The sequence below is a fragment of the Gymnodraco acuticeps genome, unplaced genomic scaffold (genome assembly GCF_902827175.1).
Source record: "Gymnodraco acuticeps unplaced genomic scaffold, fGymAcu1.1, whole genome shotgun sequence".
NCBI lineage: Eukaryota > Metazoa > Chordata > Actinopteri > Perciformes > Bathydraconidae > Gymnodraco > Gymnodraco acuticeps.
Genome location: NW_022992177.1, coordinates 2,690,327 through 2,761,950, shown reverse-complemented (window position 1 = coordinate 2,761,950; position 71,624 = coordinate 2,690,327). Strand labels below are relative to the sequence as shown.

The following is a 71,624-nucleotide window of genomic DNA, read 5'->3' as shown; positions in this document are numbered from 1 at the left end:
CTTTCCTCCCCATGTCTGAGTCGTAACCAATGCTAAAAGGATCAAACTGAGCTTGATATTTCACAACATTTAATCCTAAACAGTATTTATTCTTGTGGAGATTGTTCTCACAGACCTTATTCACCGAAAACTCAACTGAGTAATAATGGTTAAGACTAGCTTCGTTTTTTGAGTTTGTCCATGACTTGCACTTTTTCCTGTCATTTGTAAAATAACACGGTAGCTGTGTACTGAAATGGTTACGACTGAAAATTAATTATTAATTAGCTGGATAAAATTAAGAGATGATAATAAACCAAATGAGGTCTTAATGGGCTCTAATTAAAAGAATCCTTCTTTATGAAACCAAACGTTGTGACCCAGAGACCCCAATTAATGAAGTTATTATTATCCGCTTCCCTGTGTTTGGCTGATGTGTGTCTGGTTGAGTTGAAGTTAAAATATGTTACAAAACCCTTTGGAAATGTGCCTCTGTTTGTTTTGCCACAAGATCCCTCAACCATCCTCTGAGCCAATTAACCTGTGACGAGCCTGTTGGTGCGACGCTGATTAATTAGAGCGGGGAAGGGGATCTGCACATGAGGCTGTGGGGAAGCCCTTAGGTGAGCACAACATAGTATTTAGCCGTTATCTGTTGCCTTTGTTCCCTCATGTGTGCACTGCAACACGAGGACCTACACAGTGACTTGTCATCCACAGTGTGATGCAGGTCATGCTCCGAAACATCAGTCAGAAGGGCAGCTTTAAACATATACTTTCCTTCACTGTGAATATTAAAGTCATTGAGTTGATGATAGATAGATAGATAGATAGATAGATAGATAGATAGATAGGTAGGTAGGTAGATGGATGGATACTTTATTCATCCAAAGTTGGTCCATTGTTTTGTCACAGCAGCATTTTGACAGTCAATATACAATAATTACAAAATATCTTGAAAATAGAATAAAATACCAATAAAATAAACATATTAACACAAAATATACATATTCGCAGTAGAAAATACATATATTCAGAAGAGTATCTAGACACTATAAAATATATAGAATAGATTAAAATACTCTGTAATATACCAATCTACTTAAGGGACAGAAACATACAAGCATAGTGTAACCCTTTTGAAACAAAACCATTGTTGTTCATACACCATAGTCGAAAGAAAACGCGAAAATAAAGTGGTAAAAAGACGAAAAAACATTAAACACACCGGGAGCTGCTGCACCAAGCTGCCACCTAGCACAGCGCCATCTCTCAATACAATATAATATGAATAAAGGTGTGTGTGTGTGTGTGTGTGTGTATTGTGGGTCAGTGGCATGTGTCTGTTCTGATTACTGGATGGTTAATTCTGTACTTCTGTGCGTAACACCTTCAGCTCTATTCTATAATTAACTTTTGCCTGCGCCGATCAGGCTCCATTCCACACTTGATGTGTCCACAGTGACTGTTATATGCAAGCAGCTTGCCATTCAGTATGTATTAAGCTGTCAGAGTGGGCTGCTCTCCCAAGCCGCCTGTCTTCACTGAACAACCCAGCCTATTAATTCCTATTGACTGTGACACACATGTCCCTCCAAAATGAGCGGTTCCGTATTGATTTTTCCTGAGAGCTGCTTACTTCCCCCTTTCATGCCGCCAAGGGTGAGATCTTTATCCTGACTGATTGTATATGTTCATCGTATCAGAGGAGTGTTGCGCATTTTAGACCCATGAACCCTCTTCTGCTCTCCCCCTCCTTCTGTGTATCAGGGCTACTTGTACGCAGCCAAGTCTCAATGAGACAATTAAAAGGCCCAGAGTCCCCTGTGTCCCCTGAAACACTGCGGTCAAATGGAGCTGCAGACCTTCCTACAGTTCACGACATAAGACATGACAGCCAGCTCCTCTCCCCCCACTAACACACTGCCTCCCAATCAATAACCCTGAATAGAAGGGTGCCATATCCTCTCAGTGACGCCCGCTCTAACTGCTCCAGCCCAAATGAACTCTGACAGGTCGTATCGACGTCATATCAAGCTCCTCCATGGAGAGAAAAATGATTATCTGCTGGTGAAATCAGTTATTGACATGCTGTGGAATAGCTTCCCTTCCCGAGGGATTTATTGATACAGTTTATGGTGTATAAATATTTATCTAATATGTGTCTGAAATAGATTTGTCTAGTTGAGGTGTACAGTGCGTGTGTCTGCTCTGGTCTATGTTGGCCCTCTGAGGGCCATCAATGCCTCGCTCTCTCTCCTCCGCCACTCAACCATGACTCTGCCTTTCCCTCTTGTTGGATTCTGTTTTTACAGGCAGCATGAAATTGCTTCGGCTGTTGCGACTCTGTCTTGAAGTCAATAGTAAAACATGTTGTAATTACATTTTATTGCCTCTCACTCTAGACAATCAAAATGGCTTTACTGCGGCCATCATATTGTAAATGCATGTAGACGCGCTACGTGTCTCACCATCAGTGGAGAAGGTACTCAAACCTTTTACATAAGTAAAACTAGATGCTCCTTGAGGAAATGTGAGAGTAAATACATGTAATAGTCCTGCATTGCATCCACTAAAAGCTCCTTGACGTGTTACCATACCTTACAAAAGGAATTTAAGATTTTTTTTAAGGCAAAGCAGAACTTGAGCAAATGCACTTTGGTTACTATTGACAAGTTTCTTCCTTCAAATAGTTTTGTTGTTGTATAATATGTGCAAATGTGGGCATACAATTGTGGAAATGGCCATGTTTTATTGGTGATTGTATTATCTTCCTTCATAAGTGCAAAAGACAAAGTACACTCACACACCTGCCATTGCTTTGTCAAAGGCCAAGAGAGTGATTACTATTTTATTATAAAATAGTTTTCACCGAGAGGTATTTCATCACCAAGGACACTTTCTTTAACGATACTAGTCAAATAAATAATCTCAAAACAATTTTAAAGTATTTTTTTGTCCGATAAGGCTAGTATAGGGGCTTTTGCTGGCAGTTTGTATCAAAATTAGACGCAACATCTCTAACCAAACTCATTTGTCACAAGATTGTCCATCAGCTGCTTCTCTCTGGTTATGGTTTTATTGTACGGCAAATGTTATATTGACCTTCCTGCTCTCGCAGCAGCTGAACTTGAAGTGACCTGCTTTGCTGCTCGGATGTTTTGAGAGACATGTCCCTGGCATACAGCTTGACCGTTGCAAATTTCCTTTCCTTGTGTTTCATCTCATTTCTGTAAGAGTGCATTTAGAGAAGAAGGCTTGTAAGCTCAATACTTTACAAAGGAAAACTAAAAAGCAGATCATTCAGAGACGTACTTTCTGATCGCGATGTTGCAGGAAACACATAGCATGCAGTCTTATTGTATGATATTGATTTTTTCAGACAGGCACAGTGACTTTTTTTTTCTTCTCCTGTATGATGCACGACTGCGGCCTCGTGAACATGACAGGCAGTCTCAGGTCAAATACCTCTGTCTCCCATCCTCCGCTGTGTCTCCATTACAGTCTGTTGGCTCTTTGGCTGACTTATTGACCAGCTCTCATGCTCGTTACTCAACAGAGTAGTAGTTTGCTGTGATTGATACCATGACTCCTCTAAGACCGCTTTTAGCCCCCCCCTCCTCTCCTCTCCAAATCCTATCTGCTGTTTTAAAGCCATGAGTGGGTTTCATTAATGGTCTCTCCTGTTTATGACGCCATAATTAGAGTTGAGGAAAGGCACCTAACTACCACGGTTCCACCATACTGAGAAAGTCAATAATGCAAGCCCAACAACTCCTCACACAATTGAGCCCCGTGGAAAATCTATATGCTCTGCTGCTCTATGTCTTTATGGTGCTGTTTTCAAAAGAAGCCCTGTGATTTGTTAGTGTTTTGACTTCCACTTTTAACTAATCCCACAGAATTGATTATTAACACCAGCAATATCATTTAGCTTCCTGCGGCCTCCACAGAGTTGTGTGGGATGTATCCGCGTGCAGCCGGTGTGCGACATTGTGTTCGGTACGGCCAGGCCTTGTGGCCATTTACCTGCTTTGTAATTTGTTTTGTGCTTCACCTCATGTACATGCAGCGACTCCTGTAAAAACCCAACCAGGCTGACCGCTACGCCTGGGTTATTTGTGTGGAGCAGGTCATGGGGGATATTACATTAGATTGCTTTCCAAGGAAAATAATTCTGCCAGGTGGTCTACTGGGCTTTTCTCCGTGTATCTGTCAGGCAGGATTGCATGCAGTTACATAGAGAAAGAGAACAGTTTGAATACACACAAATACAGCCTGTTTTTTTTTTTACTCACCCATCTGTCTTTTTAATTAAAACAACAACAGAAAACAGCTAAGGGAGCACTTGTGCTGGCTAAAGAATATGTAGTGTTGCGTCTGCACCTTAGATGATGAAAGAAATATGTGGCTTTCTATTTTACAAGCCCGTTTCAGCAGAACATTTTATCAGTGTTAACGTACATTCAATCATTCAGGTACCACACTGATACTTAAAAATAATTTCCCAGTCTGGCACTTGTGTCAAGTTCTTGATGTATGTTCTTTGTTTCCTCTATCACAGGTTAGAGGGAGACAGCTTTTAGGGAAGTGGAGTTGAACAGAATAGTGTGTGGTCTTTAAATGCTCAGCAGATGGTGTTCATTACCACTAAAGGCAAGTCAGGGTTTATTTATTTATAGCCCAATATTGCGAAGCATTACTCAAAGGGCTGCACATACAAACGAGAAAAATGGTGGCTATGTAAAGATAACTTTTCAATTAAAAAGTATGAAGAGGTCAATTAAATGAATATGTTGTTCTTGAGGCCATTAAGCTGAGACGTCAGTATTTGTAACATAGCTCCTTGTTTTCACCGGGGTCACGCCTGTTATCTGATGGCCGCTTTAGAAAGCAGCATGAATAGTTGATGTCAGAGCGCTCGCTGCAGCCCAGACTTCAATGTAAATAAGACGCAGGTGACTGGGACACCATTTCAAGGGTCAGGCTCACTACAGCTCCAGTTCACTTTGCCTTGCTATTTGCACAATTCCTGAGGAGCAAAACAGTAACCCTGCATGACAAAACTCAGATTAGCTACTGTGCAGTGTTTTGTTTTCTTCGTTTAAACATCCAGATCCGTAACTTAAACTGGACCTTTTGGATTTAATGTAATGTCTGAGAGGAAGGTCATTTGTTTTGAATGTATTTGGTCATAAGCTCAAAGTATTATAGAATACAGTTATACGTTGACCTAATAATGGGCTGGAGGGAAGATGCAGGATTATTAAACGCATAAGGATGCATCCTGTGGAGACTATAAATATCTACACAAAATGTATTTCAACCCCATCCTGGGCAGGGCTTACAAGATCAAAAATAACTTCTCATTAAAAATGCTAATAGAAAAAGTAACCACACAAGTTTTAGATTATAGGTAGCAGTCTTCACGTTGCAATATGAAAGCAGTGTTAATGAGGCCAGGAAAACATGTTGAGATGACAGCAGTCTAATGACTTCCATGACAGTATACAGGCACTGCTGTAATCACAACTAAATGTCAGACAACATAAGGCACGGTGCATAATGGCTCCAGATTGATAACTCCTTCTTACTTTAATTAAGAAATGCAATTTTTGCTTAAAAGGTAAGCCTATTGATCGTAGTTTAAAGGAAGCCATCAAACCAAAAAGTGAAGAGAGGGCCCTGCAGTCATAAAAGACTGAACAGTTGTCTGGGGGGGGGGGGGGGATTGGCTCGGGGAAACAAAAGATAAATTGCTGTATCTTTCATAAAAAGAAGGGTTATTAAAGCATTGTAGGCGTACGGCTTGAGTTACATTTAAATGATAGTTACCATTCAGGTTCAGACGCTGACCATTAGTCAAAGCACTCATTCAGGAAACTCTGAAGCATTTTTCAGAGTAACTGAAGCATTTTTCAGAGTAACTGAATCCCCCAGAGTGAGGTGCGTCACTCACAGGAGATGAGGCTGTGCAGGTAGCAGGACAGTGGATAGTTATATATCATGAATAAACTAGACCTCTGAGAGCAGAGAGGCTCCGAGTCCGATGGGACATTTGCCCCCGCGGACCAGGCACCCTCTGGCTGGCCTTCCAGGGAGATTAAATGTTATCTGCTTGAGGTCCAACATGTGCTTCTGTAAACATAAACCAAACTTAGCTCATATCAGTTCACCCTTGACTGGAAACCTAACCTCGGTGACTGAATGAACCAGTTTCATAATTAAATCATCAGTGCTTCGCTTTTACTGTGCCTGCAACCCTAACCACAGCAGGGGGGGGGGGTAAGAGGAGCGGGGCTCTGCCGGCCGGTGATGACAGTCCAACCAGGAGCCCAGGACCTCTGTGAATGGCTCGGCATGGCATGAGCTGGTGGGGCAACATCCACCCACCTAACACCCGCTTAGATCTTATCTGGATATCTGTGCTATCGCTCTCTTAGTTACTCCTATAATACCCTTACTTACCGCGCTCCTTTAAAACATTCTTCATTACCTTTGAGAGGGAGGGCGCACATCTAGTTATTAACCTGCAGCTTACGTTTACATTATTAATATATATATTTATGTTGCCATCAGATAAATCCCCACCCTTCCAAACACACCACTGTTCCTGCAGCCGTGTCTCCTCCATGCTGCTCTAATGCCCAGTGGCTTGTTGCACTGCATGTGTAATGACTGTGGAGCTATCAGAGCTTATCCTGTAGAACAGAGGATATTAAGGGGGGGTAGTCACAAAGGCCAGTCTTTAATTTGACCTCTGCCTGCCCTCTCGTCGAGTGAGGTGGCTTGCAGGAGCGCTCCGGTGGTTTGGGCAGTTGGTGATGAATGACTGTATTTGGTGGGCAGATTGTTACAGTTCCACACTAATTGAGGGGTCAACACAAAGAGCAAATGTGGTAATTGAGTCACTTGACTGTGGATATAGAGCTTACCACCGCTCTTTTGACCCTGTAGCCTTGCCTGGACTCGACAGCAGAGTACTCGCCTTCCTCCTGTGTTTATTATTGTGCTATCCAAAAGGTATAAATATAGCTTTTTATTAGATTTTCACAGGTCTTTAGCCTTAGATCTACAAGTGCTACACGATTTTTCATGAGAATAACTCTTTAAAATCAGTCAGTTATCGTTATCCATTAACATAGGTCCTATTACCTAATATTGAATATAATGTATCCATTGGATAGTCTACTGCAAGTGGTCCAGTTTACTTGTGGAAGTTATTCACACTTTCTGCAATATTTCTGGAAAGTTCTCTGTTTATACATCTTAACTTATTGATGTTCTCTTTGGCGCTGGGGACTAATCACCCTGTTTAGTGTCTTGCTAAATAATGTATCAATCCAGTTTCCTTTCTCCTCTCTTACCTTATATCAGTGGCGAGCCGTGACTTTTATACCTAGGCCCTCTGACCCTTTGGATGAAGCACTTGATGGCGGGTCATGCAGCTGATCCTTTGCCACTCCAGTTTATCATTGTAACTCAATCTTGAAAATGACTCGGTTAATAATTTTGCAAACGATGTCATCACTATCACTGAAGTGAGCCATCATGAACGAACTGATGCTAATCATAAATCTATCGATCATAAATCTATCGATTAGATTTATGATTCGAAAATAATAAAAGTAGGGTAGACATGTGGATATTATCCGGCTGAACAAAACGTGCATTTATCTAACAGGTTCGTTTTCCACAGACCTTATTTCGAGCTATTTTGCAAAACCCTATGGAGAAATCCCGTTGCTTTCTGTCGAGGGAATCCGAGCGAAGCTTACTTCCGGGTTTTAGGACGCGTCACTGCACCACTTGCATAGACTTCACAGCGGGCGGAACTTGTCATAAAGTCCGCGAAAATAAAGCCCGCCCATTTAGAGGGCAGATATGATTGGTCAATTGTACTGTCATTTGACATTACTCTCTCGTTGAGTTACTATAGCTGGCCCTCTGTGAATGTAGAGAGGGACCAACAAGCTCTCCCGTCTTCACATAACTCGCAGAGACGGCATTTAACCCTTCACATTCCAACAGAAACTGAACAGGCAGATTCGAAGGATTTATTTATTTGGAAATGTTATTTTAAATTCAATTAAATCAAGTTATTTTGGTAAAACTAATGAAAAATGTAACAACAACAAAAATATTAAAAAAAAAAAAAAATGTTAAATGTTTTTTTTTAATGTTTTCAAATATTATTTTTTAGAATATCTTAGGCCCTCACAGAGGGCCTAGAGGGCCCTGACGGCTCGCCACTGCCTTATATAAATATAGGTTGCACAGAGAAAATGAGCTGCAACTAACTATTCATGTTATAATGAATACATCTTGCCATGATTTCCCGAAAGCCAAAGTAACATTTTCCAATCAGGAAAGACCTCAGAGTTTTGGTCCAGCGTTTTCTGAAGGACTAACTTTTGGACACCAGGTGCATCAGAGTAAAAAGTAATATAATTTCTTTATCGACAGTTGAAATGTTTAATCTCTGAAATGCCACGTTTTTGTTTAACCACAGAAGGGAGTTCGGCACAATTTCACTATCTTTCAAGGTTCATAGAAAGGGAAAAGTCTGAAGAGGTTAAAACTCCAGAAACAGATAAAGATGGCTCACAATACATTTTGTAGTAGTTTTCGATAAAATGAAAGAATTTCGAAGATCGAATTTTCCTGACAACAGTTTATCTAATTGACTTCACGCTTTATGGATGTATTGCTGAGGACTGGAGGATGTGCAATGCCGACTGTGACATCTTGGCATCTGCAGAACTTATTTATAAGCTGTGTGTAATGTACAGATTGTGTAGTGCACATGTATCAAACTCAAGGCCCGGGGGCCAAATCAGGCCCGTGGTGGATTTAATTTCGGCCCGCAGGATAATTTCAAATTACTATTAGATCTGGCCCGTCGGTATATTGCACGCACACCTTCCTCAATCCTGAGGGTTTCCTCAGCTCAGAGCCTGACCCCAAACATTGATGAACTTGCACCCAAGATGAGATGCCAAGTATCTGGCTTGAACTAGCATCACAGAGCAGCACACTGAGTTTCAATGGATGTTTCCTCTTGCACTTTTTTTCTTGCGGATAGAGCCATAAGAAATGAATGCAACTGATTATTTAATATTTAATGTTGTTTTTATAGGCAATAATTTAAGCGTTGTTAGTTCCAGGTTTAATATGTGCAATAAGTTCATTTCAATACGTTTTGTAATAAACATTGAACCAGTCCGACCCTCGACTAGTACCCATTTTATTATTTTGGCCCACTGTGTATTTGAGTTTGACACCCCTGGTGTAGTGTATTAGGAGCAGGTCGCTATTAACTGTTACACTGCCAAAATGCATGCTGGGTAATGGTCACTCTCCAGTGCTCTTTGCAACAGGGTTGGAAATGATCACCTGCCAATATTAAAATAACATTTGAGAAAAGATTTGGTGATTCACTTTCTGCCAATCAAATGATATGTTTATTTCGTCTCCACAGTGAAAACAATATTCTGTTTTGTAAGTATACTACATTACAGTCTACACAATAAAGAACACCTTCTTCAGTCCAGATGCCTCTTCCTGTTTAGTAAAATAGTTCATGATAAAATAATAATAAAATAGTTCATTCAGAGGGTTACCAAACCATTTCCCTCCATCTGTTATATGGTATTTTGTCGTAGCCTGATGCTCATGGTGTTATTCCTCCAAAGTGTTTTCCTTTGTGTTGAAGACAGTTCCCTGTGTTATTGGATGGAGTTTAATGGATCTGTTGGCCTTTGCATTTTCTTTGCTCTGGCAACATGTGCTCTGCAGAGACTTGGGCAGAACACCATCCATTTGCACCTAATGGCCATCGCCTTTGAATGTGGTGAGTTGTGAACAACAATGTATGTGTGAGTGCGCCGTGTGTGTGAAAAGCTACAAGGACAAATGCATTCTGCATTTAATGAGTGTGGGCAAAAGGGAACCTGGGTAGTTAAAACTGAGAGTTGGCGAGACTATTTTGTCTCTTGTTACCTGACTCTTGTGTTGCACCTTTAAACCACAACATGCCACTAAACTACTCTGATGGTCTCACAGGACAGATGTAGGGTCTGCAGCCCTGTGTGAATGGGATTGATGGAGCACATTAAACTCTGAGCTTCATCCTGCTTAAATGCTTTTACACTCTAAATCTTTTCCGCTATATCACTGTGAGAAGACCACACACTGTAGAAGATTTATCCATGAGATTGTTGGATTGTCATTTGAACTGTATATTATCAGGTAGTGGATCAACACTCATCGCCAACATGTGTCTATTTATTTTTGTATTGAATTCATGGATGGAAACAGAGATGAGATTTCTTTGTTTACCTCGGCACATCATCCCTCAGGTCTCTGTGAACGTCCACCATTTCCCTCCAACACTCCTTACTCCTGACTAAGATCTAATTGTTTTAATGCACAAAAATGTGGATGTTGTAATTAACATTTGCGAAAAACAAGACAGCCGCTTCATTGATATGCTGCCGCTGATAAGGCAAGAGCTTGGCAGCGAGACAATGGCTGAGGCCACCAGGGGCTCGCCAGCAACCAGGGACACGGGACCGTCCTGCCTCCTCCGTCAATGCAGGCGACCAACAAAGCGGCCTGTCATTCACTGCACACTAGCGTTTTTAATTAATTTTCACTCGGCTCTCCTTGGAGTGCCTGTGTGGTGACGTTGACCCCCCAGATCTGCTTCATGAATGTAGCTTTCTCCTCAGCCCGGGCTGTCAGAAGGTCAGCAGTGCAGGAGACCCCTTTCTGTACGACTGGACTCAGGAGGCTTTTCCTGACCAGGAAGTGCATGTGACAGAGGTCGGTAAGGAAACAGCAGTTCAGTCTGACTTGTTTAAGAGAATACTAAACATAAAAACTGTATTGATTGAGAATATCGAAGCCTGTCCAGTAGGATGTGACCCTTATTTTGTCGACGGCCATTCTAATTGTCTTGTACTAGTTATTGACCAAACTGTCAAAGAAAATAACCCATTAAGCTTTAAAAGGATGTAACGTGTTGGCACATCCTCAAGTAGCATTAAGACAGTGAGGAGTTTAGTGTCGCTCTCGCCTGCAACGCATGAGTCCAAATCCGCCGGCCTGTGAATAAGCCGGATCAGAGTTGATCAAATTGCTGTTGTCTTAAAGCCCTTCTGATTTGGATTAATCCACAGGAGTGGTCACACCCGCTTGGTCTGTAAATCTATAGGTCCTTATGTTTCCACCTGGCACCCCCACCGGGCTGTATGAGGATGAAAAGAAGTGGGACTTGTAATTTTTGCCAACTGTGTTCAAGGGGGCTTTTTAAATAAGTGCCCTTGACCTATTCCAAGGTTTATCCCAGGCTTCTTGTTGCCCCCTCTCTCGTCTCCATAGGGAGCTACATTTAGTCTGATTAACTAATGGCTACAATGCTTTTAGAAATGAGTATTTTTTTTGGGGTGTTGACTGAAGAGCTGCTTTTCAAAGCCTTGCCATCATGCAGTTTGCTCTTCTTTTGGCTGTAAAGGAGGAGATTAGACTGCAGTCCACCTGATCTGCTCACTTAAATCTCACTTATGGCTTCACAAGATGGGGTTTGATCACATCCTTCTTACTTATATTACTTATATCGTATGGTATTTTTAACTAGATTAGAACAAAGTGTAAAGGAAATCTCCACTGAAAATGTATTTGGCCTGCAGGTTTTATATTGTTTCTGGAGAAAAGATTAAACATTGCAGGGAAATTAAATGTTTGGCTAATATAAGTTGGCATTATTTCAGCAAGCTTTTGAATCTGGCCCTTGTGGCTGGCTGTGGTGTCCTTTGGTCTCTTAAAGCATTACATCTAATGGAGGACCATTTTGCTCACAATTAATAGAGCTCCCCACGAGACCAGGAGCCCATAGACTTGTGGAAATACTGAAGTAGCCTTCAGGCAGCTGGCTAGATGTGGCTTGCTTCCCCGTCACTCACATTTGTCGTAATGGCACGAGAGCCTCACTGGCTATTCCCAAACGCTGTGTGTATGCATGAGTGTGTGTGAGCCCACTGCCCCAAGCATGTCTCATTTCAAAGTGCTGTCACTCCCTGCTTCCTGGCATCTATTAACACCCACCATTATCATGCTAATCTACATTGTATGATTACATAAAGTAATTTATGCACACTTCTATTCCATGGCTGCACAGGGATGCGTGCTGCCATTGTTGAATGTTTTAAAAAGAAGATTTTATGATCATCACTTTCCTTTTATTATCTTTTCCTATTCGAATCTTGTCTGGTTAGGCTTCTCGCACTTTCCACACTTGTCTTACTTTATCAACAAAATCGGTAAAAGCTCTTGGAAAGATTTGCGGGCCTCTTCCTACTGAGAAAATAATAGCTGGAATCGCCGACTGAGCCATGCTGCTTTGTTCATGAAGAGACTGTGAGTTGAGATCACTTTCCTCACAGTCCTCTTAAGCGGCATATCGGAAATGGTAAGAATGTGTTTTGTGTTGAAAGCAGAGGGCAAGAGCTTTCTTCCTCATTTATTCACAGCTAGTGGAGTAATTAGGAATGCAGAGGGCTGTTAAATTAAAACTGAATTGCACTTATTAACATTTTAACTACCAACCCCACCCTCTTTAGACACTAAACAAGGACAGTTTCAGCTCTAATATGTCTGAAGAATCCCGCTGAGGGGAGTCTTTATGTATCTCTAAAACAAAGACGTTCTTTAAAGTAAGATCTCCCTTTTGTTTAAACAACCAAGCATTTAACATTCAGTGTAATATGCCCAGGCTTCCTCCATGCTGTCAGGAGACACACCACCAGAGCTTCTCAAACTCTTTGCTTAATGAAACACTATTTGTGGTCAGATTGGATAGCTAATGTTGGTCCCTTTGAGGGTAACTCTCCAAATTAAATAGCATGGATTCACATCTGTCAGACAAAACCAGGAGGCTCTTTGTAATCAATGACCCAAACCAAGAGAGGCTCCACGGGGGGGGGGGGGGGCTCTGCTATGATGGCAGCGAGCATAAGGAGCCACCAGGGAAGCAGGCAGCTCACCTGCACTAACAGCCACTGCGCTGGGCTCGTTGTTAGAACCTGGGAGGGAGCACCAGCAGGGTTAATGTTCATTTATAGAACAGGTCAAACTACTTAAGCCAAGCACTGATTTATAATGCAGGAGAGCAATGTGACTAAACTGTAAAGGGAATTCTTGTTTTTCTGTGCAAACATTGCCGTTGGTGTTGTGTTAAAATGTTGAACCCCATTAATTTTATCACTCCCCCTCTCTTGTTTCTCTACGTCTTTAAATTTTGTTTGGAGGAGAGACTAGCAAGGCCTCCCGCTGTTCTGGAGAATTTCCTCTCGTTGTTAATTTTCCCTGCTCCATATGGCGCCACAGACACTTCACCTGCAGGCTGTAGCAGGCCGATCGGCAGCCAGCAGACATCCTCGGGCTCAGGCTGTCATTTACACAGGCCTGTGCATCTGTCTGAGCAGAGCCGAACACACCGGAACAGAGACAGCGCTTCCCTTCACCTCACAGCCTGAGTCCGGCATCATCCACCTGACAAAAATCAGACGCCGTTAATGAAATACGGCAGAATTTAAAAGCAAAATATGATAACACCTTCGTGCAAAAGCATTACGTCCTCAATACCAGTTTGGAAAAGTCTGGAAAATAGCCAGAGACATCTTACTGTGTGTGTGTGTGTGTGTGTGTGTGTGTGTGTGTGTGTGTGTGTGTGTGTGTGTGTGTGTGTGTGTGTGTGTGTGTGTGTGTGTGTGTGTGTGTGTGTGTGTGTGTGTGTGTGTGTGTGTGTGTGTGTGGTGTGTGTGTGTGTGTGTGTGTGTGTGTGTGTGTGTGTGTGTGTGTGTGTGTGTGTGTGTGTGTGTGTGTGTGTGTGTGTGTGTGTGTGTGTGTGTGTGTGTGTGTGTGTGTGTGTGTGTGTGTGTGTGTGTGTGTGTGTGTGTGTGTGTGTGTGTGTGTGTGTGTGTGTGTGTGTGTGTGTGTGTGTGTGTGTGTGTGTGTGTGTGTGTGTGTGTGTGTGTGTGTGTGTGTGTGTGTGTGTGTGTTTTCAGGGGGCTTGAAGTTTGCCTATGGCAGAGGCATGGAAGAGAGGGTTTCATCCTGGCTTGTCATTGATTAGAGAAGGGTCTTTAATTCCATCCCACCCCATGTTGTGATTCATTTGCATTCTGTGTCAGGAGGTAATGAAGTTTTGCTCTACGGTTTGCTCTGAAAATCTTGAAGATGTGGTCTAATGTGCATGCAGCCGCTAGCAAAGCGCTTTCTGATTTATTATGTCTCTCGTGTTAGCTAATTTGTCCCCTCTTCCTTGTCTTGGTGTAGGACTTTGTGCTTTTAAATGGTTTGCACAAAGGAGAGGTGCTTACACTGCTAAGACTCCAAAGATGTTGACCATGGGTATTATTAATTAGACTAGATTTACATCCAAAACAGAGACATTTTTGGTTTTCTGTCATCTTATATTCACCCTTTGGTTCATCTCAACTTATTATTCAGTGTGGAATTAAGAAACATGCAGGTTATTTTGAAGAGTGTATTCATTTGAACCATATTTCTATTGCAAGATTTAAGAAATAGGGATATTTTAGATTTTAGTTTTGTGAAAATAAGAAAACTTCTTACTACGTACAACTACAACCTTGATAATAACAACCTGAATTATTTGAGTCTTTTTGCAAATATGACTACACTAAAGGCTGTGATCACTCACTGTCCCTTTTCCTCCAAGCTCGTGCCCTTGTTTATCCATGAATCTTAAAGGATTCTTGCTCACAAAGGTCTGATTTCCCATTATTTCTGAGATGAGATAGGAGGTTAGGGGCTGCTTCTGATGGGCTGGATTGGCTGTGGGTTGGTGCATCAGGGTTGGTTTTTCTGAGCAAAGTTGGGAAAATGTGGTGATAACATTTGTCAACCTCTGGGGGAGGCCGTGTTCAGGGTCACGGCTAAATCTGTGCGCCGCGAGCAAAAGTGTATTCCATAATTCCAGTGCAGACGAGCAGAGAGCTGACCTCAGTACAGCTGATGCCAAGCCGCACTGATTCCTGCCCACCTGCAGGAGCGACAGTGGGATAACAATGGAGGCGAGGGGACAGGAGGGGGTCTCTCTCTTCCTTTCTTCTGGCCCTGTCTATGGAGACATCTGAATGTCCTTGTACGCTGTCCGTCTCCCTGCTTTTCTTCATTTCCCCCCAGAAAGAATATAGCTGTTCGAATAACAGCATGCTGCTTTTGAAGGAGCAAATGGAATGTTCAAGGCATCCTTACAAATACTTAGCCCATCAAAGAAATAACTCAATAAATAACAAAAATGAGAAGAATTACACTCTTACAGTTTCTATCCATTATCATCCACATATTGATTTTCCATTATATTAAAGTATTGCATCAACATGCAATCATGTTAATACATCTTACCTATTGTGAGTCATGGCTCATTCAACTGATAAATATGTAAATTAAAAATGTTTTATAGTTGATAGCCAACATTAATCTCATTTGGATGTCTTAAACCAAATTAAAGCACGAAGCAGTTTAGAAAGTGCGCCGTGAATTAATCTCTGAATTAAAAAGGAAATGAGCAGGGGACAGAACTTGCTCTTTTTTATTACAAATGTTAATGAAAAATGTTATTGACTTGAACAAATGGAGAATACACCTGGAAATGTATATTAAAAACCCCTTTCCAATTTCTCTCTCTGCGTAGTTTGCAATTATAGTTATTTCAGCAATAGTGGGGGAATTAATTTTGCGTGCAGACTGATAATGTTACCAGTGTAAGAAGAATGGATATTGTGTTGGATAGGGGGTCTCTAGGTATTTACAAGGAGTGGAGAGAGCAAAGCTTTATTTAATTGAAAGAATTAATCAATAACAGCTGTAGCCCTTTGTCAGAGAAGGCCTTGCAAAATGAGCAAGTAATTTACTGTAGACATTCTGAGGCCTATAGTGGAGAGCTGATTGAAGGAGTGCATTCTGGGTGTTAGACCATCAGCTGTAGCTTAATGCAAGAGGGTATGTTAAAAACTGAATACAATTATGAGGATAAGCACTTCCATGCATGGTTAGCATCAGAGGTAAGTAATTAAAAACACCGTATTTTCTCCTCATCAGACTTTCTCTCTTGTGCATAAATGTCTTTTAAATCAGATAATAAGAAGTTTCAACATGTCCTTGCTATTTTCAAGTGATCCATTTGGATGTAGTAGACCTTTAAAAAACTTTTGATTAATTTGTAGAAGCTTTTAAAAGTTTTTCAAGATTGTGTTTGTAACTTCACAAAAACTATTTCCCTCTCCTCAAGCTCCTCGTCTGTGCATCAGTAGAGACAGAATTGGCTTTTCCCCACTAGTTACATCTTACAATCCAGTTCTTCGTTGCTGCTGGATGTTGGTAAATGTGTTCTCAGATCTCACTTATGCATCATTGCTCTCACGCCATCACCGAGATCTTTTTTTTTTTTTTTTAGATCAATCTTTAAGGTAAATTACTCTCCATGCAAACTGGCAGCCATCCCAGTATGTAAATTCATGTGCTAATTCACAACATGATTTCATTTCAACTTCCAAGCAAATGAGATTTTAATTGAAAATGAGATCTTCCATAGAGTCTCTCACTGGAGATGTGCGGCAGGGGAATGATACTTTTCACCGATTGTTTTAAGAGACAAGGAGACTTTTTTTTTCCTTCTTCCAAGCCATTTATAAAAGATTGTATGTTTTCCCAGCCCGCTGTTTCCCCACAACCTGCAGGTTACTGAAAATGCTCTGTGAAATTAACATTATGCTTCAGCTCCTCGTCAGAATGTAGAGGCGGGCTATTAACGTGTGTGTATTTTCATGATGTTAATGGTGTTAACACATGCCCACAGATTGCCACCAGCGGTGCAGTAATTTTGTCTTGCTGATCATAAAGTGTCCGAGTGGGTCATTTTGATTATGACACGCTAATTACATATTGCCTTCCCCCCCCCCCCCACCCACCCCAGACTCAGAGACCTACAGTCTTTAATGGTAAGCTTTTATGAGTTAGAGGAAAGAAAATAAAAGATCTCTGTCTATGTTCCTGACGGCGATGTGGCACGCATGCTTCACTGCTTCCCTTTAAACTTCCTAAATTGTGTTTCACAATAAATAGATGCCCAAGCCTTTAACTGCCAGTATTAGATTAGATACCATTAGATGTAATAGAAAATTCTCTGCCTGTAATATTTTCATAAGAGTTTGAGGCGTTTGATTAATCTGACCACATTTTATTGCATTAATGATTTTTTTTTCCTTTCCACTCTGCTGTAAAGACATTGTATACAGGCTAATGCTGTTTCCTCTCTCCCCTCTCTGCTCGCTCTCATTCATCCTCAGCCGTTATTGCAATGCATTGTTGATGAGGTGAGTCGGCGTCTTATGTGCTTTCACTCCTAAAGTCATTCCTAATGGACTGGAAACCTTATATTTTGTTTCCTAATGAAGCACAGGAGTGGCAGACAGCTCCGCTTGGGCTGTCCTCTGGCTGCCTGCAGGTTGGAGCCACCGGCCCGAGCCGAGCTGCTCTGAGGAGCCAGCAGGGGACGGGGGGCCGGGGCAAGGGACGGGGGGCCGGGCAGCAGACAGCTCACACAGGAACCCATAGACAGGCCACAGCAAATCTGTGGACATCAATACATGCAGTGATATATTCAGAAGTACAGGATGTGCTTGGTTTGCCTAGTGATCAATGCAACACTTTAAGAATATTCAATGAATTTAAAGTCCTGCATTAAAAAAAAAAGTGCACATGTCTTATCACTTTATCAGATAAAAGTACTTTTAGTATCAAAATGTACCCTTTATGCAGGTGATGAGCCACTCTAAATGACATAATATATTTGTATGTAGTTCGGTGAAAGGGCGCTTATTTTAGCTAAATTAAATACTTTGGGTAGTTTGATGAGTAACAATGAACCATATGTTGTGTTCTTTTCTGTTAAATAGTAAAGTAATTTAGTCATTTACGGATATATGCTTATTTACTCTTTTTCCAATAGTTTCATTTCATTTCATTTCAAACCTTTATTTATACAGATAAATCCCATTGAGATCATTGATCTCTTTTCCAAGGGAGACCTGCTCAAGTAGTTCCACATGAAACATAAAAACATAAATAGAACAACAAAAGGACATCATACAGCATCATTTACATAATTATCCACATAAACAGGTGCCAATAGCTTCCGATTGACTAGCATCCAACCGAGCTTTAAAAACATTTAGTGGCATCAGATTGTTCAGTTTCCATTTAATTTGCAGACTATTCCAAGACAGAGGAGCTGCGCATCTAAAAGCTATCTTCCCTAAGACAGTCCTAGCAGTTGGCACATTTAATAAAACTACAGCATGCGATCTCAGGCAGTAGCCACTTACACTTTTCTGTGAGATCAGGGAGCAGATATAAGATGGAAGTTTCCCTAACATGGCTTTGTATATAAAAATGTACCAGTAACTGAGCCTAATAATAGTTTAATAAGAAGAACACTATCACTTTCATGTCTGCAACCAAACAGCTCGCTGCACCCTCGCTGCGAGGGGGACCCAAGTTCCCATCAGCAAAAACACGTGGGTTTGCTATCCTGGCTCCAAAATGGTGGAATGAGCTCCCCATTGACATCAGGACAGCAGATAGCTTACACACCTTCCGGCGCAGACTGAAAACTCATCTCTTTCGACTCCACTTCGAGCGATAGAACTATTAACAAAGCACTTATATACTAATAAAGGACTGGCTTACCTAAAGCCAGTTGAGTAGCACTTGAAATGTTTTTGCTCTATGAAACCTGATGTACTTATATGATTCTGTTTTCTTCAAGTTTGTATTTTGTTGGTCGAACGCACTTATTGTAAGTCGCTTTGGATAAAAGCGTCAGCTAAATGCAATGTAATGTAATGTAATGTAATGTAATGCATGGAACACTTGAAGCTACAGCTAATTGGCCAGTAGTTGATTAGCGTACTTTTATTGAATCTTTACAAAAGCTAATGTGTGCTAATGATAAGTTGTGGTCTTACCTTGAGAGCGTGCTAGGCTGTTTTTAGTCTTAATGCTAAGCTAACGTTGCAGATACGAAAGTGTTCACTTTTGGTGTATTTCCAAAAAATGCTGAATTATTACTTCTATCTTCAAAGTACTGAATAGCTATCAGAAAAATGTAGTGAGTAAAAAACATAATATATTCATTTAGAATTACGCAAGTAAGTATATCAGTCTTTTGTCCAAAACAGGTTGTAGGCTACTTGTATCTGTACTTGAGTTAATGTGAAAAAAGGACCAGTTCTATATAATATTCAACCAGAAGCATTTGTTTTCTGTCGTTCTCTGTAGTTGTGGCATCTATATCAGAGAATTACAGTGCCTTATTATGTTCTAAAAAGCTGTTACTCAGCACAAAAATGTGAGGATTTGATGCTTAAAGGTCTGTTCAAACAGAACATGAAGTAATAGGTCTGTGCACAGAAAACTATCCGAGCTATTCTGATCTGACGTTTCACAGCAAGGTCATTTTTAAAACAAAATGTCTCCTGCGCTATCTAGGTCAAAGCACATTCTGTTACTTTCTCCAAAACTTCCTGTCTTCCTTCCTTGCTTCCTGCTACAGCTTATAATTAAACACACACAATTATCCCAAATTTAATGGGATTTCAGAACCAGGCTTTTATTTAAGAGGTAATGAATAATATTTTAATTGCATATGTAACTGTGAGATCGAAATGTGCTTCTCTCATCACGTGTAATTACTACAGCACATTTTTCTACTGTGATACTGTGAGAATGCAATCAATAGCTGATGAGTGCCTTTTTTCTGTGTTCTTAAGGTCATTGTGTAACGGTTATTAATTGTGAAATCATCCAGCAGGGAGGTGAGGAGGCATAAGCACTTAGAACATATGGACATTGTCTTATTGTGTATTGATGTCTGTAATTAATGATATAATGCATGCCACTGAAGTAGTTTGACCTCTGAACCGATCATTATTCAGAGTGTAGCTGCATCAATCCAACCGTGCTTTTCTCAGATCTATTTCTGTTCCCCCCCCTCAGGGACAGGCGAGGCACCCACTGTATCCTCATTTGTATTCAGCTGACCAAGGCCTTCAAATAAATGATTTAGAAGTCTTTATCAGAAAAAGACTATATAAGAGGGTAAAATGAGATTTTACAAGCTGCTGCTGAAGTTCATAAACACTCCAGGTTCTGCTTCGCTGCCTCAAACTCCAAAAAAGAAGTCATTTTCTTTATAGGACTTTGGTGTATTTACTGGTTCTTTTTCTCTCAATCCCACCACAGGAACGACATGTATTTACTCGTCTTTGGGAGATGTCGTTTTCAGGGTCCAGTAATGACAGGCTTTGTGTTATTCCGCCTCTCCGCATCATAATGACCGCATGAATGTCTGCTTTTTAGATGGAGTGCTGGCCAGATTGTTTGGGCTATCTGAAAGAGGACATGCCTCGCTGCCCAGCCTGAGGTTTAGAGGTGGTGATGAAGTCCCTCTACACCGAGCATCCCAGACCCTCCTCAGGATCGGCCGTATTAGAATAAGTCATTTCATTGTTAATTTAAATGCCCTAATACATCACTCTAAGGTAACAGAGTGATGTGTGAGCAGCAGAGGGGGAGAGAGTATGAGAAGGAGCGGGAGAGAGATGCCAAGGGGTGTTTCTTTAATATCAAATGAAATTGAATCCCGCGTTACCTCACTTACCTCGTTTCTCAAGCAGCTCCCAGGCTATTAATGGAAAGCTGTAAAAGGATTGGTTAGCTCTTTCAGTTCTTTAATTTCACCGCAGCTCCCAGATGTTAGGTCTTTGTCTCATTGCTGATCCCCGGCTGATCTATGGTGTTGTCTTTATCCCGCCTCCAGTCCATTGTGGCTGTTGTGTTATTGGGTCAGGTGAATCTATCAAGGACGGAGAGTTGGGCAGTTCACACACCGGGGGGATAATTACAGGGTGATTGGTTTCCTCATGCTCTCTGCTCTCACTATCTTTGTCTCCTCTCTGTTAGCCTTGTCCTTACATAAACGCACACAGCAGCATGCCATGGCATTGGAAGTCGACCAAAAAAAGCTGCTCAGTGCCGGGATCCCGGCCCTCTTACCTGCTCGATCTCCGGGGCCCCGTTTTAAACAGCTGTGTGTGTTTAATAGAAAACATGTGCACCATTGTTTACAGATGTTTGTGGATTTATTTACACCAGCGGATTGACTGGAGCTCAGGAGACAGCAGACTTGAATTCTCCATCAGCACATCTACTGCTATTATTAACCTAACCCTAGATAGCATAGATAATTCATCACAGTTACCGCACACTTTTCCTGTCTCACTCAGCCCTGAATCCTCTCATCTACGTGTCCTTTCTGGGTCACAATGACACCAGTTTAATTAATAACTTTGTAATACCAGTTTCAGTTTTGACCTTTTTAAAGGAATAGCCGGAAATTATGGGAAATATCCACATTTGCTTTCTTGAGTTAGCATGTCTGTGCTTTAAATATGACGCTATATATTTAGACTGAACAAACAAACAAGCTGCTGATAGTCTCTTTTTTTTTTTTTTTGGACTGAGTCAGGTTAGCTGCTTCCTTCCACTTCCTGTCGGGATACTTCCATTGGACCACTTCACCTGCAAGGCAAAGTTCACGTGACCATGAAGACAGCAAAAGGTAGATATTTTCCTGGGGGAAGCTATCTTAATGTAGCTTAGGTAAACCATATAGAAAATTGACTCAACCAATAAGAATAATACAAATATACAGCAAAAACATCGAACTATATCTTAATTATTACGTTATTTGGTCATTCGCTTTTATAATTTGTCGTCAAAAAAATCCCATATTTAAAAAAAATGAAATGTAATACTATTGAACAACATGATTATCTAATATCTATTCCTACTAAAGTATATCGTTTGTAACCTTTGTTTTCAAGCCCACATCCAAAGTGGTCAACACAGAAATATTGATACATGTTCTATGTTTGAATTATGTTGTCTTTCTGATTATGTTGAGTTATTCCTTTAAAGTATTGGCAACAACATTACCCCCATGTTGGATGTATATTTTTGGGACGTGTGTGCTTTTGAAACTGTTAGTCCTTGAAAGGGCAGATTTATTTTGGAGGAGGGCTTTTACTTGTTTGTAAGGCAAGGTTTCCCCCAATCCCTGGTGCTGACAAGTATGTTGCACACCCTCTCACCTGCATGTGATCTTGATGGAAATCTCTGGTCCTCTGTTCACACACACCCACAAACACACACAGAAAGCCCTAGCTATTTGCACTTCCTGACTTTGAAAGCTGTCAGCATAGAGCAGTGTTGCTTCAGGACTCTGGACAGTTCCTCCACAGAGACCTGCAGAGTGTTCAAACCCGAGGCTCTCACCTCGCCCCAAAGTCTGACTGGGGACACCAGGACTCAGTCCAACACTGAGATTTGTCACATGCAGACTATTGTGTGTGTGTGTGTGTGTGTGTGTGTGTGTGTGTGTGTGTGTGTGTGTGTGTGTGTGTGTGTGTGTGTGTGTGTGTGTGTGTGTGTGTGTGTGTGTGTGTGTGTGTGTGTGTGTGTGTGTGTGTGTGTGTGTGTGTGTGTGTGTGTGTGTGTGTGTGTGTGTGTGTGTGTGTGTGTGTGTGTGTGTGTGTGTGTGTGTGTGTGTGTGTGTGTGTGTGTGTGTGTGTGTGTGTGTGTGTGTGTGTGTGTGTGTGTGTGTGTGTGTGTGTGTGTGTGTGTGTGTGTGTGTGTGTGTGTGTGTGTGTGTGTGTGTGTGTGTGTGTGTGTGTGTGTGTGTGTGATGAGTCCACTGAGTCGCCCAGCCCTTCCCCCCCCACACACACACATATCATCCACCCAGAGCCATTCTATCTGTATGGAAATTTGGGCTCCACAGCTGGAATCCCACAAAGCACTGTCATCTACTAATAGTTATTATCTCTTTGGCCTGTTCCCTCACAAAAACCCTGCAATACAAGCACATCACATCTTTATGGTAATGCCCTGCAATATAGCCCCAAGCTATGGTGCATAGACCTTTGTTATCATTACGATAATTCCCATTCTCACTTGACTCCTCATTACACCATTGAAAACTGCTCGGGGTTGGATATAGACACATTCTTGCATCTTTCTTTATTACACTGTAGCACATACAGTGTTGAAACACAAAACTTAAACTCTCCAAATAAACACAGAGGCACTCGGTTTAATGACAATTAAACTTAAGGGTTGTCATTATGAATCAGCAGTAGAGGCCTGTTTTTGCTATTGTATTTGTGCTTATTTGTTGTAAACAGGACTTAATGATAGTCAATATCATTATGTTGTGTAAGTTTTACAAATCTAGGTTTTTATTTGCAATTACTCATTTCAAGAAATGTAAAATTAACTAAATGAGTTGACTATGGACTTTGTGGCGAGATTTATCGTCAACCACTTTTTCCAAGTTCAAGAATGAACCTCAAAGCTTTTATACATATACACTTTTGTCTCATCCAAAACCGTGTGACACATAATGTGAAATGCGTTTAATACAAATTACGTTATTTTCTTTGTAGTTTAGAAAATAATTGCCATTTTGTTCAAGCAAGATATGTCATCATTACTGTAATATAGACTATGGCTTTATTGCCAAGACCTAGTGTCAAATGGAAGATAATAAACCAGATCTCAGATGAAAGCTAAATACTTTAACAACAGTTGTAATACAATATTTGAACACAGAGAGATAAGAGGAGGCTACAGGGATCAGAATCATGTAATCTGGTAAAAAAGAAATTGTGAAAGAAATCCACTTTTATTAATATCTCCAATAAGGTTGTCCTATTTTATGCTTTTGTATTTGTTTTTACACAAATCATTTCTACATTTGAAAGATAAACCTTCTGGCTTAAAATGTTATGTTCTCCTCTAATGGGTGCAGGGTCTACAGTGAAAAGAGGCTGAATGTGTCAGAGGTTTTCTTGTCAGTTTTAAATCAACAGAAGAGCAGGTGATTTGCTACACAAGTATGCCATGAGGCTTAGGGTCAGCTCTCTGTAAGCAGCAGAGAGACAGGGACCTGGCCGTGGCTGCTCGTGTCCTTGCGTCTCCTCATGAATGCCCACACAAGGCCTCTGGATTGACACAAAAAAGTAATTGCGGAGTGATTGGCACAGCTTGTCCCGTGCAGCCTGCGTCCCGCACTTGAAGGCTCTCCTCGGAGCACCCTCATTGTCACACAGCCTTTTAGCACCTTTGTTCCAGCCTTCCCCTAGGACCTCACAGCTTACTATTGGCAGATGAGTCCCTGCCTGTGACAAAAGGGTCCCTGCGCTCAGCCTCATTTGATGCAGTGATGAACCCCCCCCCTTCACACACATAGTGCACACACACACACACATACTGAAACCTCCTCCTGTGAGAATAAATGTTCCGTTTAGCGGTGGAGGATGTGGGGGTCAGGACCCAGGGGTGGGCTTTTAGGAGACAAATAAACATCCGAGCAGGATAGGAGTGATGTCTTCTTTACACATTAGGAACCATTTAGCAAGTCTCACTGTTTTCACTGCGTCTCTCCAGTGGCTTCTCCAAAAGCTGATATTTGTCTTTTGTTGTCTTAGCAGCTCACAATCCTGTCAGGATCAACACAGTGAATGATGTGAACAGTCTGAGTTGATCCTGATTAGGATCTGTGCTGCTATAACTGACAACAAGCCAGTAGAAATAAGTTGTCTATCATTTAATCTTGCTTATACATGATTGTGACTCGTCCAGTATATTGGAAAGATACAAAATAGTAATTAGCCGGCAGCAATTTCGCCTGTAATTGTCATCAAACTGTCTCTCCATATTTTGCTCTTACCCTTCTGTTATTTTTTGTGATAACCAATCAGACAGACACACACACAAACACACACACATATGCACATATACACACACAAACACACTCACACACATATGCACACACACACACACACACACACACACACACACACACACACACACACACACACACACACACACACACACACACACACACACACACACACACAAGCTGCATCTTTCTAATACCATCTAATGAGGTGATGACCAACCACTTGTTATAATTGCTTCAGTCTCCTTTTAATTTTCAAGCTTATTAATCATATGTAGAGTTATTTAAGAATGCATAAATTAATCTTAGATTAAAAAGCCTATCAAAGCCTCAAAACAATTAAAGAGTAAGGTAAGATTTCCCCCGGGCTGGGACTTTTATTTTAATAGAGTGTTCAGGTGATTATCATACTTTGATGCAGCACTGTGATTAATGCAGACACACTTTTAAATGAGCTGTTCTCTCGTGCACAAAAAGGTAGAATAAGCATGAGCCTGATTATGACCTTACTGACTTTTTGGCTTACTTTTCTCATTTTCTTTCATAGGCAATTATATAACGTCACTTTCTGTAGTGAATGAGTCTGTGAATGTTACATTTAGTTTTAAAATATAGATTTCATGTTAATCTGTTGTGGTGAGTTTTGGGGGGGGTTATTTGGTGTCCATTTAGTTGAACAGGATTTTTAGGCCATTTCATTCCAGTTGAGTTGTTCACACTGTCAACAAAGCCTTGGATTTATCTGATGGCAACAATGACTTTTACTTAAGATGTGTGTGTTGATGACAGTCGATGTTTAACAGGCCCTATCCGTTCAATAATCAATAGATTAGCAGATGGAGGAGATGGCTGCTTAATTAGAATGTTCTTTAATGCCCCAAGTTGGTTTGCATTTTCCTTTAGAATTATCCAGTTATAAAACGTGTTTAATCCCAAACGCAAATGGGTAGTGATTGTAAAATAAATACGATTTTGTTATATTATAATATATCATATTTTCGTTATATTATTTTGTTCTTCTCCAGATATGAAAAACAAATTAAAATGTGGGAATTAATTCAGTTTTATGTGATGGTTCCTAATTTTAATTTTAAATACGTTGTGATGAAAAAAAATGTAAGAACAAAAAATTGTGACTGTTTTACGATCCAATTATTGTATAAATAGACCATATTTGTTTTATATTTCATTAACTCGTATTTGAAAACTGCCCATGTTTAAATTAACAAAGCATCTTTCCTCTCTTGAAATTAGAGAATAATTATAGACAAATTGTCATGGCCATCCAGCTCTCTCGCACTGAAGTAGGACCAACAGGAACGTGTCCTGTTTCTTCATCAATATTACATCAGTGTTTGGCGCGGCGTGTGCATGAAGATGATTCACCCAAAGCTTTATTGACTTAAAAAAGTTAAACGTGCATCGTTTATGGTGAGAGTCTGCGCGCATTGTTCCTCTGTCTGATCTTTTATCCTTTCAGCCCAAAGGGGAAAAAAGCAAAAACAAAGCGCAGATCACAGAGAGTGACCTTTGGAGCAGCTGGTTATTGTCAAAACGCATGTAGGCGAAGTGTGGCTGGTAAACGATGAATCCGTGGGAACCAGCACATGTTGAGGCCCTGCACCCTCATTCAGCAGCGGGCCCTCTCTTCACGCTCACCACAATGTGTCCCTGCTGTTTTTAAGCGCAATGCCAACTCCCACCGTGCATAATGTTAATAACATAGCATTTTTTAAGATGCAATTGAAAACGATTAATTAAAATGCATTGTTTGACACAACAGCCTACAGTAATGACAAATAATGTTTATTTTTGTATTGCATTTTGACAAAATAGGCTATAACATGTTTTATTTGATAATTGTAGACATCATCCATATGCATCAACCATGGACCTGTAGGCTGCTATAAGACCAACACTCCAACCATCTCCATTGGTCATGAAACCATGGTTAATGCATGCTGTCTGTGGGAGTGGGAGTGCCTCACCTTACATTTTGCCGTCACTTGAGTGCCGTGTGTGTCGTATAGGGGGCTGTACCAGAGTCTGCCTGCCATGTGCACACTGCTGCTGCTGCAACACAGACTGTATGCACACACCGATCGCGGAGCAGAGAGAGGAGGACAGCGAGCAGGTGGGAGGCGGTGCTGCACGGACAACTGCGTCCCACTCCTAAAGAAAGCATCTTTACATCCATCAGAGAGTATACTTCTCATCTCTCTGACCTCCACTTGATCACAGCTTTCTAAATAACGACATAGGGGAGCTGCGTGAACATTTAAGGTGAGTTTGAGCAACTGATTTCAAGAGTATATGCGTTTGATGTTAGCGTTTGATCATGTCTTCAATCCATCTATAAGAATATTTTAAGATTAGTATGATGACACTTTATTCCGAATTTCACCTATAGCCTAATAGTGAGAATATGTTAACGTTTCAGGCCAATGCAATTTAAGTGGAGTGATAAGTACAAGGAATGTACATGTTATAAATGTGTTTAGATTTTTGGATTAGTCTAAATATTTAATAAAATCCCTTCGTGCAAACTTTATTAAATTGGAGGCCGGTAATAGTATGTCCTAGATGTTTCATCTTTAGAAAATTGAATACCTGTTTTTAAATAATGAACTAGAATGTTCCTTTAAAGAGACAAAACCCACATCTTAATGTCAATCCTCGTCTCTGCAGCTGCCTTCAAGGATGGACTCCATACCTGCTGGACGAGACTCCAGCTCCTCGCCAACCTCGAAACAAGAACTTTCCTACTCCAAGAACCTGAAGCCCAACCAGGTGGGACATACGGTGCTGTACGGAGTACCGATCGTGTCTTTGGTGATAGATGGCCAGGAGAGACTATGCCTCGCACAGATATCCAACACGCTGTTGAAGACTTACAGCTATAACGAGATACACAACCGGCGCGTGGCACTGGGCATCACCTGCGTGCAGTGCACCCCCGTGCAGCTGGAGATCCTGCGCAGAGCCGGGGCCATGCCCATCTCCTCCAGGCGCTGCGGGATGATCACAAAGCGCGAGGCTGAGAGACTCTGTAAATCATTCCTAGGAGCTCACGCGCCTCCTAAACTTCCAGAGAATTTCGCTTTTGATGTTTCTCACGAGTGCGCGTGGGGGAGTCGAGGCAACTTCATCCCGGCGCGCTACAACAGCTCCAGGGCCAAGTGCATCAAGTGCTCCTTCTGCAACATGTATTTCTCTCCAAATAAATTTATATTTCACTCGCATCGCACGCCAGAGTCCAAGTACACACAGCCGGACGCCGCTAACTTTAATTCTTGGAGACGACATCTTCAACTTTCAGATAAAGGTAGCCAGCAAGATGTGATGCACGCGTGGGAAGACGTGAAGGCCATGTTCAATGGGGGCAGTCGCAAGAGGACGCTGCCAGGCTACGGGTCAGATTCCAGCTCTTCCTCAAAATCACATGGACAATCCCGTCCCCGAGAATCACCCGACATACCCGCAAAAATCATCAGCCGCGAGGACAATCTGGTTGGGATGTCGAGCACGCGCAGCTACCCAATCATCCCTGTGCCCAGTAAAGGCTTCGGGATGCTGCCAAAGATCCCTCCGCCGCTCTTCCCTCACCCGTACGGGTTTCAAGCTTTTGGCCTGTGTCAGAAGAAAGACGACATCCTGATGGGAGACCAGAGCAAAGCGGGCCTGCCGGGTGTCCTGTGGCCGGGTACAAAGGACAGCGCCTACCCCTCCTTCCCCATATTCTGGCCGGCGACCGGCGCGCTGCCCATGCCCCCGTACCCCCAGACTCAGCACAAACCCCCGCCAGAGCTGCTGTGTCCCCCCAGGCAGACTGACATGGAGCTCTCCGAGCACAGCGACCGGAGCACCAATACCTCAAAAGACAGCATGGTAGAAAACGACCGGTGCTCCAGCACTCAGTCCACGCGTAATGAGGACGATAAGTCCGGGGACGAGGCGAGGCCTCTGGAGGGGATGACCCTTGCCTCCCGGAAAATCAGCTACGTGTCCGCCTTCAGGCCCGTCATTAAAGACGCGGACTGCATCGCCAAGCTGTACGGCAACAGGGGCGCTTTCAACGGGGGTCGCACTGGCTATTTATCGCCCGATTTTTTAAGTGAGAGCTCAAGCTACCGGTCCATGTCCCCCTGCGTGGACAGTGAGGGCGAGCCGGACGTGGATGTAGAGACTAATAAAACACCAGAGGAAGAGGAAAAGGAGGAGGAGGACTCCCGGCCTCTGTCCTCGGTGTGTCCTCGGACTCCCCCTCGGGCTCACAGTGTCTCCCCATCCGACTCAGACTCCAGGAGCCTGCAGGAGGCGGTGAACTCCCAGAAAGTGAGCCTGCATGTGGCCCAGTCCTCTGACAGAGAGCTGCAGAACAAGCAGCTGTCAGAGACCCACATAGCTGCGTCTTTTAATGAAGTGAGTGACACTGGCGATAAATACAGGCTGTAACATTTCTCTAAAGTGGGCTTCTTTCCTTGACTTGTGTGTGTATTTTCAGAGAGAAAAATATGTGTGTTCTTGTTTTGTTTTAAACGGTGTATTTTATGATAAAACTGTGTAAAAGCGGCAGCATGTCCACAACATTTAAGAAAAAAAACTTTAAATAAAAAAGATATACACTTCAACTTAGAGTGCCATTTTTATTAAGATTTTTATTTTAATTGGTTATTATTCATTTGTAAAACGTCTTGTAATTTTAAGAGTTAAAATAAGTGGTGATTGTGTCTTCTGTAGGTGTACACACCGGAGAGGGCTGAGCTGCAACAAAGGAGCAGTCCGTATCAGCTCAGACCTGCGAATTACAAGATTGGAGTACTTACATCAAATGGTTAGACTTTATTGTACTGCTTTTTGTAAAGAAAAATCGCTGTTTGAAAAAAAAGAATTGGCGGTGAAAATCACATCGATTTATTTTCTCTTAAGATGAGAGTGCAAGTAAAGAGGAGCCGTCTTCCACAGTGGAGGAGGTCGAAACGAAATCTTGTGATGAACAAAGCAGCGAGGAGAACCAGCGGGAGCCGGATGAGGGTAAGTTACACCGAGGTCAGAGAGTAGGATTTTATTTATTATTAAATCTAAGTTTTAAGAGATACAGGTTTTTTAATTTTTTGCAAATATCAGGAATTTAATTTATGTTCTGTGTGCTCAGGCGAGGCTGCGCCAGCCAGAGCTCCTCCAGCACAAAGAGCCATAGAAAGTCTGGCAAAAGGTAAGACCATGTCTTACTGTTAGATACAATGATTAACAGTCAACAAGACACTTAACAATGATTTATAATTATCTTATAATACAACTAATACAACAATATGAACAAATGTTTTTTTTACAAAACTCAAAAGAAATTGGACGTTCATTATTGTTATTTCTCAGTTTTTGCAATAAGTCAGCTTCTTTGGCATTTGTCCCAAACATATATTTTAAAAAGATATGTATTTTTTAATGTAGGCCCAGCAAGACCTGCCCTGAATAGGCTGTGTAAATGATGATGGTGTCCTCATCACCGTCATTATAAATAGAAAACTGTCCTAGAAGGAAGATGATACAAACACCTGCTGTACTTTTGCTCCTCCAACGTCCTCTATTTTTTGTCTGCTTTTTAGAAGAACTACAGAAGCAGCTGTTAGAGCAAGTTGAACTGAGGAAAAAGCTGGAACGTGAATTTCAAAACTTGAAAGGTAAGATAAATTCAGCAACAGTGCTTTCCCCAATTTTTGGGCTTTTATGACCACAGAAATAGTCTTTTGACAGAGAGAGAGTCAAAAGTATTTCTGGTGCATGTTGAGTGTTGCTCTCCGGTCATGTTTCTGATTCAGGCCAAAACATGAACCTTTGCCATGGCACGACCAAATCCACATCAACAGAGGCACACCTGGGCTCTGCTTTACGGAGCCAAAATCTGTTATAGGGCACAATTTTTCCAAAAATCCTAAGTGGTTCAGGGCCACACTCCCGATGGGAAGAGGTTCTTTCAAAGACACATTTAATAAACATTTCAGAGGCTTGTGATTCTAACCTTTTGTCCAAAAAACATCCCTGCTCCCTTAGAAAATACTTCTCTGAAGGGAAGCAGGTGCAGTTAGGGGCTCAATGAAAATGATATCAAAAATGAATATAGTGAGTACAAATAGCTTGTTTTGAATATAATTGGACACTAAAAGATATTAAGCTATTAACAAGAAAAACATGTAAAAGCTGAGGAGAGTGTCAATTTGGTTCAAATTAAATCAAAATTGATTTTCAGCCGCTATGAATGACAACAAAATATGTTATTGACTTTTGTGGCTTTACTTTAAACTCTGCAGGTGGAAAAAATGTCCTAATTCTTAATCTTAAAAATGGTATCTACGCCCAGAATAAACTCTGATATGCTTCATGTAAATCTTAGGAGAATTGCAGGACACAATATCTCTCATACTCTCACTGCTGCAGTGTTCAGAGTTTCTCCTTCTCTCATGAATGCTTGAAAACATCTCAATTACTCTTTTAGTGCTGTGTTTTAAATCCCAGAAAACTGGAGACTTGATGCTCTGCGGGGCAAATATTAACATTATCTCATATGTCCAGATATGCAATTACATTTAGCAAGATTTCAGATGTGCAATAGGAGAATGTTCTACAAAGACATTATAATGTCTTTATGAAAATTGTTTAATTTTAAGATCAGTGTATTTAATCAAGATGAGTGTCCATCAGTTGTGGGTGTAAATAACCACTAATCTGCAGTATTTTACCAGCAAAGACATCTAGGACAAAACCTGTGGTTTATTGCATTTATATTTCTTTGCTCTCACCTTTATGCAAAAACACATGATGTCAAAGTCAGTAGGATGTATATAAATGAATGTAAATTGGGTTTTCTGTATATTCACCTCAGACTCTTATAGGGTATATTTTGGGGTTCTGGATTGTATTGTTCCATCATCTTCCACCTTCCAACAAATGTCATATAAGTGTCCAGTGATGCGTCTTACTTAACGTTGATTTAAAGCAGTGTGGTAGACCTTACTCATATCTGCATTTTTTTCTTCTTAATGCATTCATGCATTGTATTACGTTATTGGTTTACTACACTTGGTGCAAATGGCTCTGTTATACATTTATACCAGCTTTCATTCCACCTGCACCTAATTGCTTATAAGGATGGCTGTCATGGGTCTGCAAACAAGTCAACACAAAATATCTAAACAGTTCCTTGCATTAAGATTTGTTTTAGGTTGCCTAGTTTGAATAAAAGGAGATGAGACTTTTGCAACCTGTTTTACCATTTACATGTCATGATGTATTGTGTATTTGCTGCATGAACCCAACATTTTCAGAAATCCAGCAATAAAGCTGCATTTTTAAATGAATATAATTAATGTTTACTGAATTATTTTTCTAAATGCTTTTTTTTCTTTTTACTATGGAAAGTAATTTAAGTATTTGTACCACAGCATGTGAAGTGTACATTTTGGACCTTTATAGAGGCCGGGTTTTCGCTTTATCTTGATGTCAGCGCCCTCTAGAGGCTGTGAGTCGGGCCGGACCAGTTTAAGCATTCTATTGCTCAGTTGTATTTCATGCAAGTGAATATTATCCACTTCCTACTAGAAAGAAACTATCGCGAGCCCTTATCCAACTAAATTAATATTCACCTTTGTGTTTCATTTTTACGTTATCGTGAATATGTGACACATATAAGGCATAGTGGCTAATTGAACGCTTTTTGTGTCTGTGAATTCGGTTTTAATGGATGTGTTTTTTTAAGGAAGTTTACTTACCACATCACTGACTATAATCTGACATGCCTTTTGTTCCTCAGATAATTTTCAGGATCAAATGAAAAGGGAACTGTCGTACAGGGAGGAGATGGTTCAGCAGCTGCACATCGTCAGAGGTGAGAGACATAAAACAGAGGGAGCGGATAAAGCAGCGGAATTACAGATTTACTCTGGCATGTTGCCGACGTGATTGATGACATCATATAAACTCAGATGCTTTATATAAACGAGATATCAAGGATTTGCGTGTGTTGACTCTTACATTTACGGTTGTGATGCGCAAAGTGTGCTCACATCACGCAAATACTTGAAAGGATGTGGTAGACACTTCATGATTTTTCTCACAATTTATATTGTTAATATTTTTATTGTAACATATTAATTTCCAAAAAATACATACAGCTATAACCTGTTGAATACAAAAAATAGATATTTCTTCCGGTTTTAAAATTATGACTTGGGCTCATAGCTTAGACGCTTTGTGCAGCAATTTGGACCAAGAAAAAATAAACTCTTGAGGCTATTCAGATTACGTGTTATGCTAATTGTTGTACATTCAAGGGGAATTACAGTTAAGAAGATATGCAGATTATGTTTGCACCTCAAGGCTCAAAGACAGCCAATACTACTTCACCCAACACTGACTGACATCAAAACATCCAAACATTTTTAGAGCATGCCCCTTGAATCAACCAACCAATCGAGTTTTACTCCCAAAAGCCTGATACATATACGTCTATTCTGTGTTATACTTTAATATCATTCTCAATGCATGCGATTTGCCCTCCCGTGCTCGTACACTATTGATCTTTCATCTCCTTCTTCTTAGAAGCTCACGACGCTTTACACCATTTCTCGTGTAAGATGTTGACTCCTCGCCACTGCAGCGGATCCTGCTCCTTCAAATCTCCTCTCCTCCCACCCTGAACCAGATGACATTTTATGAAAGAAAAGGGACACAAAGGACACATCTTCTGTCAAACCATGAAAAACCTCTGAGGGATCCAGTCTAAAGAAGACTAACTTGTAATTACTTGTAATATATTGAATTGAAATGCGTATACACCCTCAGTATTTATGTCCATCTTGCATATATAATTTGTTTTTCTGAAATGATACCATTGATGATATTTATTATTTGTGGCAAAGTGCAATGACAATGTGTGTAATAGGTTGTTATTTCCTCTTTTTTTGTCAATAATGGAGGCTTTTAATAGCCAATTCATTGCTCTTTATCCTCTCAGTATTGTGCATAGCCTAATACATTTTCTATGTTCTTCTTTGCAGGCCAATAGCTTCATTTGGATGTTATGCACTTTAAACAAATTATGGTAATTTCTATAAAAAATATTGTGCATTGAAATCGGCCTGCAATATAATTATTTGAAGCGTCAAACCATGTCTTACTGTTTCTGAAGACTTTACAGAAGTCAGCTATTTGTACACTGCGACCTTGTAAGTATTGCAACATATTCTAAGAGTAGCCTACTTGTTCATGTAATATTTGTTTTGTCGTTGATGAATAAATCATTTTATGAAAATAAATTTGGAGTCATGCCCATTGTTGTCAACTTGAATTAAAGGAATTTAGGCCATAGCCTAACGCTTAAATTAAGAAGCCATATTGTTCTGCTTTTGATTCATGTGAAACTTTGACCTTTGTGTGTTTTCAAATGATCTTGTAGCCCCTTGATGGATCGCCAAAAGAGGAACTTATCAATAAGAAAACATATTTTATGAGAAACGCTGTATGAATGCAACTTTTAGCCTAATTATTTTCCCTGTACATATTTGTTCAATTAGGCCTAATTGATTTTTCACATAGCCATACATTGCAGTAAATAGTCGCTAGCCTAAATACAATTCCCAGAGCTGAAGGTGACGTCCTCAAGTTTTTGTCGGACCAACAGTCTAAATCAAAATATCATGTGTTTATTTTTCAATGATTCAAAGCGGAGAAAAGCAGCACATTTATTTACTTTTATGTTGTTCATCATTTGTGCATGGCTTACACGATTAGGTGATTATCAATATGGTAATCATTTATTTCTGTCAATGATAACTTAAATAATCGATTAATCCTTAAAGATAAAAAATATGCAGGCTGTACATTTAATAAAAGGGAAGAAACATTAACATCCTAACCGGACCTTTTTGTATGCACTCTTTTACGAGCAGAATACAGTTCTTCAGATAGGCTACATTTAGAGAAGTATACTTATATACTTAAGTAGCACCAGAATACTCTGTTAAAAGTCCTGCATTTAAAACGTGTAAAAGTATTAGCATCAAAATATACTTAAAGTACCAACAAAAGTAGCCTACTCTAAGGCAGATTGGCCCATTTTCCTATAATGTGTTGATGATAATTATTGGCGCATTTAAGTTTATTAAACCTTATAAATGTGCAGATATTTTTAATTAACTTGTATGCTGCAGGTTAGCTTGTGAATGTGACTCCTGTGACTAAAGTCTTATTTAAGTGCTGTTTTATATTTCACTTCATTGATCCAAATCTTCACTAAAGGTAATACATAGGCTAATGGAGTAAAAGCACACCATGTACCAATTTAGGCTAAATCGTAGGCTAGTGGGTAGGAAGCAAGTACAAAGTAAGAAAACATTTAAATACTCAAGTAAAGTAGAAGTCCCTTGAAGTTGTATTAAAGTACAGTACTTGAGTAAATCTACTTACAACACAGTTTGTATATGCTGCGGTAGCGCCCCCTGCTGTATGAGGTCAGGAAGCGACACTCAATTTTGAATTTCGCTGTCCCTTGAGGATGGCCGTTGCGCATGCGCAGATAATGTAACAAGATGGCGGAGAGTGCGGAACTGAAGGTAAAGCGAGCCCCTTCATTAGCTTGACAAATAAGCGGTTCATACAGTAAGATTTGAATTTCAAATCATAGCACCATTGTTATTTGAAAATAGAGACCCGATGTGTGTTGCTTTTAAAGCATTTAATACCAAAACAACAGAGCAGTGAAGACCGGACCAGCTGTTAGCTGTCCGGCTAGCTCGTTAGCATTAGCTTTGTTATTGTTGCCGACGTTCCGTTAGGCTGCCTCCGCTGAGCGGCTCACCTGCAGATAAGGCCAGATATCGCTTATAGACAAATACTAAAACAACATTCATTTCTACGTGTTGTACCCGGTGGCACTGTGGTGTTAGATAACTGACATTATCAGTAGAGCATCAGGTGAACTGCAATATCTGTTTTAAAATGGGCTGTGTCTATTCCCTGGAAGACAAGCGCAATGTAGCTTCCATTGGCGTTATTTTGTATTTGATGTGAAGGAGCAGTCCACGAAATATGGTCACTATCCACAGTCGTGTTGACTGTAATGTTGTTTATGTGGCGATTATTGTTTGAATAGACGAGATAAACGAAATAATGTGTCTTTAGGTTCTGTTTCAGTCAGATTACACCGGTATCACACAGGCGCTGTTAGCTAGCCTATGCTAAATGTGTCCCTCAACCTTCTTCTACCCTCTTATATTAGAACGTAATTCATATTTGAAAGAAAACACTCTTTGTGAAACGGTTTGTTTTCATCTCCTCACGTCCGAATTTCTGCACTGTTGCCTCAACTCATTATTAGCTTTATTAAATCTATACTGTATACAAGTCATTTAACATACATTTGTATATCATTTACATTTAGTGAGTGTATGTCAATGTTTCACTTGCATCTGGCACAATATGTGGTATTAAGCAGCCAGATATTAAGCATTATTGGTATGTTTACGGTTACTAAAATATTCAGCTTTTCCAGTCCAGCATTGAGAGCTAATTGGGATTGTCAATTAACATTCAGATGACTTTGATTGATCAAGTGGGTTGAAAGCCACATTTGCATTATGCTCTTCATAATGACAGGTTGTCTTTTAATGCAAACATTATTTGTTTTAATGGTGTGTAGAACAACATTGCACGTTTTAAACATCGTAGTTCATGAGAGTACTATACATATGGTGGACATGAAAACATGAGTACCTTTTTAATGTAACATCAGGTAACATTACCTTTTGCTTTGATGGACTATAGAATGACTATATACACTATAGAATGTATTTGTTGGAAATATAAATATCCTAAAGCAAAACAAAAACGACCACTGCATGGTATAATGCAGGCTAATACATCTTCACAAGCTACTTTTCAAAGTTTGAATTGACACCTCTCTGACACTGTCTCAAGACGCCGTCTCTGCTGTATTATATTCCATTATTTTGTGCAGATATTCATGCTATTGTTTCCCCCCCTGTATTATCACTTCCAACATGTGCAGTGATGCTTTATTCATTACAGCTATAAGTTGATTAAGTATGAATTATGTTAGTGCCTTTGTTTGTTAAATATACTGTGTCTGCTTTTATAGTGTGGTTTTATTGTACCCCCGACACAGTCCAAAGAAACTCTATAAATCGTACTTCTCCAAGCAGGATTTGAAATATATAAATCAGACGTGATTTAATAGTTATGCTTTAAGTGGTAAAGTATAAACGAGAAAATTAGACTTGTTTGTGATAATAATATTGTAATAATAGACCATTTTGGCCACCTTTTTTTTTCTTCCAGCAAATGGTAATGAGCCTTCGAGTTTCGGAGCTCCAGGTGTTGTTGGGGTATGCAGGACGGAATAAGCACGGCCGCAAACACGAACTTTTGACCAAAGCTCTCCACCTACTGAAGGCTGGGTGCAGTCCGGCAGTGCAGATGAAGATCAAAGAGCTCTACAGACGGCGCTTCCCAACCAAAATGGTTTCGCCGGTGGACCTGGCTCTGCCTGGCGTTCATTCGGCCTCCAGCCTGCCCGCTGGCCTCGCCCAGCTGGGGTTTGACAGCCACGGTTCCCCCTCGCCTCTGCTGCCGGTGTCTTTACTCGGGCCGAAGCATGAGCTGAATCTGTCCCACCTCCCCTCCGCCCTGCACCCTGTTCACCCCGATGTCAAGCTGCAGAGACTGCCATTCTACGACGTTCTGGATGAGCTCATTAAGCCAACCAGCTTGGGTGAGTCCACCACTTCCTGCTGTGGGTGATGGAGCATTGTGACCACAGATATCTGTAACATGACTTTTTAAAACCGTGCTTGGTTAAAGTTCAATATGAGTTGCCATTGGTGCCTAGGAAATGCTGAAGGTTTCCCCTCTGAGAGTCATGCTGTGTTGTGGTTTCTTTTTTGTAGCCTCAGACAACAGTCAGCGGTTCCAGGAAGCATGTTATGCCTTTGCATTAACACCGCACCAAGTTACACAGATCAGCAGCTCCATGTAAGTGAGAAAGCTCTCTGGTAAGAGACGAGAAGGAATCGTAGTAAACTGATGTGTTTTAAATGCTGTTTTACTTTGGGCCAGCCTCATTTGACTTCTGACTCTTTTCACTTCTTTAGGGACATTTCTGGGACCAAATGTGACTTTGCTGTTCAAGTCCAGTTAAGGTATGTTGAACATACATTTCTCTTTTAACCAATAAGTACATTTGCATTCAGTGAATATTGGGGCTCGGTTTCCAGAAATAAACCTCTCTGAAGAACCAGCACCTTACCGTGGTAGAGAGGTTTGTGTGCCCTGATGAACCTGGGGGCTGTGTTGTCTGGAACCTTGTGTTCCTGGTAGGGTTTCCCATGGCAAATTGGTCTCAGGCAAGGGGCCAGACTAAGATTGGTTCAAAAGACCTCATGAAAGACGATACAAGAAGTGAGGATACCCGGCCCGGAGGAAGCCCGGGGTCCCCTTCTGGAGCCAGGCCCAGAAGGAGGACTCGTCGGCGAGCGTCTGGTGGCCGGGCTTGCCACGGAGCCCGGCCGGGCCCAGCCCGAAAAGGCAACGTGGGCAACACCTCCGCTTCTCCGTCCCGCGGGCCCACCACCTACGGGAAACAGCGATGGGGTCGGGTGCGCTGCCAGAAGGGTGGCAGTGAAAGCGGAGGGTCTCGACGGACCAGACCCGGGCGACAGAAGCTGGCTTTGGGGACGTGGAACGTCACCTCTCTGGGGGGGAAGGAGTCGGAGCTTGTGCGGGAGGTGGAGCGTTACCAGTTGGATCTGGTTGGGCTCACCTCTACGCACAGCGTCGGCTCTGGAACCTTACTTCTGGATAGGGGTTGGACTCTATTCTTCTCCGGAGTTGCTCAAGGTGTGAGGCGCCGGGCGGGTGTGGGGATACTCACAAGTCCCCGGTTAGGTGCTTCTTTGTTGGAGTTTACCCCAGTGGACGAGAGGGTCGCCTCCCTACGCCTGCGGGTTATGGGGGGGAAAACTCTGACTGTTGTGTGTGCTTATGCACCCAACAGCAGTTCAGAGTATACGGCCTTCTTGGAGACCCTGGAAAGAGTCCTGTATGGGGCTCCTGAAGGGGACTCTTTAATCTTGCTGGGAGACTTCAACGCACATGTGGGCAATGATGGAGACACTTGGAGGGGCGTGATTGGGAGGAACGGCCCCCCTGATCTGAACCGGAGTGGTGGTTTGTTACTGGACTTCTGTGCTAGTCATGGATTGGCCATAACAAACACCATGTTCGAACATAAGGATGCTCATAAGTGTACGTGGTACCAGAGCACCCTAGGCAGAAGGTCCATGATCGATTTCGTTATCGTATCATCGGACCTGAGGCCGTATGTTTTGGACACTCGGGTAAAGAGAGGGGCGGAGTTGTCAACTGATCACCATCTGGTGGTGAGTTGGGTCGAGTGGCGGGGGAAGCCTCTGGATAGACCTGGTAAGCCCAAACGTGTAGTTCGGGTGAACTGGGAACGTCTGGAGGAGGCCCAAGTTCAGGAGGCCTTCAACTCACACCTCCGGCGGAGCTTTTCGGGCATTCCTGTGGAGGTTGGGGACATTGAACCAGAGTGGTCGGTGTTCAAAGCCTCTATTGCCGAAGCCGCGGCGGGGAGCTGTGGTCTCAAGGTCCTAGGTGCCTCAAGGGGCGGTAACCCTCGAACCTCCTGGTGGACACCGGTGGTCAGGGAAGCCGTCCGACTGAAGAAGGAGGCCTTCAGGGATTTGTTATCCCGGGGGACTCCCGAGGCAGTTGCAAGGTACCGACAGGCCCGAAGGGCAGCAGCCTCATCCGTGGCCGAGGCAAAGCAGCGGGTGTAGGAGAAGTTCGGAGAAGACATGGAGAAGGACTTTCGGGCGGCACCAAAGTTGTTCTGGAAAACTGTCCGACACCTCAGGAGGGGGAAGCAGGGAACCATCCAAGCTGTGTACAGTAAGGATGGGACGTTGTTGACCTCAACTGATGGAGTGTTAGGGCGTTGGAAGGAACACTTTGAGGAACTCCTGAACCCGACAACTCCGCTCTCTATGTTAGAGGCAGAGCTGGAGTATGACGGGGGATCAACACCAATCTCCCGGGGGGAGGTCACTGAGGTCGTCAAACAACTCCACAGTGGCAAAGCCCCGGGGGTGGATGAGATCCGCCCGGAAATGCTGAAGGCTCTGGGTGTTGAGGGACTGTCATGGTTGACACGTCTCATCAACGTTGCGTGGAAGTCGGAAACAGTACCGAAGGAGTGGCAGACCGGGGTGGTGGTTCCCCTATTTAAAAAGGGGGATCAGAGGGTGTGTGCCAATTACAGAGGCATCACACTACTCAGCCTCCCCGGGAAAGTTTACTCTAAGGTACTCGAAAGGAGGGTCAGGCCGATTGTCGAACCTCAGATTGAGGAGGAACAATGCGGATTCCGTCCTGGTCGTGGAACGACGGATCAGCTTTTTACTTTAGCTGTGTCCGGGTCCTCGGCAGTAAGTCGGACCCATTTCCGGTGAGGGTTGGCCTCCGCCAGGGCTGCGCTTTGTCACCAATCCTGTTTGTAATATACATGGATCGGATTTCGAGGCGTAGTCATGGGGGAGGGGGTCTGCAGTTCGGTGGACTAAGGATTGCACCACTGCTTTTTGCAGATGATGTGGTTCTAATGGCTTCATCGGTCTGCGACCTTCAGCACTCACTGGATCGGTTCGCAACCGAGTGTGAAGCGGCTGGGATGAGGATCAGCACCTCCAAATCTGAGGCCATGGTTCTCAGCAGGAAACCGATGGACTGTCCACTCCAGGTAGGGAATGAGTCCTTACCCCAAGTGAAGGAGTTCAAGTATCTCGGGGTCTTGTTCTCGAGTGAGGGAACAATGGAGCGTGAGATGGGCCGGAGAATCGGAGCAGCGGGAGCGGTACTGCAGTCGCTTTACCGCACCGTTGTGACGAAAAGGGAGCTGAGCCAGAAGGCAAAGCTCTCGGTCTTCCGGGCCATTTTCGTTCCTACCCTCACCTATGGTCATGAAGGATGGGTCATGACCGAAAGAACGAGATCGCGGATACAAGCGGCCGAGATGGGTTTTCTCCGCAGGGTGGCTGGTGTCTCCCTTAGGGATAAGGTGAGAAGTTCGGTCATCAGGGAGGGACTCGGAGTTGAGCCGCTCCTCCTTCGCGTCGAAAGGAGCCAGTTGAGGTGGTTCGGGCACCTAGTTAGGATGCCACCTGGGCGCCTCCCTAGGGAGGTGTTCCAGGCACGTCCAGCTGGGAAGAGACCAAGGGGTAGACCTAGGACCAGGTGGAGGGATTATATCTCTTCGCTGGCCTGGGAGCGCCTTGGGATCCCCCAGTCAGAGCTGGTTGATGTCGCCAGGGAAAAGAAAGTTTGGGGCTCTCTGCTGGAACTGCTACCCCCGCGACCCGACCACGGATAAGCGGGAGAAGATGGATGGATGGATGGTTTCCAGAAATAGTTGTCATTTGTACAGTTTGTCATTTATGTCCATCTTTTTCAGATTCAGATGAAAGAATTTTAACCCTCACCCAAGTTTTAACTTCAACCTTAACTATATTCTTTATTTTACAGTTTAACGCATGTTCAATAAAAAAGCTGGGAAGTTTTTAGATTAGCATGAGAAACACATTAATAACACATTAATAATACATTACATTTATATAGCGCTTTTCCTGGAGCTCAAAGCGCTTATATTAGTTTTTTACATTTGTCCTTCACATTAAAGCTTCTGTCATTTATTTTTTTCCATTTCAGATTTTGTTTATCAGAGACCAGCTGTCCCCAGGAGGATCATTTCCCCCCTAATCTGTGTGTGAAGGTGAACGGCAAACCCTGTAATCTCCCGGTGAGTCCCGACAGTTTGTAGTTGGATAATCTTATCATACTTTCTGTGTAACATGACACCAATTTCTGAGAATCGAGGTCACTGATGTTGGATGTTTTCTCTGCAGGGATATCTTCCCCCAACCAAAAATGGAGTTGAACCAAAAAGGCCCAGTCGCTCCATCAACATCACCTCTCTGGTCCGACTGTCCACCACAGTACCCAACACCATTGTGGTGTCATGGACTTCAGAAATTGGGAGGGTAAGAAGACGTTAGCAAAGCGTTGGGATTCAATCTGCATAGCCCATTTAAAAAGGACATTAGATGCGTCGGTGTAACTCACTCACTCATTATTTCTATCTTTTTTCTGTCAGAGTTTTTCCATGGCTGTGTATCTGGTAAGACAGCAGTCCTCTGTAGTGTTGTTACAAAGACTACGGGCCAAAGGAATAAGAAACCCGGACCACTCAAGAGCTCTGAGTAAGTCAAAGACAATCATATAAATTAACTTTCATATTGTCACAACTGTTTTGTGACAACGACATGGAGATCCGGAATTAAAGATAGGTTATTCCATGTTCTCTTGTTTTATTTAGTGTGTATTGATCAAATTGACGAATCCACTTGAATGAAACACTCATTTAATCTTTGTCTTTTCTCTCTGACAGTTAAAGAGAAGTTAACAGCTGATCCAGAGAGTGAGATCGCCACCACCAGCCTACGAGTCTCTCTTCTGTGTCCTGTAAATACTCCACTACACACTGCTCCTCTAAAGAAAAGTTATTTTAGATTGTTGGGAGAAATATTTTAGTAGCCTTTATGATATACTTACAGAACCAGTTTGTCAATCCGCCTATTCATAGATTGTTACATCCCCACTAGGGATGAGGAAGTGCCACACACACCAGTTGGAATTGGTAATAGTTATAAGGATTTATTATAATTAAATAGTGGTGACAAAATAATAAAGGCGTGCAGCCTGGCATAAACAATGTGCCAAATACTGATCGCTAACAATCAACAAAAGAGAGAACTCCAAAAGAGAGTTTCACAGGTTGTACACAGAGGGTAATACACAAAAGGAAAACAAAACCTCACTTCTAGAGTGGTATAAGTAAACGAAAAAAGGCTGTACAAAAACACAGCTGCTTGTAATCAACAGGCGCTAACCGCTAAGCTAACCTGGATTCTACTCACACAATTTATACAGCAATATCTTGCTAAGCACAGATTTAACACGCTGCTAAACAGTATAGCTTTAACACATAACACCACAGCACTAAACGTCAACCAAGCAAGTAAATACACCACGAGGCTAGAGGTGTCTGTCCCACATCACAGAGCCTCCAGAGTGATGATTGTCAGCTGTGCGCTGCGATTGGAGTGCTCCAATCACAATCCTGAGGGGGCGGACCAGGAGATGGCAGCCAATGACGTCAGGGCAATCGCACTGCTCATTTCCATACCACACAGATTAACACAATCAAGACGACCCGGAAGGCAGCAGCCGTAACATCGATCAACAAACTTTAATTAGGAATTCAAATGACAAAAGACTGTATTTTATTTGGGTGGGAGACAAAAAGCACATACTCGATACTAAAAGGACATTTTTTGCTTTGCCCTATTATTATATTATGTCCAATCAAACGAAATGGTGCATACATGATTTAATGAAGTAACATTTATTTTGTGTTTTCTCTATTAGCTGGGGAAGATGAGGCTGACCATCCCTTGCAGAGCGCTCACGTGTTCTCACCTTCAGTGCTTCGATGCTACACTTTACATCCAAATGAACGAGAAGAAGCCAACCTGGGTGTGTCCAGTCTGCGACAAGAAGGCACCGTACGAACACCTCATTATCGACGGGTGAGCACAACACGGCACACATTCCTGCTAGCTTACTGTCTGACATGATCATAATGCAATTTACCTTACATAATACTCCCTCTTCAATGTGTTCAAAGGATCTAAGGAGTGCTTAGGAGTCCAAATAATGGAATTGTTGCTTTACTTGACCAACCTGCTTTATGTGTTTGTACCTGAAGCCTGCACCAAAGCAACCTTCTGTGTTTTTTTATATATATATATATACTGCTTTTTGGCAGTTATATATATATATATATATATATAGAGATAGATATATATATATATATATATATATAGAGATAGATATATATATATATATATAACTGCCTAAAAACCCAGATATAATTTGCAGCTTTAATTTCCAACAATACTGTATTTCCAAATGATCCGTGTTAAAGGATGAAGATCTACTGAAGCTGATGTTATACTGGTTGCAACGGTGCTAAACTGTTTGAACTGTCCTGCTGTTTTTCTCAGGTTGTTCATGGAAATCCTGAATAGCTGTTCTGACTGCGATGAAATCCAGTTCAAAGAAGATGGAAACTGGCATCCCATGAGGTCGAAGAGAGAGGTGCAGGAGGTGTCCGCTTCGTACAACGGCGTAGACAGCGGTATGTAGCGTGTGCATTTCAGGGTCTTCCTGTGTTTGATTGAGCACAGTGTGAGGTAACTGTTCCTTTTTCAGACTCGTCTCAGACCAACCCGCAGGAGCACAGGCGGGGATCACACGACAACAACAAGAAAGTGGATGTGATCGACCTGACACTCGACAGCTCCTCAGAGGAGGAGCTGGACGACGAGCCGCCGCTCAAAAGACCCTGTCCCTCGCTGTCCCCCGTCTCTCCGCCTCCGAGCAAGGGGTGAGTCTCTAAACCACAAAACAGGAAGTTAGATAACAGTAAACTGATGTATTTTTAAGATCTTTGTGCTCCGCTCTGGTGTCTTACTTCCTTTGTTCGACTAATGTGATGTCGCTGTGTTTCCTCTCAGAGTACTGAACCTACACACCCAGGACTCTCCAGTGAGCAGAGATCCCAGCATGCCCCCTGAGGAGAGCAGCTACATTCCTCCCCCCCCTCCCCTCATCCAGGACTATCGCCACTATTATCACACAACTAGTGACCTGCCAGGTACGACTGTCACTACAATAAACTTTAGCTGAGTCTGTCTTTATACAATAAACACATATGTATGATCGAAATATTATTAGCAACAGTATTCATGTGTTCAGTCCATACTGTTGGAGAAGGAATATGTCTTCTAAGGTTCATCCAAAGCTGAAAAGCTCAACGCTGAGCTGTGGTTGAGCGATATGTCCTGATAGTCGGGTGATCGCATTTCTACCAAGATGAAGACTAGTTTTGGCTTTGAATCACGCCTGTGGATAACGGCCCCATCTCTTTAAAGTGTGCTCAGACAAAACTGACCAAATGGTGCCCCCCTTACACACTGCAATTGCCATTACTATCATTGCTATTTGAACTACCGGTAGTCATTTTTTATATTTGATTAACCGCAACATAAGGGATAATCGTGCTATTCAATTTTTTACAGTTATATTTGTCTATGTTTTTTTTTTAAATAGCCACTACTTGGTGAATTAGGTATTGGCTGTTCCTGTTTGCAATTTCCTCAAATATCTACAGACAACACAATCACTTACTTTGATTATGGAAAAGGCTTCTGGAGTTATGAGAAGCATGTTTTTTTCGGTTTTTTTTTTGCACAATTCCTGTCAATTTACTGCAATTTCTGTAAAGAAGCTTACCTTAGGTGTTAGGGTCATTGCTGCAGCTCCATCTGCTCAAGGAGAAGTATAGCCTCACAGCAAGTGTGGGCGGGAGACTACAGCAGCCGTTCTTTGTTTCAATATGTTGAAGCAATGCATGTTTTATACATTGAAACATAGTGAAATGTGTGTTCCTTGTTGTTGAGTCTTGTGTCTTCTCTTACAGATTTAAATTTCTTCTCCTTCCTCCAAGGCGACAATCAGGTATATTCACTGCAACACCTGACCTTCAGCAGAATCATACTGCCCTTGTTTATGTCTGGTAGTTTAATGTTAATGGTAACTCTTCTCTGTCCTGTTAGCATTACAACATGGTGATGGCCGCCGCAGCAGCAGCCTCAGCGTCCGCCTCAGAGGACCACGACCTGCTCCTGAACCGCTTCCTGCCCTATCCCTCTCAGATGCTGCGGGAGCAGTCGGGCACCCCGGGGAGCAGCACGCTGGCCGTCACTAACGGAGGCAGCAACAGTGGCAGCACCAGCAGCTTGGTGTCCTCCAGCAGCCTGCGGGACCGCGACAAAGACAGAGAGCGGGACAGGGACAGGGACAACCTCTCAGGACTGTCCAGGTCCTCGGTGGAAGCTGCAGCGGCGGCGGCGGCCATTTTTGGCTCCATATCTGACGTTATCTCTCTTGACTAGATCCACTCAGAACTAACAGACAAGGGAGACCGGGAGGTCTTTGTAAATAAGGAAGAAGATGAAAGAATACAGTGCTATGTACAGAGAGGAAAATCTATTTTCAATTTTACTTATCATATGTATATAAACTTAGGACGCTTCTTATCCGGTGAGTTACTTCAGTTGATATTTTTCTGTGAATACTGAAGACTTTTTCACACCCCTTCACGTGGTCCTTTGATTATATTGTACCTTTTGTACCTGGTTTTTACAGTTTTGTTTCGATATTCCATGTTGATGGCATTATTTCAGTATAATGTTATGTGCACAGAACCCAATGAGGTCATACCTTATGTAACATGATATTTAGAATATAAAGAAAATGGGCATTGTTATAGATGTAAAACAGGAAAATGTAAAACTTTTCTTTATTTTCTAAATGGCGTCATATCTGTCAAAATGTTTTGACAGCAGAAAGATCTGGCCATTTTAGCCATCACTGTAGATTTTTCTGTAAGACACTCATGCTGTGGTCATATTATTCTTAAGAAATTATTTATGATGTAAGTTATGTTGTATGTATGCGGTTTTTTAAAGAAGCATTCCTCATGCCTCTAGGAACTGTTGCCACTAGAATTGCAAACGCTAGATCCTTCTGTTGTCATAACTGCACTCTTCGCCTGTTTCAGTCAAATATGAACAATAGTGTATAGTTTAGACTGTACCTAAAATACATATAAATAAGAAGTAAGTCAGTATTGTAAGACCAGGCTTTTACACGGTGTGAATGAATGGCACTAGTCCAGCAAGCAGCCTCTTTGTTGTGTACTTTTCTACGTCTATTTTATTTTGAAAATATACACAGGGAAACTACAGAAACGTGACAGGTTGACCTCTTTCAAGACGGAGCTAGCTTCCGATCCACTTCATTCTTTATTTAACATTTCATGATGTCTTTATGTTTGATTTTAGCACTTGCTTCTTTACATAAAGGCTGTATGGAGCAGTGATGCATTCATACTTACGGCCCGTCCACACTACAGCTTCGACAGCTTCAAAAACGGTTAACGCGTCTGCCCATTCACTTTGAATGGGGTGACGTCACTTTTCGCCGAACTGCATTGTGGGAAGCAGAGCGGAGCTTTCCTGGCATTTCAGGCTGCAAAAGTTGAGCCATGTTAAACTTTTGAAGCTTCTGAAGCTTTCAGTGGAAGCGTCAGCCAATCAAATCATATGCCAGTACAAGCTCTAGCCAATCAAACCGCTGCGTGTGTGTCAGGGGCGGGAGATTCATGTGATTGGTTGTTGGTCGAGCTTCCCACACGCCCAGCTCCAAGCTTTTTTTGAAGCTGTAGTGTGGACGGGCCGTTAGTCGTTTGCAGCTTTGCATGCCTCTGCGAATGACCTGAACGCTCGTCCTGAGCGAGCTGTTCTGCGGCGAGGCCTCAGGATGCAGAGCCTTTCTTTCTTAAGTGTATTTACAGACGCCTTTTAGAGAGCTGTGATAGCTTAGTCTTCGAGTGTTTCACAACATGCATTTTGGCCCAGAAGTTAAAACCATTGAAGTTATTACGGACGCATCCCCTCCCTTTATTTTTCTTGACTTATGCTTACAATTAGGATTATTTATTATCATATATATTTTAAGCATTAATTTCATTCGTGAATATACATTGCTGTCATTGTATGTGATATTTCTTTTGTAATTATATAATTAATGCTATTTAAAAATGTCATAGTTGCTTGACATGCATTGTAACATTTTCTTTTGTTTTACTATCAGATGATGTCAATAACTCAATAGAGGCTTTGATCATTTGACTCCTACAAGGTCTACTGTGCTGTTTGATATTTGTAAGAATTAAACAGAAGAAAGTGCACATTTGGAGTGTCTCTGGTGACAGTCTTTGTTCAGCTGCATGTGTTTGTTACCGTAAGCACTGAGACGTCTTCTAATCCAGTTAGTTGCTTGGTGAAAATCCTAAACTTAATCAAACTTTTGAAACACTTTAAAAAGCATACGCTTCATTTCATTTCAAACCTTTATTTATACAGATAAATCCCATTGAGATCATTGATCTCTTTTTCAAGGGAGACCTGCTCAAGTAGTTCCACATGAAACATAAAAACATAAATAGAACAACAAAAGGACATCATACAGCATCATTTACATAATTATCCACATAAATAGGTACCAATAGCTTCCGATTGAGTAGCATCCAACCGAGCTTTAAAAACATTTAGTGGCATCAGATTGTTCAGTTTCCATTTAATTTGCAGACTATTCCAAGACAGAGGAGCTGCGCATCTAAAAGCTGTCTTCCCTAAGACAGTCCTAGCAGTTGGCACATTTAATAAAACCACAACATTCGATCTCAGGCAGTAGCCACTTATACTTTTCTGTGAGATCAGGGAGCAGATATAAGATGGAAGTTTCCCTAACATGGCTTTGTATATAAAAATGTACCAGTGACTGAGCCTCCGTACAGTTAGTGAAAGCAAACCAGCCCTTGCATACAGGGTACAGTGATGGGTTAATGCTTTACAGTTTGTCACAAATCTTAGTGCACTGTGATACGCAGCATCTAACTTGACCAGGCAATTGGCAGGTGCATTCATATAAATCAAATCACCATAGTCCAGCACAGGTAAAAAGGTCACAGTGACTAGCCTTTTCCTGGCCTCAAGCGAGAAACAGGACTTATTTCTGTAGAAAAAACCTAGCCTAACCCTCAGCTTTTTAAGCAGGTTATTGACATGAAGTTTAAAAGTGAGGCAATCATCAAGCCAGATACCAAGGTATTTGTAACAGGTAACCACTTCAAGTTGTATTCCTTGCGTAGTTACAATATCTAAAACAGGCTCTGGTGTCTTTTTAGTTTTAGAAAAGAGCATTACCTTGGTTTTCTCAACATTTAAAAGAAGCTTTAGTTCAGAGAGCCGAGTCTGAATAATGTTAAAAACAGCCTGTAATTTAACACCGGCCTCCTTAATGGAGGGACCTGCACAGTACAACACGGTATCATCCGCATAAAAATGTAAAGTAGCTTCATCCACATTTTCACCTAAACTGTTGATGTAGATGGAGAATACAAGTGGACCTAAAACAGAACCTTGGGGAACACCATTTGCAATGTTCAACCACTCAGAAGACAGCCCATCAAAATGAACACATTGGGACCTTTCAGAGAGGTAGTTTACAAACCACCCTACTGCATGGCTGGACATGCCTAAGCTAGCCTCTGCTTTAAAATGTGATGATCGACGGTGTCAAACGCTTTGGACAGGTCAATAAATAGAGCTGCACAACTCTGCTTATTATCTAAAATACTCGCCACATCATTCACCACTTTCATTGTGGCAGTGATGGTGCTGTGTTGCTTTCTGAAGCCTGACTGATGTTTAGACAGGATGTAATTTGTACATAAAAACACCTTTACCTGTTCACTCACTAAACGTTCAAGAACCTTAGCCAGAACTGACAACTTAGAGATTGGCCTATAGTTATTTAATAAGGTGGCCTCCCCTCCTTTTAGCAAAGGCAGGACATACGCTGACTTCCACAATTTTGGAATTGTGTTAGTGCTGAGGGAGAGGTTAAAAAGAGTAGTGAGAGGAAGAGCAATAACATCTGCAGCTATCTTTAAAAAGAAAGGTTCTACGTTGTCCGGGCCAGCCGGTTTCTTAGGATCTAACTTGGTTAAAGCTTCACGAACAACATCAACAGTAAAAGGGGTAAAACTAAAAGGGTTTTCCAACATACGTTTTTCAGAGTCACATACTGTAGTGTTCACAGAAGCAGAGTTAGTGACAGAATCAAATAGAGAACCACAGGACACAAAATGCTCATTAAAGCAATTTAGCATAGTAGCCCTGTCCGATATAGAGCCAGATGCTGTACGGAGGTAGCTCATTACGGATATCGCCGGTGGATAACGATTTAATGGCTTTCCAAAATTTTCCAGGATTATTCCGATTCTTTGTGGTAACTGACAGATAGTACTTTGATTTAGCACTTTTGATATGTGAAGTGAAGCTATTTCTTAGCTGCCTAAAATGCAGCCATTCTACCTCTGAGCCTGATTTCCTAGCCTTTGCCCAGGCCTTGTTTCTCTCATGAAGGAGACTGGACAGATTAGCAGAAAACCAAGGATTGTCTCGTCCCTTTACTCTAAATTTACGCAGGGGTGCATGTCTATCAATGCTTCCGGTAACTGCTAGAATCCACTTCAAGACACTGGTACTTGCTTACCATGCTGCGAATGGATCTGGCCCTTCGTACATCCAGGACATGGTTAAACCGTACACCCCAGCGCGTGCACTACGCTCTGCATCAGCCAAACGACTCGCTGCGCCCTCGCTGCGAGGGGGACCCAAGTTCCCATCGGCGAAAACACGTGGGTTTGCTGTCCTGGCTCCAAGATGGTGGAATGAGCTCCCCATTGACATCAGGACTGCAGATAGCTTGCACATCTTCCGGCGCAAACTGAAAACTCATCTCTTTCGACTCCACTTCGAGCGATAGAACTATTAACGAAGCACTTTTATACTAATAAAGGACTGGCTTTTCTAAAGCCAGTTGAGTAGCACTTGAAATGTTTTTGCTCTATGAAACCTGATGTACTTTTATGATTCTGTTTTCTTCAAGTTGTATTTTGTTGGACGAACGCACCTATTGTAAGTCGCTTTGGATAAAAGCGTCAGCTAAATGCAATGTAATGTAATGTAATAATCTCCATAAAACCAAGATAAAAATAAGACCATGCGGTTTCTACATCAGCACACAGATCGATTTACCCCAATCAAAATCAAACAGATCATGCACAAAACCCTGCTCCACAAAATGTTTTTTGTCTCTCTTAATGATAATGCGAATGTGGCGGAGTGGTGAGGGTAGGTGTTTAAAGTCGGTTGCGGACAACGCCACCTGGGGGCTCACCACTCCGCCACACGAGGTTTAACCTTTTGGACCTTAGTGTCCCTAATTGTGGCTACAACACAGTGATCACTCAGATCATTTGCAAATACTCCCACATATGAATATTTATGGGGAACATTAGTTAAAATGAGATCTATTGGGGAGGATTTATTTGGGGACTTAATGTTAGGGCGAGTAGGACTGTCAACAATCTGAGTAACATTCAAAGAGATACAAAGGTTTTTAAAATCCTCTGACACTGCAGTTAACCAGTCCCAGTTAAAATCTCCAAGTAGCACTATTTCCTTGTAGTCTAGTTGTGATAAAAGATTTGCTAGTGAAGACAAGGAGTCTTTGACAGCTGAGGGGGGTCTGTAACAACTCACTACCATGACCTGTTGACCCTTTGCCACTTCTATATTTATGGCTAAACATTCAAATTGCCTACTGATCGATTTGGAAACTAATGTGGTTACACTCAACTTATTCTTAACATAAAAACCCTTAAATCAGAGGCCAATTTAGTACCTTTGAATTAACTAAGCAATGTTTCATAGACTGCTTATTGTATTGCAGCTACAGTTAACACAGTTCAGGGTAAGATCAAGCTTTAAATGTCCTTGTTCAGAAACTTGCTTTCATATGACTTTTATTCACATGGCCTGTGTTTAGAGGGAGGCATGAGGTTGTTGGTGGCCTAACGTCAGACACAGAAGTGTAGAGTTTGCTGTGTTTAGTTATAATAAACATTATCAAAGACATTTTGAAATGTCACAATGCAGGGCAGGCTCCTGGTGGTGTATGTGAATCACACACATGTAGCAAAAGGAGAAATGTATTTTATAAATACATTTCATTCATTTAATTTCCTTTTTAAATTGAATTATTAATTTGTCACAATAGACAAACAACTAAATACTCTAGACTCATTCATTGAATAATCGCTGTATTAATAAGTGAGTTTATTAACATTCAAATGATACTTTAATTTATCAGTTGATAGTAAAAGTATCCATTTTAATTTAATTCTCTTTGTAATTATGCCAATGGCACATCTCTATCTTCATAACACATTGCCTTAAATCACAATTTGAGCACACATTTTGGTTAGGTGTAACCAATAGCAACACAATGGCTCGGTTGCATTTTGTGAGTGAGCCAAACCAATCTGCACATAAGAGCCAAAAACTGGCACAAATAAAGCTGCAACGGGGTCTGTACAGCCGGGAAAACCAAAGGAGCTTTTAATGCTTTGTGTGAAACCCTATACTGAATCAGGGTGATAGACATGACCAAGTAAAGCCATAATCTGTATACACTATTTTCTCATAAAACTCCTCAATTAAGTCTCACCTGATCCCTATATGTTTTTTAGCTTCAGAATGATGACGATAGAGGTGCCACAATTACTTATTTTTCTATTCTGTTTTTTCATACACTAAAAATGTGGTATGTGGTACATTTTGTGGACCATTCAGGAGCAGCAATATAAATATACAAATAACATACTTTTTATTATCATTTTAAAAAACCGGAATACAAATGTAGAGAGAAAAATATACAACACAGACGTTCAAAAACACGTTTACTTGTTATTGTCACTCTGCATAAATTAAAATGTGGCATTTCATCGTGAGCCACATCTTTGGTCGCGGTATTATTGCGTCATCGCGTTGATTATGACGTATGTAGAGAGCGGCACCGTTTCAGACTGGAATGGAAGCTAGCAATTTTCCCCATATTTTGCTAGTTTAATCCGTGAATGGCGCCGAAACAGGACCCGAAACCTAAATTTCAAGAAGGTAATACACTGTCTTGTTATATTTTCCGAGAGGTTTATGGTTTCGGTGAGGGCTGGGACCTTCGGAAATATCCGGTGTCTGTTAGCTAGCATTAGCACGAACCGCTATCTCTGTTAGCCTCTATTGTTGTTTCACTAAACAGATTTGATCGTTTTTATCCTCCGCTTTAGTGAAGTATCACTACCTGATTTTCTTTTCAACATCGTGTTATATTAGCAAGAGCATACCTGCAAAATGTGTGGTTTTAATGTTAGCGTTATTGGGATTTTCTGACTATAAGCGGTAGCTTCATTCATGCAGCGTTAGCTCCCATTGATTTCACCGCCCACTTTTCTGTTCTCCCCATAGACTGTATTATTTTTACATACCGTTTAATGTAGAACTGTGATCTGAGATCTAACTGGCTAACTTCTGTTGTCATATTGATGTCAGTTGATGTGTAGCTACTTGCTAATATATATAACAAATATATTGGTCAACTATTTCTGCAAATAACTGATTACTTTTTCGGCTTTACACATAGATCAAACCAAGTCTGCTACTAAATGAAACTTGACACTAGCCTGACTGATGAGTCCCACTTGTTCGGCTTAAACAAATGCTTTACCCCTTGATGTAATGATTGTTCTCGGCCATCAGACATTTGTTGAATAATTCAAATGTAAGGTGTAATAATTGTTTGTGTGTATGTCAGTAGTTTAGTCAGCCTTACATTTTCATCGTGATTCACTCGAACTGATCTCATGCTGATTTTAATTGACCGACACTCTGTTCAGGTGAAAGAGTGCTGTGTTTTCATGGGCCATTGCTCTACGAAGCTAAGGTAGGCTGTCTTAGTTAGCCTGTTTCTCTGATCATGTGGTCCTTCCCGGTGTCTGGTACATTTTTGACAATAACATATGTCTTTCTTTGCAGTGTGTTAAGATAAACATCAAGGACAAACATATCAAATACTTTATTCATTACAGTGGTTGGAATAAGAAGTAAGTGTTTGCTCAAATAAATGACATTTTTAAGAGTTGTACGGTATAGGGTTTCAATGGGATTAATTCATTTCATGGTGTTTTGTCTTTCAGCTGGGACGAATGGGTTCCTGAAAGCAGAGTGCTAAAGTATGTGGACACGAATCTGCAGAAACAGAAAGAGCTTCAGAGGGCCAATCAGTAAGTCTATCGTCTCGTGTTTTACATTTTTAGTTTTTTACTAATTTCAATGTTTAAAATATAAATATATTGAGTTCTTTATGGCCAAGGTCCACAAAAAGAGCCTTATAAAAAAAAACACCACTGTCTGTGTCCTCTAATCTCCTGAAAATGAAAGATGTATTAAGTATTGAACATGTTTTGTTTTCTTAATTTAGAGACCATTATGTAGAAGGGAGAATGAGGGGTGCTGCGCCAAATAAGAAAATACCTGCTCCCCCGCCGAAAAATGATGTGTGAGTTGATGTCATTCTTTATTCTACCCGTCAGCTGATTTGATGTTTCCTGCCAAGTCAATGTTTAAAAAAACACATGTTTACGCCTTTGCTTTCTATTTTTTTTCTGTAGGAAAACCAAAAAGAACAAACAAAAGAGTAAGTACATCGTATTTGTGTATTTACATATTGGTGTACGTGCATGCTCTCTAGAATACAAATCATCAGGTTTTTGCAACTGTGTTTCCACCGTCATTGTTTTTATGGATAAAATAACACATAGCTATGTTTCTGAATGTGCAGCTCCTGGTGCCGGTGAAGGAACTAGTTCAGGAGGAGACCCAACCCACCCTCCACGAAAGAAGAGGGCACGCGTCGACCCAACTGTTGAAAGTGTAAGTTAATAAAGCGACCAAGTTGCTTTTGAGGCATTACCTGTGTAAACATTGTGCTATAAGCTTCGTTGTGTGGCTTTTCTGACATCGGTTCCTGTTTTTTCAGGAGGAGACCTTCATAAATCGAGTGGAGGTGAGAGTAAAAATCCCTGAGGAACTGAAACCATGGCTTGTTGATGACTGGGACCTGATTACACGACAAAAACAGGTTATTAACCGCAGCATTGTATTAAATAAATCACATGCATTTACATTCTATCATTTCCAAAGTTATTTATCAGCATTGTTCTTTTTTGTTTCATGATTTCAGCTTTTCCACCTACCTGCCAAGAAGAACGTTGATTCAGTCCTGGAAGATTATGCAAACTACAAGAAATCAAGAGGAAACTCGGACAGCAAGTAAATACACACATTGTTACTACTTCCAGTACTTACTTACTTGGCTGTTGTAGATCACCAGGCTGTGCAAAAACATGACTTGCTTTGTGTCATCGATATGTAACTCGTTTTTCCTCCCCTGCTCAGGGAGTTTGCAGTGAACGAGGTGGTTGCTGGTATCAAGGAATATTTCAGTGTCATGCTGGGCACACAACTTCTCTACAAATTTGAAAGGCCGCAGTACGCAGACATCCTGGCCAACCATCCGGATACATCTATGTCTCAAATCTATGGCGCCCCTCACCTACTCAGACTCTTTGGTAAAAGCACCTGTACAACATTACCTGCTGTAGTATTTATTACAGTGGAATTAGTGCAGCAATCTGAATGTAGAAGTGATTCCAGTCAAAGTAAAACTGTCCAATTTAGAGATCTAATTTTGAATAAGGTTCTGGGCACGGCCCCGAAGTTATGGTTTTTATTTTTGCTCCGTCATTATCATTATTAACCCCTTACGGTGTGTGAATGTGTGTGAATGTTAGGTCCTAGAGTTAGGTACACTGCTCTGTATGAATGGGTGAACGACATGTAGTATGTAAAGCGCTTTGAGGGGTTTAAAGACTGGATAAAGCGCTATATAAGTACAGTCCATTTACCATTTACAAAGTCGATATTCTTATTAGACTCAAAGACAAGTCTGGCTATATTAAAAATAATACATGCGACCCCAATGTGTATCGCTTTAACTACCAAAAGTAAAACAAATACGTTAGTGTCTGATCTTTTACAAATTCTCCATGGCACACATGGCTGAGTCACTTCTCTCTGACTCTTGAGTTTTGACTTGAAAATCCTGATAATTAAAATCACAACTTTGTCTAAAATGATGGACAGGTGGTTTTCTACTCGGAACATTAAAACAGCCCTAACCTGCTTATATGTTATCCTCTCGAGCATTACAAATACTCAGGTAAACCACATCAACTCAATCTGCACATGGATATTAGAAATAAGAGTGCAGCCTGCTTCTTTTGATATCTTTTTTTTTGACACAGGCAATGTGGTGGTTATAATAAATAAAATAATAAATCCTTTCTTTGTTTGGTTTTCCAAGTGAGAATTGGAGCTATGCTGGCGTACACTCCCCTGGATGAAAAGAGCCTTGCCCTGCTGCTCAGTTATCTACAAGACTTCCTCAAGTGAGTAGTCACAACATTGTTATCAATAAGACTCAGTGATAAATCTGCACCTTTTTTAATAAATCAAATGTAACTCTATTCCAGGTATCTTGTGAAGAACTCTGCATCGCTCTTCAATGCAAGTGACTATGAAGTTGCCCCTCCAGAGTACCACCGCAAGGCAGTTTAAGGTTCTTTGGGATCTGAAGCCTTTGTGTGTTGAAGTTCGGAGACGACGTTCTTACCTGTCGAAAAGGATGTGATTTCACAAAAAGCCTTTGGAGAATGGATTGTGCGAGATCTTTGGATTTATTAAGGAAGAATCAGAGCAAGATCACACTAATCCCTGGACAAATTCATTTTCTTTCATGTGGAAAGCTGCTGAGTACGCTCTTCCTGTATTGGTATGTTTTTGAGTACCACTTTTTAGTTTCTATGATACTTTTCTTTTTTTTGTCACCAAGCTCTTTTGAAAAGGAATTTCATCGTGATTATGTTTTTGTTTTCTGTCTCGGTTCAGATGCTGGCTAAATTTGTCTTGTAGGCTGTCATCATTTTCTAATAAAAATCTCATTCTCAAATGTTTGGTTCATCTTGTCTTTTAAGCCTTTGTATTGCAGTTAGGTCAAGGTAGGATGTGGTGTCCTTCTCTTTATCTACAGGGGGAGTAAGGTGCTTTTGAATGTTGTTACTAATTGAAGGACTTTGTCTTTATGAACTCTGACACATTGGATTTTAAAATCTTTAATGCTCTTATTATTTAAGTACATCATTTTAATTGTCTGAAACTTCACAAATGGTAATTATGTCTGCATTATATTCAGTGGTAATTGTATATCACTCAAAAATGAACTGACATCAATTTAGAAAATTAAGTAAATGTTAACCCGTTTTAGCAAGCTTGCTTTTGAATTACTTCTAATTTTATATGATAAACAAGTATAAATGGCAGTGGCTCAGTCAGTAGGTGCTTGGACTGTGAGCTGTAGGGTCGCCGGTTCAAGTCCCCGAACAGACCTAAATGTGGAGTGTGGACTGCTACTTGGAGATAATCTGGGCCCTACCGTGGTGCCCTTGAGCAAGGCACCGGACAACCCCCCCCCACTCCAATTGCTCCCCAGGCACTGTACAATAGCTGCCCACTGCTCCTAGTACTAGGATGGGTTAAATGCAGAGGCCAAATGTCACTGTGCTCTGCATGTGTGACCATTAAAGAGGGTTTCATCCCTCCGATTCTATCTATCTATGAAAACAGGCCAATATAGTAAAATAAATGCAATAATTCAAGAAATGCTCATTAAACATTCAATACCCGATTAAATGCTTAATCTGGTAAGAATAAATAAATAATGATTAACCCATTCATTTTATAAACCTTTTGAAAATTGGATAAGTGACAAATCCCAAAATGGACCAATGCTAATAAAATGGTTTAAATGTAAAAAAAAAGAAAGAATCACAAGTCTACACCTGGGAATGTTTTATAGAATGAAAACATATTCTGCTGTGAAAGTTTTGGGTTTTTAAACTGAAAAGGGTCTAGATCCCGCCCCGCCCACCTGTAACTGGCAGCTGGCAGCTCGGACGTGATTCAGTTGCTGGTGTATTTGGCAAAAGAAAATGTTTTTGGTGTGCACCCATACAGAGATTTCCCCATTTATGTTTGACTCTGAAATTAGGCATGGTTTTTTTTAAAGCAAAATGGGCAACTTGCAGACATATCTGATCGGTAAGTCTAGTTAGCATCTCTTTTTTGTGAATGTTTATGCTAGCTTGGTAGCTAGTAATTTACATTAACTGTTAGCGGCTGTGAAATATATACGATGTTGTCTTTAAGGGATTTTGGTAAAAAGTAAAAGGCAGCTCAAAGGTTCAGTGTATATTCCAAACACTTCTATAAATACAGTCTATGTTTTCTACCATGTCTGCCCTGACAAACTTTCACTATGCTAATGTCTCACAGACAGGTCCACTCCACTCTGTGATGCAGGTTTTAGGTTGAATTTGTGACAGTACAACATCTCCGATCTAAGGTAAGTGACGATAAATATCCCAATTCTTTCACACACAGTGACGTCACGAGCTACCCACAATGCAACGCGCGCCATATATATATATATATAAATACGCCATTTTTCGGGAGGTGCAAATATCCTGGAGGTGCTAATATAAATAGCTAGCTAACGTAGCCAGGCAGAGCGCACTCGTTTTTTTTTCTGAATTAACGACCGAAGAAATCGCTGCATGTCTTCGGATTACATCTCTGGACTTGAGGGGTGTGCTCTAGGTCGTTACCAGCGTAAACTAGAGCTGTGTGGGTTGTCGGATTGCCCTTACAGACTGCCTGCAGATGTATGGAAAAACGACTCTCGAAAGTGGCCTTCGGTAGATTTTGGCAGCATCTACGTCTATTTTCTGGAAACACCAGGTGAATACCCCACTTGTCACAATAATATTATCATGCCAATGCATATATGTGGTATTGTAGAGTTGACTATATTGATTAAGGCAATAGACTATGATATTCTGCTTGCACCTCGTGTGAAATGGCGGATACCGGAAGTACGGTGTCGCCCTCGGCCCAAAACCCGTATGTGTGTGTGAAAGAATTGAATTCAGCAATGTAAAAACTAAAAAACAAGTTATTATTATTAGCTTTAAGGCATTTTCGAACTTAGTTTCAAAGCCAGAAAGGTTAGCTCAAAACATTACCATTTAAAAATGACAAAAAAAATGCCCTGACCATATTATTAAAAATGTTGCTAAAAAATATTAAAACGTAGTCTTATGTAGCAAACCACTTTTGATTACTGGTTTATTATCGTTTAATAGGAATTCATTTCAGTTTTTGTTTAATAGCTCCCATGTCATGTGATAAATGCCGCATATTATTACTTTATTACACATGCCTCTTTTATATGAAGATATTTAATTGATTAACCATTGCACCTTTCAATAGCTTTCATATGATGGCGGTGCAACCATGTTATATTTCATTTCTACTAAAAGACTCTCCTAAATACTGCACAGTAGGCCTTTCAAATAATTCCAAATCACTGATTTAAAAGTTGTTTTAGATGAAGATCTTTCATTTTACTATCTTGCTGTTGGCCTGTTTATCCAATCTCTCATGGCTCTGCTGGGATTACAAGGGACTTGATCTGTCTGTTGGGTTTCTCCGTCTGCTTTGTTTAGTTAATATGGGATGTTTGAGTATACTACTACAATACTAAGAGCTTTACTAGGGGTAATTGTAGTAGGGTTAACTTAAAACCTCTGTCACAAGGGTTTATTCTGACATTTGTCTGTAAAAAGTGCATTACAATAGGCCTGAAGGCTCAACTGATTGTGTGAAGTGACAGAGTTTCTGCTGAGAGGCAACTCCCCCCACCAATACAGTACTTAAGCGACACTGAAATCTAAATAATTCAGTGTGCAATCTCGACCAGATAGGACTCACTGCTGATTCAGAAACCTGTCTGTGACAACTCAGCAATCTGGACTGGTGTCCATTTTAGGCAGCACTTTCCTGGAGCGTCAGCTTCAGCGTCAGACAGACGAAGACTGACAAAGACAATAGAGTCCTGCGGGAGTCACGAGGGATGCAAAGAGGAGGCTAAGTATCGCTGGTGTTTTTCTAGCCCCTCATGCTAAAACATGTGTATATTCTCCATTCCTGTTCATGTGTCCTCTCGCAATTATTACTGGCCCTGTGCATCTCCTAATCGTTGTAACCGGCCTGCTCTCGTCTATCCCACATGCTCCACTGAGATCCAACATCTAGTTACAGGTGGCCTGTGGAACTGCCAGTCAGCTGTTCCTAAGGCTGACTTCATTTCTGGCTATGCTTCCCTGCAGTCTCTGGATTTCCTTGCTCTCACTGAGACCTGGATTACTCCATCCAACACAGCCACCCCAGCAGCTCTCTCCACAGCATATTCCTTCACCCATACAGCCAGACCCACTGGCAGAGGAGGTGGCACTGGTCTCCTGCTCTCTCCCAAATGGAGCTTTTCCCTCTACCAAACTTCTCTCCTTCGACCTTTGAATTCCATGCCGTCACAGTAACCCATCCTATACAATGAACCATTGTTGTTCTCTACCGTCCACCAGGCGCCTTGGGAGACTTCTTGGAGGAATTAGATAATCTCCTCTCACACATCCCTGAAACTGGCCCTCCCACATCCCTGAAACTGGCCCTCCCACTGTACTTCTCGGAAACTTCAACCTCCAGACAGGGAAGATAGCTAAACTAACATCTCTTTTAACCGCCTTTGCTTTCTCACTGTCTCCATCCCCACCAACTCATAAAGCTGGCAATGTCCTTGATCTCATATTCTCAAGGAACTGCTCTACTTCTAACCTCTCTGTAAACCCACTTCACACCTCGGATCACTTTTTTATTTAATTCTCTCTACCCCTTTCTAAACATAACAAACGTATCTCTTCTAATTCTGCACCTGTCCGCCGTAACCTTCGTTCCCTCTCCCTCTCTACTCTTACCTCATCGGTGCTCTCAGCCCTCCCTTCATCTGACTCGTTCCAACTCCTGCCTCCAAAGTCTGCTGCAGAAACTCTCCTCTCGACTCTTTCATCCTCTCTGGACTCCCTCTGTCCTCTCACATCTCGGCAGGCTCGTCAGTCCCCTCCTGCTCTCCGGCTAAATGACGCACTGCGTGCTAATAGAACCATCCTTCGGGCAGCTGAGCGAAAATGGTGGGAATCCAAACGCCCTGACAACCTCCTAACCTATCAATATCTCCTCTCCTCTTTCTCTTCTTCTATATCTCAGGCAAAAAGCACTTTCTTTCAAGATAAGATCCATTCTTCCTATTCCAATCACAAAAAACTATTTTCTATCATCTCCACCCTCCTTGAACCCTCCAAAGCCCCTTCCCCCTCCCCCTTCTTCCAAGCGACTTTGTTAACTACTTTGAAAAAAAGGTTGATGACATTCGCTCTTCTTTTTCCGACTCTCCATTACTCACCGCTGGGTCACCAGACCCACCATTCACCCACACACTAACCTCCTTTTCCCCTCCCTCTCCAAGTGAGGTTCTTACCCTCATTACCTCTGCCCGTCCTACCACCTGTCCTCTGGACCCTATCCCCTCAAACCTCCTTCAGACTATCGCTCCTGATATTCTACCGTTTCTCACCCATTTCATCAACACTTCTCTAACTTCTGGTCACTATCCTAACAGTCTCAAGGAGGCAAGAGTAAACCCTCTCCTAAAGAAACCCACTCTCAACCCGTCTGATGTTATAAACTACAGGCCTGTCTCTCTCCTCCCATTCCTGCCTAAAACACTTGAACGCCCTGTCTTTAAACAACTCTCCTGTTATCTCCATCAGAACAACCTTCTTGATCCGCACCAGTCTGGTTCCAAGGCAGGTCACTCCACATAAACTGCTCTCCTTGCTGTCTCTGAGGAACTGCACACTGCTAAAGCAGCCTCCCTCTCCTCTGTCATCATCCGTTTGGACCTGTCTGCCACATTCGACACGGTGAACCATCAGATCCTCCTTCGCACTCTCCAAGAACTTGGAGTTTCAGGCTCTGCACTTTCCCTCCTCACCTCATACCTCAAAGACTGCACCTACAGGGTAACTTGGAGAGGGTCCGAGTCTGACCCTTGTCAATTAACTACAGGGGTCCCTCAGGGCTCTGTCCTTGGTCCCCTCCTCTTCTCTCTGTACACAAACTCGCTCGGATCAGTCATTAGCCTGCATGGTTTTTCATACCAACTGCTACGCTGACGATTAATTCCCAATTAATTCTGTCTTTTCCCCGTTCTGAAACCCAGGTCGTCGCACGCATCTCTGCTTGTCTAGCAGACATCTCTCAGTGGATGTCTGCTCACCACCTCAAGCTCAACCTTGACAAGACTGAACTGCTTTTTCTTCCTGGAAAAGAGTGTCCCACTCTTGACCTAACAATCAACTCCGGCCCCTCTGTTGTTTCCCCGACTCAGACTGCAAGGAATCTGGGTGTGACCCTAGATAACAACCTGTCCTTCACCGTAAACATCGCTGCTACAACCCGCTGCTGCAGATACACTCTTTACAACATCAGGAGGATACGTCCCCCCCTAACCCAGAAAGCGACGCAGGTTGTGGCCCAGGCTCTCGTCATCTCACGCCTAGACTACTGCAACTCCCTCCTGGCTGGTCTACCTGCATGTGTCATCCGACCTCTGCAGCTCATCCAGAATGCAGCGGCTCGTCTGGTCTTCAACCTTCCTAAATGTTCCCACACCACACCGCTTCTCCGCTCCCTTCACTGGCTTCCAGTAACTGCTAGAATCCACTTCAAGACACTGGTACTTGCGTACCATGCTGTGAATGGATCTGGCCCTTCTTACATCCAAGACATGGTTAAACCATACACCCCAGCACTAGCACTCTGCTCTGCATCAGCCAAACGGCTCGCTGCACCCGCACTGTGAGGGAGACCCATGTTCCCATCAGCAAAAACACGTTGGTTTGCTATCCTGGCTCCAAAATGGTGGAATGAGCTCCCCATTACATTACATTACATTGCATCCAAAGCGACTTACAATAAGTACATTCGACCAGGAAGACACAACCTTGAAGAAAACAGAATCATATAAGTACATCAGGTTTCATAGAGCCAAACATTTCAAGTGCTACTCAACTGGCTATAGATAAGCCAGTCCTTTATTAGTATATAAGTGCTCTGTTAGCAGTTCTTTGTTAGTAATTCGCTCGAAGTGGAGTCGAAAGAGATGAGTTTTCAGTCTGCGCCGGAAGATGTGCAGGCTTTCTGCTGTCCTGATTTCAATGGGGAGCTCATTCCACCATTTTGGAGCCAGGATAGCAAACTCACGTGTTTTTGCTGATGGGAACTTGGCATCAGGACAGCAGAAAGCCTACACATCTTCCGGCGCAGACTGAAAACTCATCTCTTTCGACTCCACTTCGAGCAATACAATTACTAACAAAGCACTTATATACTAATAAAGGACTGGCTTATCTAAAGCCAGTTGAGTAGCACTTGACATTGTTTGGCTCTTGAAACCTGATACTTATATGATTCTGTTTTCTTCAAGTTTGTATCTTCTTGGTCGAATGCACTTATTGTAAGTCGCTTTGGATAAAAGCGTCAGCTAAATGCAATGTAATGTAATGAGTAGCATTTATACGCCTGCTTCATCCAAGCTAATTGAGGCCCCGTTTACATGGAGACGGTTCATGTTGTATCTGCTACTTTTCTCTTTCGTATAGCCCGTTCGTTCACACGAGGCCGTAACGGAACCGCGGAAACGGACCCCTCAAACGATAACGGGTCCCAAGGTGGGTAGATCTGCGGACGGAACGCTCTGGGGGGCCAAACCATAGATATTAGGGGTGTAACGGTATCCGTATTCGTCCCGTACCGTCACGGTTCGGACGTCACGGTTCGGACGTCACGGTTCGGCACATGCAGTCACATGGCGAATACGCCTTTTTTACGAGTGAGGAGAGAGAGGAAAAAAGTCTGTCACTCAGGGCAGTATTACACTATATATAATCCAGGGGGCGGTATTGCGCCTAAAAGCCAGCCGCCCGTAAATAACAAATGAAGAACAAGAACAAAACACAACAAAACAAACACAATATATGAAGAAGAAAAGTTAGTATCTATGGCGAGTTCACACAACACACAGGAGCTAGAAGACCCACCTGCTTCTTTTAAATCAGGTGTGTGGGAACATTTCGGGTTCCCTGTGGACTACAACAATGATGGGGTGCGTGTTGTGGATCGGACTAGGACGGTGTCGGCGTTGTTCGACAGCGGTGCGGTATGCTAGTGGTAACACGTCAAACATGCTCAATCACTTCCGAGTCAGTCTCAGTCCCCAGCGAGAGGGTTTTCTCGACGGCAGGTGACATAGTTACCGCCAACAGATCTGCCCTCACTACTGACAACGTAGACAAACTCATCTTTTTGAGGAAAAACTTGAAAATAGAGTAAAGCTTGAGTACCTTTTAATTAGGCATAATGGCCTCACACACTCACAAGTTAATTACACATGTTAGACATTGCTCCTAAAGGTACAGATTTTATTTTGTTTTATATTTATCATTGTATTTATTTTATATTTTGACATCAGGAGATGTTATATACGGAGCCCTGGAGGGTTCATAGAGAGAAAAATAAATAAAACGTGGCCACGTTTTACTTTCTCGTGCGCACGCTTTAGTAACTCGTGCGCACGAGTTACTAAAGCGTGCGCACGAGTTACTAAAGCGTGCGCACGAGTTACTAAAGCGTGCGCACGAGTTACTAAAGCGTGCGCACGAGTTAATAAAGCGTGCGCACGAGTTAATAAAGCGTGCGCACGAGTTAATAAAGCATGGCCTCGTTTTGTGTGTGTGTGTGTGTATGGGGGGGGCATTTGTTTATGATAGTATCGTTCGTTCCGGTGCACATCGAGATTAAGATTAAACACATTTCTTTCACTTGGGAATACACTTAACTATGGGGAACCAGATTTGTTTAAAGTACTGTTCGTGGTAATTTGAAAACAAATGCCGGTGGTGTCGGATACACACGAACACGCACACAGAGCGGAGCTGAGCACACACACACACATCATGCGCCCCGGTGACAGGACATCTCCTTCATAAAGCGAGGGGGAATACTCTGGTAGTTCGATGTGTGTATAGGTGTGTGTGGTTAAACGTAGCAGCCTCGATCTCTATTCAGCGGTTCTAATGAAGGGAAACGCAGTGAAGTAAACAGTAAAAGGCACAGCTCTTTGCAGCTGGTGCTGCTCTTCTCAGATTCTGCTGAGTTACACGTTACTGCCTCCAGTGCCCTGTACGACGAAGCCAGTTCAACAGACCCTGGACCTGAATATGTTCGATTTACCCGGCTTAACTGACCCTAACAAACGCGATGTCGATAAGCGGTCCTACGAAGCTGGTTATCAACTCAGTAAATCAACCAGGGTTTCTCTGTCCGGCTGAGAGCGCGCTCAGGTGAAAGGGACGGGGTTAGCAACATTTGACCAATCACAAACATGGAGACGCGTGCTGACAGCGCAGCGTCATACTTCATGAATGAATAGTGTAAATAGCCAATCCTGCTTCGTAGTACAGGCCACTGGTGCCGCTGAGATTTCATAAAGTGAAGGAGGTTTTCCTTCTATAAAACAGCTGTGGGCAGCAGATACTGTGAGTCACGGACAGGAATCCCTCAATTTAAATAAAACGAGGCCACGCTTTATTAACTCGTGCGCACGCTTTAGTAACTCGTGCGCACGAGTTACTAAAGCGTGCGCACGAGAAAGTAAAACGTGGCCACGTTTTATTTATTTTTCTCTCTATGAACCCTCCAGGGCTCCGTAGTTATACAGTTCTGTATTGCCTTTTATTGATTGTGATTGAAACACTTTCTTATTATTTTTCAAAATATTTTCAAGACATTCTTTTTAGTTGTACAGCTTATTTAACCTTTTTGTTTGACATCAGCCAATATAGATAATAAGGCCATCTGAGTGTGTGTGTTACTGTTTGTGGTTTGTTTTTAACTGTGTAATACAGTTGATGATTCCAAATGTTAGAGTTCCTTATTTTCATACCAAAACGTGCACTACTGTTAAAAATAAATAACAGCAAAAAAAAATTATGCATTTGGGACTTTTTTTTGCTTTTCCTTGTTGTACCGAACCCGTACCGAACTGTGACCCCCAAACCGAGGTATGAACCGAACCGTGACTTCTGTGAACCGTTACACCCCTAATAGATATATATAAACACTAGATGGCTCTGGGGCAACCATGCTCAGGGGGGTCTTCTTTGCAGCTTTTGGTGTATTTTGTGGCGGAAGTACAGCGCCACTTACAGGCCCGGCATATGTACTACAGCGGGTCGAGCGGTCTCGTGTGAACGGACACGTTTCTTGAGCCGATACCGTGTGAACGGAAGACTTTTTTGATATCGAATTCGGTTCGTTCTCCGTTTCGTTTCCATGTAAATTGAGTCTGAAGCTCTGTGACTGCAGCCAACATTCCATCCTTTTTTAATCCAGGACATAAAACTAATGTTTTACTTACTATAAATTGGAAATGTGGTCTTAATTTACTCACTTAAAAGAAATGTCCTTGGGCCTATGCTGTAGTTCTTACGCAAAGGTTTTATTACTCCATTTAAAAGAAAATTTCAAGCAAAGTGGTAAATGTGATAAACATAGACACCTGTGAGCTTTTTTCTCACACATTGTCTGAGATGATTTTCCTGCTCTGACGGTGTGGATTCACCGAGGGTCTCCTGATGCCAGCGGTGGAATAACATCCTGGTGATGGAAAGCATGTGGTGCAGTCTGAGTTTTGTTGAGGAAAGAAATGTAATAGGCAATTGAAACCAGGCCAAACCCCCTTCTCCACTTCACCTCATTCTCTGAAAATGTGTTCAGCAGAATCCCACCACCCCCACCTCCCACTCCCCCTTTTCCTCTGTTGTTCCTTGCTGGAGAAGCATAATATTAGTTTCAGACTGATTTGTGGTTTTGTCTGTCATCTCCTCGCAGATGTTATGGCAAGAACAATTCAGATTGTTTCACGAAAAATTTCTTTAATCCAATTTCCCCCAAACCTTAACCAGGACCATATGTGTTTTCACTGGAGTGTGCTCTTAGATCACAGTGCCCTGATGGCTTTTAACAGCACATCAGAAAGACTGACACGCACTGGGCTCCTCTGCAGATGCGATCAGGGGGACAGCTCGGTGCCTGCTCCTTTGTTGGCTCCTCTCACGCTGCGATTAACACTCGACACCGGGCCCTACAGGCTGGGTCACCATGAGGCCTTTCTCTGGTGTGAGAGCTTTCATGTGACCCTGGTGACACAGAGCCTCAGTGCTGTCATTACTCCATAGATGAGAGAGACATATGCATGATACAGCCACAACTAATGAGGCTGCTTCCAGTCTGAATGATGGTTTCACCAGGTTTCTGTCCCCATTGGTCTGTACTGGTACGCCAGCCAAAAGACACAGTTCAGACGGGTCTGCAGGGACTGCTTGGATCAGAAATGTCTTGAGTTCATAGTCCTTCGGGGATGATCCTAGAATTTTACTGAATATTTTAACATCCATGTATGGATCTGTTTTATATATTAGAGCAAATAAGCGTTTGGGTCTATGTTTACAGTGATCAAACGGTAAATCACTCAACTACTGTTCGGTTTTAAGTGGTAAATGACGTATGCCGTATTAGGAGCCAATTAACACTGGGTATAAAGGTAGGAACCTATGTTTGTTGGTGAGAGGTTCCGCCGGAAGGCCATACATTTTTTGACCACACACGGAGAACACACACACACGGACAACACACGGAGAACACACACACGGGATTACAAACAAACAGAAAAGGTATTGTGTAAACCGTAATATCGTGTGGTGAATGATGGAAAGAAACCAGTAAAAAGGGAAATAAATGGACTGTTTCGAACTGGAAACTTTGTTTCTGACTTTTATTCGGCAGCAAACAAGGTGTGCGTCAATCACACCAACAAAGCGGATCCTCAGAGGCTTAAAGCGGTGGCTTAGCCTCTACACCAGTGGTCACCAAACCTTTTATAATATTTATATGCTACCTCTGGCTGAAATTATTAAAAAGAGCGATCTAAGTTATCACATCTACGACACCCAGATTTATTTTAAAATCACACCAGGAGACTATTCTCCGATTAGAACACTGAGCAAGTGCATTGAACATATCACTGACTGGATGACTCAGAACTTTCTCCAACTGAACAAACAAAAAACAGAGATCATTGTTTTTGGAGCAAAGAAGGACCGATTAAAAGTAATCCCAGAGCTTCAGTCAGCAGACTACAAAACCACTAATAAAGCCAGAAATCTAGGTGTAGTGATGGACTCAGACCTGAATTTCAACAGCCACATTACAACAGTCATTAGGTCTGCTTATTATCACCTGAAGAATATATCGAGGATTAAAAAACTAATGTCACAACAGGACTTAGAAAAGCTTGTCCATGCTTTTATTTTCAGTAGACTCGACTACTGCAATAGTGTATTCACAGGGCTGACAAAAAAATCCATCAGAAAACTGCAGCTGATCCAGAACGCTGCTGCACGTGTCCTCACTAACACTAAAAGAGTGGATCACATCAGTCCGGTTCTGAAATCTCTACATTGGCTTCCAGTCGGCCAAAGAATTGATTTTAAAGTACTATTGCTAGTTTTTAAATCATTACATGGTTTAGGACCAAAGTATATTGTTGAACTCCTGCATAATTACGAGCCATCAAGGTGCCTCAGGTCTTCTGGGACGGGTCTGCTATCGGTTCCGAGAGTAAAAACAAAACATGGAGAGGCAGCATTTAGCTATTATGCCCCGACACTCTGGAATAAACTACCCAAATCATGCACATCCGCAGAAACGCTCACAATTTTTAAATCGAGACTAAAAACATATCTCTTTGCCGCTGCTTTTAATTGAGATGCTCATATTCAAACTACAGTATGCCTTTTAAACATGTATTGTATACCTGTGGTGTTTATTTGTATTATTTTATTATCTTTGCTTTGTAATCTCTGTTGTAAAATTGTATAATGTGTTTTTAATGTATTTATTCCTAAAAAGTCTTTTAATTTATTTTGTAAAGCACTTTGAATGGTCGCGTACAGAAAAGTGCTATATAAATAAACTTGCCTTGCCTTGCCTTGCCTTGCCTTTTTAAGGCCAAGATCACCGACCTCGGCCTAGGTCAGGGGTGCCCAACCTTTTTTGAACCGAGAGCTACTTTTAAAGTTGCCAGTCTGCCGAGATCTACCAGTCCAAATAGAGAGGCGTAGCCATTACTGACAGCCTACAACCAGGTAAATAGTAGCCTACACTTCTACTTGTATACAACTGACCTTTGTACGATGAATACTTCATAAAATACTGCAGATCCTTTATTTGACCTCTTTCTAATCTACACACATACAAGTATTTAACTGAAGTCACACAACAGTGTTATTGATACGGAGTTGGAGTTTATTTACACGTCACATACGTCACACATAGTGGGTAATGTTTAAGAAACATTGAACAGTGCTGCCACATATGACACAGGAAAAAAAGAAAAGACTCTGAACCCTTTCTTTGCCATTATATAAAAATAGTGTTGCTACAAAAGTATAAATTAGGCTTACTAATAAGACAACTCAGATCTGAAGCTACACAGGAATCTGCTGCCAAAGTGCAATAAAAAAGACACAATTAATAGAATCAAACCCTTTTTTTGTTGCATTTTAGTAGAGTATAAAAAGAAATGCCTTTTAAAATAGGATGCAAGTAACACTAGTTTCTTAACCTGAATTGATAATAGACTATAATCAATTTAAGTTTGCATTATTTTACAATTTTGTACAATAATTATAATGAATACGTTCAAACAAACTAAAACTTACAGCTGATTAATAACGGTATCTAACTTGAGTTTTTATTATATCAAAAACTTGTTGAAATGCTTCTGTTATTTTTACTGTCCCCAAAAAGCGCGTCGGCAGCCAGGAATACTTCTTTCACAACTTCGCCGTCTTTGAAAGACTTCATGTGTTTCGCAAGAACGTGACTGACACGATAAGATGCTCTGGTAGCAGCCTTGCTCTTGTTGTTGGGCCTGGTGAAAATGGACTGCTGTGCATTTAGCTGTCCTCTCAGGCCCCTCCCCTTTTGGGAGCGTAGGGCAGAATCAGGAGGGAATTCCGTCTCATAGCGTTTGTGCACTGTTTTGAAATGCCGCTCCTAAATGACCCTTCTTCGATAAAGCCACGCTCGCATTGCAGATGAGACAGATGGACTTTGAATTGGAATAGATACAAAAATAATCATCCTCCCACTCGGAGTGAAAATTATATATATATTTTTTTTTTTCTTCTGCCATAATTGTGTGTGTGCGGACTGTCACTCCTGTTGACATGTCAGCGAAATAGTGCCCAGGGGTCACGCCGGCCAATCACAAAGCTTTGGTGCGTTCAAGTGCATTATTCTGGCACGGGAAGATTATGTTATAGGACATTAACGATAAAACAGAATATTGTTGTTCTATTTTTAGACACATCTCGCGATCGACTGGGAATCTCCCCGCGATCGACCGGTCGATCGCGATCGACTGGTTGGGCACCCCTGGCCTAGGTGAAAGGCGAGATCTATCTATTGCAGAATTGAGTGAAAAAGACGGCCCAGACAGTGCTTCCAATTTGAGGCCTTTTATATAGGCTAATTGCATCTGAATTACTGTTACAATGAAGGCTCCATAATCAGCTCACGGCATATAGGCAGGGGTAAAGTGCTATTTTTTATGAGTGGGGGGCGGACCTCACCTCCTCTAGGGGGGTGGGGGTCCTCACCTCCTCTAGGTCCTCACCTCCTCTAGGGGGGTCCAGGGGGATGTTCCCCCGGGAAGATTTTTTTTTAAATATTGAAGTTGAAAGCATCAATCTGGTGCACTTTGAGAGCAACATGAAGAGATCTATGGATACCTCTCTCAGCACCCATTTGAAACAGAACTGTAAACAGATTTTCTTTTTCTTTATGGATATTTTACAAATCACTCCCCTTTTAAACTGTATTCTTGTTTTACTGCCATATAGTGCCATATATATATTTCATACCTGTTTTTCATTTATTCTCTTATTGTTTGTATAACTATAATGATCATATGAAGGTGTGCCGCGGAAATAATCTTTTGAATAATTTGTGACAAAACTGTTCTAAACCCTCAGAGAGTCCTTTAGCTCACCTGATCCCCTCAGTCTGACAGGGGAGGACTCTCCTCCAGCTTGTTGTGGAAACAGCTCCTTATGTCCGTTAATGCAGTGCAGCTAGCTAGCACCGGTCCCTCTCTCTAGAGATCGGAGAGAGGAGAGAGAGAGGGAGCGAGAGAGAGGCGAGCAGGCATAGCGCAGAGAGCGAGATCGAGCGAGCAGCTATCTCTATCGCCTCGTCTCTCTATCTTATCTCTCTCTATACTCTCTCTCTCTTCTCTCTCTCTCTATCTCTCTCTCTCTCTCTCTCTCTCTCTCTCTCTCCTCTATCACACTAAATGCGCTATTGCCACCACACACAGAGCCGCAGGCTTGAATGACACAATCGGCAACGTGTATTTCCATGCAACTCTCTGATTGGTCTGGTGACTTGCCTCTGTTGCATTCAATGAACACGGGAAATTGCAGTCCTGCCGTCCTCTCCTGTGTCATGATGAGGTTCATGTAAAGCAGTGTTTCTCAAACTTTTTCATACCAAAGACCACTTAACCAATAAAAAAACACTCGCGGACCACCTAACTCCACAAATATCAAAAACCACATCGTTTTTCTAGAACAGATTACAAATCGCCTGAAAATGGTGGTGTTGCGCTGGGCTATATCATGCAATTGAAAGTGAAACTTAACCTTGCTCCATTGCGGAGATATTCCTGCGAGAGTGCGGAAAACTTAAATTGATTAATTAATTTCAAATGTGAAATGTTACCAATATACTCACTGACCACTAGG

At 41.8% G+C, this 71,624-nt stretch overlaps 3 protein-coding genes across 7 annotated transcripts; all 3 read left to right on the top strand.

Annotated features, from left to right (window-relative positions):
• The first annotated feature begins 26,919 nt into the window (after positions 1-26,919).
• On the top strand, positions 26,920-34,029 carry skor1b (SKI family transcriptional corepressor 1b). 3 transcript variants are annotated; one of them, XM_034204914.1, is made up of 8 exons: positions 26,920-27,157; positions 27,563-29,296; positions 29,615-29,708; positions 29,804-29,908; positions 30,030-30,089; positions 30,481-30,555; positions 32,682-32,756; positions 33,473-34,029. In XM_034204914.1, exons 2-8 carry the CDS (start codon positions 27,575-27,577, stop codon positions 33,565-33,567), a joined length of 2,226 nt encoding a protein of 741 aa, XP_034060805.1. In that variant the 5' UTR covers positions 26,920-27,157; positions 27,563-27,574; the 3' UTR covers positions 33,568-34,029. The 3 variants fall into 3 exon arrangements, with proteins under 3 accessions (XP_034060805.1, XP_034060803.1, XP_034060806.1); XM_034204912.1 differs by having other exon boundaries at positions 33,470-34,029; XM_034204915.1 differs by lacking the exon at positions 30,030-30,089 and having other exon boundaries at positions 33,470-34,029.
• Positions 34,030-35,422: 1,393 nt separating this feature from the next.
• On the top strand, positions 35,423-47,905 carry pias1b (protein inhibitor of activated STAT, 1b). Of its 2 annotated transcripts, none has more exons than XM_034204960.1 (14): positions 35,423-35,481; positions 37,226-37,658; positions 37,834-37,918; positions 38,038-38,085; positions 41,672-41,762; positions 41,869-42,003; positions 42,117-42,222; positions 42,411-42,484; positions 43,451-43,611; positions 44,089-44,222; positions 44,297-44,471; positions 44,602-44,741; positions 45,567-45,604; positions 45,703-47,905. In XM_034204960.1, the coding sequence occupies exons 1-14, from the start codon at positions 35,458-35,460 to the stop codon at positions 46,039-46,041; spliced, it is 1,983 nt and encodes a 660-aa protein (XP_034060851.1). In that variant the 5' UTR covers positions 35,423-35,457; the 3' UTR covers positions 46,042-47,905. The 2 variants fall into 2 exon arrangements, with proteins under 2 accessions (XP_034060851.1, XP_034060853.1); XM_034204962.1 differs by lacking the exon at positions 35,423-35,481 and adding an exon at positions 35,485-35,527.
• Positions 47,906-52,596: 4,691 nt separating this feature from the next.
• Positions 52,597-56,689, top strand: morf4l1 (mortality factor 4 like 1). 2 transcript variants are annotated; one of them, XM_034204741.1, is made up of 12 exons: positions 52,597-52,740; positions 53,517-53,563; positions 53,656-53,723; positions 53,817-53,903; positions 54,101-54,178; positions 54,291-54,316; positions 54,461-54,552; positions 54,659-54,760; positions 54,863-54,951; positions 55,078-55,250; positions 56,045-56,129; positions 56,214-56,689. In XM_034204741.1, the coding sequence occupies exons 1-12, from the start codon at positions 52,701-52,703 to the stop codon at positions 56,296-56,298; spliced, it is 972 nt and encodes a 323-aa protein (XP_034060632.1). In that variant the 5' UTR covers positions 52,597-52,700; the 3' UTR covers positions 56,299-56,689. The 2 variants fall into 2 exon arrangements, with proteins under 2 accessions (XP_034060632.1, XP_034060634.1); XM_034204743.1 differs by lacking the exon at positions 53,517-53,563 and having other exon boundaries at positions 52,608-52,740.
• Positions 56,690-71,624: the final 14,935 nt, after the last annotated feature.

Bases quoted from the DNA above. Each gene is read 5' to 3' on its own strand.
- skor1b (XM_034204912.1), top strand. From the start codon at position 27,575: ATGGACTCCATACCTGCTGGACGAGACTCCAGCTCCTCGCCAACCTCG. The intron at 30,556-32,681 runs GTAAGATAAATT...TTTGTTCCTCAG, and splicing joins TGAATTTCAAAACTTGAAAG to ATAATTTTCAGGATCAAATG. The intron at 32,757-33,469 runs GTGAGAGACATA...CCTTCTTCTTAG, and splicing joins GCAGCTGCACATCGTCAGAG to AAGCTCACGACGCTTTACAC.
- pias1b (XM_034204960.1), top strand. From the start codon at position 35,458: ATGGCGGAGAGTGCGGAACTGAAG. The intron at 35,482-37,225 runs GTAAAGCGAGCC...TTTTTCTTCCAG, and splicing joins CGGAGAGTGCGGAACTGAAG to CAAATGGTAATGAGCCTTCG. The intron at 44,742-45,566 runs GTACGACTGTCA...CTTCTCTTACAG, and splicing joins CACAACTAGTGACCTGCCAG to ATTTAAATTTCTTCTCCTTC.
- morf4l1 (XM_034204741.1), top strand. From the start codon at position 52,701: ATGGCGCCGAAACAGGACCCGAAACCTAAATTTCAAGAAG. The intron at 54,317-54,460 runs GTAAGTACATCG...CTGAATGTGCAG, and splicing joins CAAAAAGAACAAACAAAAGA to CTCCTGGTGCCGGTGAAGGA. The intron at 54,553-54,658 runs GTAAGTTAATAA...CTGTTTTTTCAG, and splicing joins TCGACCCAACTGTTGAAAGT to GAGGAGACCTTCATAAATCG.